Consider the following 72,089-nt stretch of genomic DNA (forward strand, 5'->3'; position numbering starts at 1 on the left):
CAGGGCAGCTAGTTTTGGAGGGCTCACTATTTAGCATTCATGGATTAAGCCTCAATTCTCATAATTGTCCTATAAGGCAGATTCAATTATCATTATCCTTATTTTAAAAATGAGGAGCCTGAGATAAGTAGAGGTAAAGTCACTTGCCCGGAGTTACACATCAAAAAGTGCCTGAACTTGCATCATCCAATGGCTGTACTTTTAACCATGCCCCTATACTACCCCCTCACACTGAACCAATATATTTATTTTATGGCCCACTTCAAAGTCATGGCGTACAGTTGGAAAAATAGTAAATTAGAATGTATCCAGGGGAGGATGACGCAATTGACAAATACATTTAAATCTACATCATTTGGTGAATGACTAAAAGAACTGATAGTCTTTAGTCAGGAGTGATTTGCCTCTTTATTCTAATATTTGAAGGGTTTTTGCAGGGTGAGAGTAGACATTTAGAGTTGACTTTGGTGACTTAGAAGGTAGGGTGAATTCCATAGGCAAGACAGGTCTATTGGAGGTAGAAAGTAGTTTTTTTTAGCATAACAAATAATTTTCTAGTCATTCAATCTGTCTAAAAGGTAGTGGGTCCACTCATGAGGTAATGAGTTTTCCTTTCATTCAAGCATTAATTTTTGATCATCAAACCAAAGGTAAGGGACTTTTCTACACTACAATCATGAGTGAACAGAGCACACAAATCCTAGGCCCTCATGGAATTTCCATTCTAGCTGAGTGAGACAGATAATAAACGTAATTAAGTATGTGTGTATAATGTAATATAAGCATACATAAATAAATATTGCTACACTGAAAAATTAAGGTAAAAAGATGATAAGGAATTGGAGGGACTGACAATTTATGAAGAGTTTAAGAAAAACTTTTTGCTAAGATGACATTTTTGCAGAATCCTTAAAAAAGTTAGGTACAGGGCCTTGTGTTATTAGGAAGGAATGTATTACAGGCTAAAGGAAGAGCAAAGACCTTGAGGTATATGTGTGCTCAGTGGATTTGAGGAATATCAAGTGTCAGTAGTTGAGGAATATCAAGTATCAGTCGCTGAATTTGAATAACCAAAAGAGAAAGTAGTAGAAGATGAGATTAGAGACTTCGGGAGGCATTGTAGATTATATAGGACATTCCAGGTAAAAAATTTAGAATGACCTAAGTGACAAGAGAAGGAGTTTGAGCCAAGGAATGATGAGTTAACTTTTAAAAGAATACCTCTTCCTCTTGTATAGAAAATTGCAGAACCCCAGGCTAATTAGGACACTATTGTGCCACTAGAGGTGTGCCAAGTAGCCTTAGATCATAACATATTTGGGATGTGATCAAAGAAATTCACTGCTTCATGTCTTATCATTGGACTAGAGCACTTCTAAGATCTCTTCTCACTTTGGGATTTGTGATCCTATACTTCATTTTACATTTTAACTTCTTTCCAGTGCTAAAAGTTCATGTATACAGTTTATAATGATGTTAGGAGAATAAATGCAGCATTAATGGTAGCTGAACAAAAAGAAGACTCTTAAAGATGAGTTTTGTACATTGTAATTCAATGTATGTAAAAGGACAAAAGTGACTTGAAATAATTACCTACTAATATATAATTCAAAAGTGGTCAAGTCTCTGGAAGCATTTAAAACCATGTCTTTAGTTACTATGACTAAGGCTATGCATTTACTCTCTACTGAATAAGAAAAAAGGCTAAAGTCTTTTAGAACTCTGTGTAGTTTAAAAATATGTTTTAACACAATTAAAAATAATTTTTAGGGTTGTCAATAGAAAGCATCAAACAGATTAGATAAACTCTTAAATTGGTCATTTTTCTTTTATTTTTCTGAGTGTATTGTAGGTATATATATTTATGAGTTATATGAGATATTTTGATACAGGTATGCAACGCTTTGTAAACACATCAGGGTAAATGGTATTCATCACCTCCAGCATTTATCTTTTGTGGTACAAACAATCCAGTTATACCCTTTTAGTTATTTTTAAATGTATAGTTAAATTATTTTTACTATAGTTACCTTGCTGCCCTAGCAAATACTGGGTCTTATTCATTCTTTCTAACTACATTTTTATACATAATAACCATCCCCACTTCCCCTACCACTCCTCCAGTATCCTTACCAGCCTCTGGTAACCATCCTTGTAGTCTCTATCTCCATGAGTTCAATTTTATTGATCCCACAAATAAGTAAGAACATATGAAGTTTATCTTCCTGTGTCTGGCTTATTTCACTTAACATAATGAACTCCAATTTCATCCACTTTGTTGCAAATGATGAGATTTCCTCCTCCTCCTCCTCTTCCTCCTCCTCCTCGTTCTTCTTCTTTTTAGCAGAATAGTACTTCATTGTGTATATGTACCACATTTTCCTTACCCATTCATCTGTTGATGGACACTTAGATTGCTTCCAAATCTTACCTATTGTGAATAGTGCTGCAATACACATGGGAGTGCGGGTATCTGATATACTGATTACCTTTCGTTTGAGTACATACCCAACAGTGGGATTGGTGGATTATACGATAGTTCTATTTTTAGTTTTTTTGAGGAATCTCCAAACTGTTCTCCATAGCTGTGGTACTAATTTACATTCTCACCAACAGTGTACAAGTGTTCCCTTTTCTCCACATCCTTGCCAGCATTTGTTATTGCCTAACTTTAGGATAAAACCTATTTTAACTAGAGTGAGATATCTCATTGTAGTTTTGATTGGCATCTCTCTTATGATCAATGATGTTGAGCACATTTCCATATGCCTGTTTTTCATTTGTATGTCTTCCTTAGAGAAATGGCTATTCAGATCTTTTGTCCATTTTTAATTGGATTATTAGATTTTCTCCTATAGAGTTATCTGGGCTCCTTATATATTCTGGTTATTAATCCCTTGTCAAATGGGTAGTTTGCAAATATTTTCTCCCATTCTGTGGGTTGTCTCCACTTTGTTGATTGTTTCCTTCACTGTGTAGAAGCTTTTTAACTTGATGTGATCTCGTACTCCAATTTTTCTTTTAAATTTTGTTTGCTAGTATTTTTTTTGGAAATGTTTGCATCAATATTCATCAGTGGCATTGATCTACTATTTTTAAAAATTTGTCTTTGATTTTGGTAGAAGGGTAATGTTGACCTCATAGAATGAGTTTGGAAGTACTTCCTCCTCTATTTTGCAGAATAGTTTGAGTAATATTTGTATTAGTTCTTTTTAAAATGTTTGGTAGAATTCAGCAGTAAAGTTATTGGGTCCCAGGCTTTTCTTTGCTGGGAGACTTTATACAGCTTCACTCTTGTTGCTTGTTATTGGTCTGTTCAGGTTATGGAATTTTTTCATGGTTCAATATTGATAGGTTGCATGCATCTAGGAATTTATTTATTTCTTCTGGGGGTTCCAATTTATTAGTAGGTAGTTGCTCATAGTAACCACTAATGATCCTTTGAATTTCTGCAGTATCAGTTGGAATGTCTCTTTTTTCATTTCCAATTTTATGTATTTGGGTCTTTTCTTTTTTCTTAGTCTGGCTAAAGGTTTGTCAATCTTGTTTAGCTTTTCAAAAAAAAAAAAACTTTCTGTTTTATGTAGTCTTTTATATTATTATTTTCATTTCAAATTCATTTATTTCTGCACTGATTTTTATTATTTCTTTTCCTTTACTAATTTTGAGTTTGGTCTGCTCCTGTTTTTCTAGTTCTTTAAGATGCATTTTTAGGTTGTCCATCTGAAGTTTTTCTTCTTTTTTGGGTGGAAAGACTTATAGCTACAAACTTCACTCTTTGTACTACTTTTGCTGTATCCCATAGGTTTTGGTATGCTGTGTTTCTCATTATCATTCATTTCAAGAAATTTTTCAATTTCCTTCTTAATTTCTTCATGGATACACTGATCATTCAGAATCATATTGTTTAATTTCCATGTGTTTCTACAGTTTTTAAAATCCCTCTTTTTATTGATTTCTAGTTTTATTCCATTGTGGTCAGAGAAGATGCTTGATATTACTTCAATTTTTTTTGAATGTCTTAAGATTTGTTTTGTGGCCTAATATAAGGTCTTATAAGACCATCCTCGTTGAGGATGATCAATGTGTTGAGGAAAAGAATGTGTATTTTGCAGCCATTAGATGAAATGTTCTGTAAATATCTGTTAGGTCCATTTGGTCTATATATCAGATTAAGTCCAATGTTTCTTTGTTGATTTTTTTGGTCTAGAAGCTGTGTCCGATGCTGAAAGCAGGGTGTTAAGCTCTCAAACTGTTATTGTATTAGGTTCTATCTCTCAATAATATTTGCTTTATACCTCTGGTTGCTCCAGCGTTGGCTGCATGTATATTTAAAATTGTTATTTCTTCTTGCTGAATTCATCATTTTATCATCATATAGTGATGTTCTTTGCTTCTTCTCACAGCTTTTGTCTTGAAATCTATTTTGTCTGATGTAAGTATAGCTATTCCTGTTCTTTTTTGGTTTCCTTTGGCATGGAATATCTTTTTCCATTTTTAAAAATTTTCACTCCATATGTGCCTTTATAGTGAAGTGTATTTCTTGTAGGCAACAGATCAGTGGGTCTTTTTTTAAAAAATCCATTCAATCATTGTATGTTTTCTGATTGAAAAATTTAGTCCATTTACATAATATGTTATTATTCATAAGTAAGGACTTACTTCTGCCTTGTTATTATTTGTTTTCAGGTGGCTTTCTGTTCTTCTCTTTCTTCTTTGCTTCTTCTTGTCTTCTTTTTAGTAAATGTGATTTCCTCTGCTGGTAGAATTTATTTTCTTGCTCTTTATTTTTTGTGGGACCATTGTATGTTTTTGATTTGAAGTTACCATGAGTCTTGCAAATACTGTGTTATAACTTGTTATGTTTAGCTGATGACAACTAATAGTGTTGCCATAAATAAACAAAAAGAAAGAGAGAGAGAGAGAGAGCGAAAGAAAGAAAAGAAAACAGAAATTCCAAACAGTATATTCACCACCCCCCACACTTTTCAACTTTTTGTTGTTTCCATTTATATCTTATTGGTTCATCATTTAGTTTTTCTACTTAAGATCAGAGTAGTTTACATAATATAGCTACAGTTTTATAATATTCTATGTTTTACTGTGTACTTACTATACCAGTGAATTTTGTAGATTCAGGTGATTTTTTGTTGCTTATTAACATCCTTGTCTTTCTGATTGAAATACTTCCATTAGCATTTCTTGTAGGTTAGGTCTGGTGTTGATGAAATTTCTCGGCTTTTGTTTGTCTGGGGAAATATTTCTCCTTTACGTTTGAAGGATATTTTCACCACATACATTATTTCAAGGTAGAAGGTTTTTTCCTTCAGCACTTTAAATATGTCATACCACTTTCTCCTGGCCTGTAAGGCTTCCACTAAAAAGTCTGCCATCAGCTGTGCTGGAACTCCATTGTTACGTTATTTGTTTCTTTTCTCCAGCTGCTTTCAGGATTCTTTCTTTACCTTTGACTTTTGCGAGTTGGATTATTACATGAAATTATATGCCTTCAAGTCCTTTTTTAAAATATCTGTAGTGGCATTTATAAACATCTTTATCTAATTGTAGGTATTCATAAATCTTCTAAAAATGTGACATGATGATGACAGATTTTTTGCAAGTGTGTAGAGTTTGCAATTTTATGTTTTTAATTATTTTCATGTCCATGTGATCTTCAGAGCAATACTATAAATTAGGTATGGCAGATAACAGTACTATCAGTTTTAGAAGAGGTTTTAGACATCCCTTTTTAAAATAATTTTAAAGTTTCTTTCCATATTCTTTTTTGTATTATGAACGTATGAACTTCTTTAGATTAAGGGGTGTATCTAGATAGTCTTTCATAGCCTTCTTAGTACTAGAGAACACGTTTTAGGGACTAACTACATACTGTTTAATAGTTGCCTAGGAAATCTGAGCTTCTCTCCTGGTGCCAGCCTCTTTTCCAATGACATTAGAAACTCACTACTCACACTTATTACTCTGTGTTTTCCTCGCTGGGATTCCTAGAAATTGGCAGCAAATACACAAGGAAAAAAAACATAGTGAGTCTTTTGCCACCCGAGATAGGGCAGATGGGTTAGCTTATAGGGGAAAATTTCTCACATCAGAGAGTATTTCATCATAATGAATAATGAAGGGTGGTTTGCTTATCTTAATAGTTGTGTGGATTCAATTGAGCATTTAAAGTCCACTCATAAATTTAACTAATTCATTTATTTTTTAAGGTCAGTGTACAATGGTAACCAAACCCCCAAAATTACTTATTGCAGGTTCTTCTACAAAAGCTTATATTCAAGTTAGGGAAACAAAATCTGTGCACATGAAAGTTGTGAATGCAACTTCAAAAGAGTGGAGGAAGAAGACATCAGGCTAGGCATGAGTTGTGTAAAAGTGGATAACTCACTCAAAATGTATTAACAAGAAACACATAACTAAGAAAGCTTCAGATAAGTATTGGCTTTCCCATGGTTATAGATATCTGTGCATTTTGAGAGCAGAAGAGGAATAGGGAGGTGTTAGAGAAGAATATGAATATTGGAGCAAAAGAATTTCAAAATTGAAAAGTGCTTGGATTTTTATGACATCATGTAGAAGAAAGCATTTTTTCTTCCAAGAAGAGAAAATAGACTACAAATAAGAACATTCATCTACTTAGTCCAAATGAAAATTGTCCCTTGCTCCTTGAAAACACTTAATGTGAACCTATGACTTTATAATACAGTCATACATTGCTTAACAATGAGGATACCTTCTGAGAAATGTGTAATTAAGCAATTTTGTCATTGGATCTACACCATAAGGTATACTTACACACACCTAGATGAAATAGCCTAATATGTACCTAGGATATATGGTGTAGTCTATTTCTCAAAGGATACAAACTGGTATGACATATTGTTGCACTGAACACATAGTCAATTGGGACACATAGCATTTGTGTACCTAAACATATCTACATACAGAAAAGGTACAATGAAATATTGTATTATAGTCATATGCAGTCCATCATTGACAGAAGTATCATTATATAGTGCATGATTATATATGAAACTACTAATGCCATTATCATGTATATTCTCTTATGATTTTTTTATCTTCCCCAATTTAAATCTTTTAATTTAAAAGTAAACTTTGCTGTCGAAAATGCAAACTTGGGGGGGGGGCAGAAAGATCATACACAAGGCTGCCACTTCACACCTGGAGGGTTGCATGGCGGTGGGGCAGAGGCGATCCTCACTTCCCAGATGGTGCTGGCCAGACAGAGGCTCTCCTCTCTTAGATTTTTAAAGAACTGTCTGATTTAACAACCAAACAATTCCATTCACAACCCATACTTCTCATACGTATTATCTTACTAAAAAATTTGCATTACTAGGTGGATCTGCTATTTTCCTTAGTATAGTACAGTCTGCTACTTTTTTTTCAAGAGACATAACCTTATTTACTGAACTTCAAAAATAAATTTAACCTCTGTAGATAGCTTCGACACATCTAAGTGTGATTAGGTTGAGGCAGATGGGATGAGATGGAAAAGACTCATCAGATAAAAGCTTCCTTCTCACTCACATTTTGCCTTCATCATTTTTCTTTCCTTAATGAATCCCCAGAACCCCTGCTGCATTCAGGAAAACTTTAAAAAAATACCATATGTTTCTGATAACCCTGCTAACCTTCTTAGTACTTTTAACTTTCTTTCCTTTTAACTTTACTGCAACACTTGAAGTACGTTAATACACTATCTAGCTGGTGCCTTCTGTATCTAAATCACAATTTCAACACCTCAGTTCATTCTCAATGAAGAACTTTATGAAGAAACAAAAATTTAGATTATGGAAATCTAATCTAAACTTTCATCAGTGCCAAAAACGAAGCTAATTGTGCAGAATGCTTTTTTTTTCTCCTAATATATACATAATATTGCTGGAACTGACAAGAAGACACAATGTTGTCTATTTGCCAGCTAAATATGAATGTGGTTTTGAAAGTTTGCTACCTTTCCCAGGCTGTCCTAAATGGCTTCTGCTATTTCTGTAGGTAGGTCACGCATTAGTGCATTTTACTTTCAGATGTGTAAAAAAATTATGCATGAACAAATCCTCTAGGTTATAGATAATGTACCGTAACGATTGGAAGATAGTATATTTTAAATTGATAATGAAAATATTTCCTTTTCAAACAAACTTTTCAACCATCCTGTTTCACACTGCTGATAGAGGACAATTCTAGACCAGAGAATATTCAACTAAGTGAATATGTCTTTTCTTGGCCTCCAATATTTTTCCAGTAAATATTCAGTCCATCAAGAAGTGTTTTTAAAACAGCTAGTTATCACCCAGCACTGTGCTAGGTAATGGGAAATACATCTAGGACACTTAGAATCTAGCTGAGAAGAGTACTGAATAATTCAAAATGGCATATAACCAAATTGGTGGTGAGTGACACAAACATCATGAATTTTCTAGAGTTTAGCAATTTTATATTCCCCTCCCCCATTGGAAGGAGAAAAGAAACTAAAATTCCATGAGCTGTGATGACCTTCCCAAAGTCACACGTAATTAGGGGTAGATGTACACCCAGAATCCACTATTTTTTTTTCTAAACCATTGCAGGATGTTTATCTCTAAAATCCAAGGAAAGGATATGTAGGTAGTGTCTGAGTTAGTTGGAAATACAAACATAAAGGAACAGAGAACTGAAATCAAGTACTTGTATTGATTACTAAAAACTAGAAGTGGCACTTTATTTATGAATACTTTCCAAGTTTTTGTGACTACATGATACAGGGTATTTGAGAATTAATGCATTTATTATATATGCTGTGTTCATAATTGATGTTATAATGCACTTGTAGCTTTTCACCTGAATGTGTACAAAATTGAGTGAGAAAACAAGTGTTGTTTTTAAAGTGCCTTCACTTATCATCTTACAAATTTATCTCTGTATTTCTGTTTCTCTTAACCTTTGGAAAAGTAATCTTGCATATCAGTTATCTATGTTATAAGGAAATTTGTTCTCCTTTATTTTATCCTTTCATTTCCATATGGCATATTCAATTTCAGAGTGATCAAATAGTTCTCTAATAATATTCTTGTAATTTCTGATGCTTGGTTTTACTTTTTCATATGGTACCACAATACCAAAATTACTTTCATGTAAAGTGCTCTTCATTGACATACTTAATTTAATAACTACATATTGGTGCAAGTTGAACATGTTAATTGTTACATGTTTAATTTAACAGCCGCCTTGAAATATAAAATACTTTCATTACATGTTGTTTATTCTTTTTCAGCCAGAGTTCTGAGTCAATATTCTGATTAGTTTACTTTACATCGTAACTTATAGATTGGCATTTATTTAGCATAACACATATATATTTGGATTTATTATTGTCTACTTCATCAAAATATATTTAAAGACCCTCCTTATAACATCTTTTATGTTCAATTTTATACCATATTATTATGAGTAATATCAAAACTGTAAATATAGGCATATCCATAAGCATAACATTTGCTGTATCTACTTTATTGTTCATGACAGTCATCCATAAGCATTTTCTCATGTAATGTTTTATAGACTTATGACTTCATTTAAATATCTCCAGAAACATTTCTTCATTGATTCACCGATATGCTGATATCCATTTGATTTGTGGTTTTTAGCTTTTCTTCAAATATTATACATATGCATAGTTTTGAAGTGCTTGAGGCTAATTTGAAGACCTGGATGCAGAACTAGTATTAGGAGAAGATATCTAATCTTTCATGGCTGCTGTAAGTTATTCACATGCTGTTGCTCCACACAACTCAAATGGACCCTCAATGCAGGTCTTGATCCTGACCGCTCTTCATTTCTTTTTTTTTTTAATTTTACTTTAAGTTCTGGGATGCATGTGTAGAATGTGCAGGTTTGTTACATAGGTATATGTGTGCCATGCTGGTTTGTTACACCTGTCAACCCATCATCTAGGTTTTAAGCCCCACATGCAATAACTATTTGTTCTGATGTTTTCCCTCTGCTTGCCCCCAACCCTCCACCAGCACCCTGTGTGTTGCTCTCCTTCCTGTTTTGATATTACTCATAATATCAACATATCCATAAACATAACATTTTATGGTTATGTGTTCTCATTGTTCAACTCCCACTTATGCATGAGAATATGTGGTGTTTGGTCTGCTATTCCTGTGATAGTTTGCTAAGGTGGATGGCTTCCAGCTTCATGTCCCTGCAAAGGACATGATCTCATTTCATTTTATGGCTGCATAATATTCCATGGTGCATATGTGTCACATTTTCTTTATCCAGTCTATCATTGATGGACATTTGGTTTGGTTCCAAGTCTTTGCTATTGTGAAGAGTGCTGCGTAAACATATGTGTGCATGTGCATTTATAGTAGAATGATTTACATTCCTTTGGGTATATACCCAGTAATGGGGTTGCCGAGTCAAATGGTATTTCTGGTTCTAGATCCTTGAGGAATCACCACACTGTCTTCCACAATGGTTGAACTAATTTATATTCCCACCAACACTGTAAAAGCTTTCCTGTTTCTCCACAGCCTTGCCGGCATCTATTGTTTCTTGACTTTTTAATAATCACCATTCTGGCTGATGTGAGATGGTAGCTCATTGTGGTTTTGGTTTGCATTTATCTAATGATTAGTGCTGGTGAGCTTTTTTTCATATGTTTGTTGGTTGCATAAATGTCTTGTTTTGAGAAGTATCTGTTCATATCCTTCACTCACTTTTTGATGGGGTTGTTTGTTTGTTTTCTTGTAAATTTGTGTAAGTTCCTTATAGACTCTGGATATTAGACCTCTGTCAGATGGGTAGATTGCAAAAGTTTTTTTCCCATTCTGTAGGTTGCCTGTGCACTCTGATGCTAGTTCCTTTAGTTGTGCAGAAGCCCTTTAGTTTAGTTAGATCCCATTTGTTAACTTCGGCTTTTGTTGCCCTTGCTTTTGGCATTTTTGTCATGAAATCTTTGCCAATGCCTATGTTCTGAATGATATTGCCTAGGTTTTCTTCTAGGGTATTTGTGATTTTAGGTTTTACATTTAAGTCTTCAACCCATCTTGAGTTAATTTTTGTATCAGGTGAAAAGAAGGAGTCTAGTTTCAGTTTTCTACATATGGCTAGCCAGTTTTCCCAGCCCCACTGATTAAATAGGGAATCCTTTCCTCATTGTTTGTTTTTGTCAGGTTTGTCAAAGATCAGATGGTTGTAGATGGTGGTGTTATTTCTGAGGTCTGTGTTCTGTGCCATTGATCTACATGTCTGTTTTAGTACCAGTACCTCACTGTTTTGGTTATTGCAGACTTCTAGTGTAGTTTGAAGTCAGGTAGCGTGATACCTACAGCTTTATTCCTTTTGCTTAGGATTGTCTTGGCTATACAGACTCTTTTTTGGTTCCATATGAAATTTAAAGTAGTTTTTTCTAATTCTTTGAAGAATTAGAATCTAATTCTTTTATGGGGATGGCATTGAATCTATAAATTACTTTGGGCAGTATAGCCATTTTCACAATATTGATTTTTCCTAATCATGAGGATGGAATGTTTTTCCATTTGTTTGTGTCCTCTCTGATTTCCTTGAGCAGTGGTTTATAGTTCTTCTTGAAGAGGTCCTTCACATCCCTTGTTAGCTATATTCCTAGGTATTTTATTGTCTTTGTAGCAATTGTGAATGAGAGTTCATTCATGATTTGGCTCTCTGCTTGTCTATTATTGGTGTAAAGCAATGCTTGTGATTTTTGCACATTGATTTTTTATCCTGAGACTTTGCTGAAGTTGTTTATCAGCTTAAGGAGTTTTTGGGCTGAGATGATGGGGTTTTCCAAATATAGAATCACGTCATTTGCAAACGGACAATTTGACTTCCTCTCTTCCTATTTGAATACAATTTATTTGTTTCTCTTGCCTGATTGCCCTGGCCAGGACTTCCAATACCCATGGTGAATAGGAGTGGTAAAAGAGGGCATCCTTTTCTTGTGTCTGTTTTCAAAGGGAATGCTTCCAGCTTTTGCGCATTCAGTATGATATTGGCTGTGGGTTTGTCATAAATAGCTTTTATTATTTCAAGATACGTTCCATCAATACCTAGTTTATTGAGATTTTTTAACAGGATGTTGAAATTTATCAAAGGCCTTTCCTGCATGTATTGACATAATCATGTCGTTTTTGTTATTGGTTCTGTTTATGTGATGGATTATGTTTATTGATTTGCATATGTTGAACCAGCCTTGCACCCCAGGAATGAAGATGACTTAACTGTGGTAGACAAGCTTTTTGATGTGCTGCTGGATTTGATTTGTCAGTACTTTATGGAGGATTTTCTCATCAATGTTCATCAGGGATATTGGCCTGAAATTTTCTGTTTTTGTTGTGTCTCTGCCAGGTTTTGGTATCAGGATGATGCTGGCCTCATAATGTATTTTAGGGAGGAGTCTCTGGTTTTCTATTGTTTGGAATAGTTTCAGAAGGAATGGTACCAGCTTCTCTTTGTACCTGTGTTAGAATTCAGCTGTGGCCGGGTGCGGTGGCTCAAGCCTGTAATCCCAGCACTTTGGGAGGCCGAGACGGGCGGATCACGAGGTCAGGAGATTGAGACCATCCTGGCTAACACTGTGAAACCCCGTCTCTACTAAAAAATACAAAAAACTGGCCGGGCGAGCTGGCGGGCGCCTGTAGTCCCAGCTACTCGGGAGGCTGAGGCAGGAGAATGGCGTGAACCCGGGAGGCGGAGCTTGCAGTGAGCTGAGATCCAGTCACTGCACTCCAGCCTGGGCGACAGAGCGAGACTCCACCTCAAAAAAAAAAAAAAAAAAAAAAAAAAAGAATTCAGCTGTGAATCCATCTGGTCCTGGGATTTTTTTTTTTTTTTTTTTTTTTTTTTTTTTTTTGGTTGGTAGGCTACTAGTTACTGCCTCAATTTCAGAACTTGTTAGTGGCCTATTCAAGTATTCAACTTCTTCTTGGTTTAGTCTTGGGAGGGTGTATGTGTCCAGGCATTTATCCATTTTTTCTAGATTTTCTAGTTGATTTGCACTTTGATGGTAGTGTGTATTTCTGTGAGGTCAGTGGTGATAGCCCCTTTATCATTTTTTATTGTGTCTATTTGATTCTTCTCTCTTTTCTTCTTTATTAGTCTAGCCAGCCGTCTATTTTGTTATTTTTTTTCCCAAAAACCCAGCTCCTGGATTCATTGAGTTTTTGAAGGGTTTTTCATCTTTCTATGTACTTCAGTTCTGCTCTGATCGTAGCTATTTCTTGCCTTCTGCTAACCTTTGCATTTGTTTGCTCTTGCTTCTCTAGTTCTTTTAATTGTGGTGTTAGGTGTCAGTTTGAGATCTTTCTAGCTTTCTTTTTTTTTTTTTTTTTTTGCACATCTCATTGGACTGGGAAGTGAAGACCAATTTAAAAATAATTACAACAAAAGTAATGAGGATTCTTTTTATTTATTTATTTATTTATTTATTTATTTATTTATTTATATTATACTTTAAGTTCTAGGGTACATGTGCATAACGTGCAGGTTTGTTACATATGTATATTTGTGCCATGTTGATGTGCTGCACCCATCAACTCGTCAGCACCCATCAATTCATCATTTATATCTTGTATAACTCCCCAATGCAGTCCCTCCCCCCTCCCCCCTGCCCATGATAGGCCCCAGTGTGTGATGTTCCCCTTCCCGAGTCCAAGTGATCTCATTGTTCAGTTCCCACCTATGAGTGAGAACATGCGGTGTTTGGTTTTCTCTTCTTGTGATAGTTTGCTAAGAATGATGGTTTCCAGCTGCATCCATGTCCCTACAAAGGACGCAAACTCATCCTTTTTTATGGCTGCATAGTATTCCATGGTGTATATGTGCCACATTTTCTTAATCCAGTCTGTCACAGATGGACATTTGGGTTGATTCCAAGTCTTTGCTATTGTGAATAGTGCCATAATAAACATACGTGTGCATGTGTCTTTGTAGTAGAATAATTTATAATCCTTTGGATATATACCCAGTAGTGGGATGGCTGGGTCATATGGTACATCTAGTTCTAGATCCTTGAGGAATTGCCATACTGTTTTCCATAATGGTTGAACTAGTTTACAATCCCACCAACAGTGTAAAAGTGTTCCTATTTCTCCACATCCTCTCCAACACCTGTTCTTTCCTGATTTTTTAATGATTGCCATTCTAACTGGTGTGAGATGGTATCTCATTGTGGTTTTGATTTGCATTTCTCTGATGGCGAGTGATGATGAGCATTTCTTCATGTGTCTGTTGGCTATATGTATGTCTTCTTTTGAGAAATGTCTGTTCATATCCTTTCCCCACTTTTTGATGGGGTTGTTTGTTTTTTTCTTGTAAATTTGTTTGAGTTCTTTGTAGATTCTGGATATTAGCCCTTTGTCAGATGAGTAGATTGCAAAAATTTTCTCCCATTCTGTAGGTTGCCTGTTCACTCTGATGGTAGTTTCTTTTGCTGTGCAGAAGCTCTTTAGTTTAATTAGATCCCATTTGTCAATTTTGGCTTTTGTTGCCGTTGCTTTTGGTGTTTTAGACATGAAGTCCTTGCCCATGCCTATGTCCTGAATGGTACTACCTAGATTTTCTTCTAGGGTTTTTATGGTATTAGGTCTAACATTTAAGTCTCTAATCCATCTTGAATTAATTTTCATATAAGGAGTAAGGAAAGGATCCAGTTTCAGCTTTCTACTTATGGCTAGCCAATTTTCCCAGCACCATTTATTAAATAGGGAAACCTTTCCCCATTTCTTGTTTTTCTCAGGTTTGTCAAAGATCAGATGGCTGTAGATGTGTGGTATTATTTCTGGGGACTCTGTTCTGTTCCATTGGTCTATATCTCTGTTTTGGTACCAGTACCATGCTGTTTTGGTTACTGTAGCCTTGTAGTATAGTTTGAAGTCAGGGTAGCATGATACCTCCAGCTTTGTCCTTTTGACTTAGGATTGTCTTGGCAATGCGGGCTCTTTTTTGGTTCCATATGAACTTTAAAGCAGTTTTTTCCAATTCTGTGAGGAAGCTCATTGGTAGCTTGATGGGGATGGCATTGAATCTATAAATAACCTTGGGCAGTATGGCCATTTTCACGATATTGATTCTTCCTATCCATGAGCATGGTATGCTCTTCCATTTGTTTGTGTGCTCTTTGATTTCACTGAGCAGTGGTTTGTAGTTCTCCTTGAAGAGGTCCTTTACATCCCTTGTAAGTTGGATTCCTAGGTATTTTATTCTCTTTGAAGCAATTGTGAATGGAAATTCATTCCTGATTTGGCTCTCTGCTTGTCTGTTACTGGTGTATAAGAATGCTTGTGATTTTTGCACATTAATTTTGTATCCTGAGACTTTGCTGAAGTTGCTTATCAGCTTAAGGAGATTTTGGGCTGAGACGATGCGGTTTTCTAAATATACAATCATGTCATCTGCAAACAGGGACAATTTGACTTCTTCTTTTCCTAAATGAATACCCTTGATTTCTTTCTCTTGCCTGATTGCCCTAGCCAGAACTTCCAACACTATGTTGAATACGAGTGGTGAGAGAGGGCATCCCTGTCTTGTGCCAGTTTTCAAAGGGAATTTTTCCAGTTTTTGCCCATTCAGTATGATATTAGCTGTGGGTTTGTCATAGATAGCTCTTATTATTTTGAGGTACGTTCCATCAATACCGAATTTATTGAGCGTTTTTAGCATGAAGGGCTGTTGAATTTTGTCAAAAGCCTTTTCTGCATCTATTGAGATAATCATGTGGTTCTTGACTTTGGTTCTGTTTATATGCTGGATTATATTTATTGATTTGCGAATGTTGAACCAGCCTTGCATCCCAGGGATGAAGCCCACTTGATCATGGTGGATAAGCTTTTTGATGTGCTGCTGAATCCAGTTTGCCAGTATTTTATTGAGGATTTTTGCATCGATGTTCATCAGGGATATTGGTCTAAAATTCTCTTTTTTTGTTGTGTCTCTGCCAGGCTTTGGTATCAGGATGATGTTGGCCTCATAAAATGAGTTCGGGAGGATTCCCTCTTTTTCTATTGATTGGAATAGTTTCAGAAGGAATGGTACCAGCTCCTCCTTGTACCTCTGGTAGAATTCAGCTGTGAATCCATCTGGTCCTGGACTTTTTTTGGTGGGTAGGCTATTAATTATTGCCTCAATTTCAGAGCCTGCTATTGGTCTATTCAGGGATTCAACTTCTTCCTGGTTTAGTCTTGGGAGAGTGTAAGTGTCCAGGAAATTATCCATTTCTTCTAGATTTTCTAGTTGATTTGCGTAGAGGTGTTTATAGTATTCTCTGATGGTAGTTTGTATTTCTGTGGGGTCGGTGGTGATATCCCCTTTATCATTTTTTATTGCATCTATTTGATTCCTCTCTCTTTTCTTCTTTATTAGTCTTGCTAGCGGTCTGTCAATTTTGTTGATCTTTTCAAAAAACCAACTCCTGGATTCATTGATTTTTTGGAGGGTTTTTTGTGTCTCTGTCTCCTTCAGTTCTGCTCTGATCTTAGTTATTTCTTGCCTTCTGCTAGCTTTTGAATGTGTTTGCTCTTGCCTCTGTAGTTCTTTTAATTGTGATGTTAGAGTGTCAATTTTAGATCTTTCCTGCTTTCTCTTGTGGGCATTTAGTGCTATAAATTTCCCTCTACACACTGCTTTAAATGTGTCCCAGAGATTCTGGTATGTTGTATCTTTGTTCTCATTGGTTTCAAAGAACATCTTTATTTCTGCTTTCATTTTGTTATGTACCCAGTAGTCATTCAGGAGCAGGTTGTTCATTTTCCATGTAGTTGAGCAGTTTTGATTGAGTTTCTTAGTCCTGAGTTCTACTTTGATTGCACTGTGGTCTGAGAGACAGTTTGTTATCATTTCTGTTCTTTTACATTTGCTGAGGAGTGCTTTACTTCCAATTATGTGGTCAATTTTGGAATAAGTGTGATGTGGTGCTGAGAAGAATGTATATTCTGTTAATTTGGGGTGGAGAGTTCTATAGATGTCTATTAGGTCCGCTTGGTGCAGAGATGAGTTCAATTCCTGGATATCCTTGTTAACTTTCTGTCTCGTTGATCTGTCTAATGTTGACAGTGGAGTGTTGAAGTCTCCCATTATTATTGTATGGGAGTCTACGTCTCTTTTTAAGTCTCTAAGGACTTGCTTTATGAATCTGGGTGCTCCTGTATTGGGTGCATATATATTTAGGATAGTTAGCTCTTCCTGTTGAATTGATCCCTTTACCATTATGCAATGGCCTTCTTTGTCTCTTTTGATCTTTGATGGTTTAAAGTCTGTTTTATCAGAGACTAGGATTGCAACCCCTGCTTTTTTTTGTTCTCCATTTGCTTGGTAGATCTTCCTCCATCCCTTTATTTTGAGCCTATGTATGTCTCTGCATGTGAGATGGGTCTCCTGAATACAGCAGACTGATGGGTCTTGACTCTTTATCCAGTTTGCCAGTCTGTGTCTTTTAATTGGAGCATTTAGTCCATTAACATTTAAGGGTAATATTGTTATGTGTGAACTTGATCCTGCCATTATGATATTAACTGGTTATTTTGCTCGTTAGTTGATGCAGTTTCTTCCTAGCCTCGATGGTCTTTACATTTTGGCATGTTTTGCAATGGCTGGTACCGGTTGTTCCTTTCCATGTTTAGGGCTTCCTTCAGGGTCTCTTGTAAGGCAGGCCTGGTGGTGACAAAATCTCTAAGCATTTGCTTGTCTGTAAAGGATTTTATTTCTCTTTCACTTATGAAACTTAGTTTGGCTGGATATGAAATTCTGGGTTGAAAATTCTTTTCTTTAAGAACGTTGAATATTGGCCCCCACTCTCTTCTGGCTTGTAGAGTTTCTGCCGAGAGATCTGCTGTTAGTCTGATGGGCTTCCCTTTGTGGGTAACCCGACCTTTCTCTCTGGCTGCCCTTAAGATTTTTTCCTTCATTTCAACTTTGGTGAATCTGGCAATTATGTATCTTGGAGTTGCTCTTCTCGAGGAGTATCTTTGTGGCATTCTCTGTATTTCCTGAATTTGAATGTTGGCCTGCCCTACTAGGTTGGGGAAGTTCTCCTGGATGATATCCTGAAGAGTGTTTTCCAACTTGGTTCCATTTTCCCCCTCACTTTCAGGCACCCCAATCAGACATAGATTTGGTCTTTTTACATAATCCCATACTTCTTGCAGGCTTTGTTCATTTCTTTTTCTTCTTTTTTCTTTTGGTTTCTCTTCTCACTTCATTTCATTCATTTGATCCTCAATCGCTGATACTCTTTCTTCCAGTTGATCGAGTCGGTTACTGAAGCTTATGCATTTGTCACGTATTTCTCATGTCATGGTTTTCATCTCTGTCATTTCGTTTATGACCTTCTCTGCATTAATTAGTCTAGCTGTCAATTCTTCCACTCTTTTTTCAAGATTTTTAGTTTCTTTGCGCTGGGTACGTAATTCCTCCTTTAGCTCTGAGAAGTTTGATGGACTGAAGCCTTCTTCTCTCATCTCGTCAAAGTCATTCTCTGACCAGCTTCGATCCGTTGCTGGCGATGGGCTGCGCTCCTTTGCAGGGGGAGATTCGCTCTTATTTTTTGAATTTCCAGCTTTTCTGCCCTGCTTTTTCCCCATCTTTGTGGTTTTATCTGTCTCTGGTCTTTGATGGTGGTGACGTACTGATGGGGTTTTGGTATAGGTGTCCTTCCTGTTTGATAGTTTTCCTTCTGACAGTCAGGACCCTCAGCTGTAGGTCTGTTGGAGATTGCTTGATGTCCACTCCAGACCCTGTTTGCCTGGGTATCAGCAGCAGAGGTTGCAGAAGATAGACTATTGCTGAACAGCGAGTGTACCTGTCTGATTCTTACTTTGGAAGCTTCCTCTCAGGGGTGTACTCCACCCTGTGAGGTGTGGGGTGTCAGACTGCCCCTAGTGGGGGATGTCTCCCAGTTAGGCTACTCAGGGGTCAGGGACCCACTTGAGCAGGCAGTCTGTCCGTTCTCAGATCTCAGCCTCCGTGTTGGGAGATCCACTGCTCTCTTCAAAGCTGTCAGACAGAGTCGTTTGCGTCTGCTCAGGCCTCTGCTGCTTCCCCTGTTGTTTTTTTAGCTGTCCTTTCTAGCTTTCTGATGTGGGCATTTGGTACTATAAATTTTTCTTTAACACTACTTTAGCTATATCCCAGAGATTTTGGTACGTTGTCTCTTTGTTTTCATTGATTTCAAAGAAGCTTTATTTCTGCCTTACTTTCATGATTTACCCAGGGGTCTTTCAGGAGCAGGTTGTTCAATTTCCATATAGTTGTGTGGTTTTGAGTGAGTTTCTTAATCCTGAGTTCTAATTTGATTGCGCTGTGATTTGATAGACTATTTGTTATGATTTCTGTTCTTTTGCATTTGCTGAGGAGTGTTTTACTTCCAATTATGTGGTCAATTTTAGGATAAGTGCCTGCCAGGTGCAGTGTCTCACGCCTAGAATCCCAGGACTTTGGGAGGCTGAGGTGGGTGGATCATGAGGTCAGGAGATTGAGACCATCCTGGCTAACATGGTGAAATCCCATCTCTACTAAAAATACAAAAAATTAGCCGGGCGTGGTGGTGTGTGTCTGTAGTCCCAGCTACTTGGGAAGCTGAGTCAGGAGAATGGCGTGAACCTGGGAAGTGGAGCATAGGGTGAGCTGAGATCGCACCACTGCACTCCAGCCTGGGTGACAGAGTGAGACTCTGTCTAAAAAAAAAAAAAAAAAAAAAAAAAAAAAAAGTTAGTGTCATGTGGCACTGAGAAGAATGTATATTCTGTTAATTTGAGGTGGAGAGTTCTGTAGATGTCTATTTGGTCCATTTGATCTAGAACTGAGTTCAAGTCGGAATAACCTTGCTAATTTTTTGTCTCATTGATCTGTGTAATATTCACAGTGGGTTTTTAAAGTCCCCCGCTATTATTGTGTGGGAGTCTGAGTCTCCTTGTAGGTCTCTAAGAATTAGTTTTACAAGTCTGGATGCTCCTTTATTGGGTACATATATATTTAAGGTAGCTCTTCTTGTTGAATTGATCCCCATACTATTATGTAATGCCCTTCTTTGACTTTCTTGATCTTTCTTGGTTTAGTCTGTTTTGTGAGAGACTAGGATTACAACCCCCGCTCATTTTTTTTTTTTTTTTGGTTTCCATATGCTTGGTAAATTTGCCTCCACCCCTTTATTTTGAGCCTATATGTGTCTTTGCATGTGAGATGGATCTCCTGAATACAGCACACTGATGGGTCTTGACTCTTTATCCAATTTGCCAGTCTGTGTATTTTGATTGAGGCATTTATCCATTTACATTTAAGGCTAGTATTGTTACCTGTGAATTTGATCCTGTCATTATGATGCTATCTGGTTATTTTGCACACTAATTGATGCAGTTTCTTCATAGTGTAATTGGTCTTTACATTTTGGTGTGTTTCTGCTGTGGGTGGTACCAGTTTTTCCTTTCCATATTTTGTGTTTCCTTCAGGAGCTCTTGCAAGGCAGGCCTGGTGGTGATGAAATACCTCAGCATTTGCTTGTCTGGAAAGGATCTTATTTCTCCTTTGCTTATGAAGCTTAGTTTGACTGAATATCAAATCCTGTGTTGAAAATTCTTTTCTTTTAAATGTTGAATATTGGCCCCACTCTCTTCTGGCATGTAGGGTTTCTGCTGAGAGACCCACTGTTAGTTTGGTGGGCTTCCCTTTGTAGGTTATCTAGCCTTTCTCTATGGCTGCCCTTAATATTTTTTACTGCATTTTGACCTTGGAGAATCTGATGATTATGTGTCTTGGGGTTGATCTTCTCATGGAGTATCTTAGTGGTATTCTCTGTATTTCCTGAATTTGAATGTTAGCCTGTCTTGCTAAGTGGGGGAAGTTCTCCTGAATAATAACCTGAAGTGTGTTTTCCAACTCAGTTCCATTTTCCCCATCTCTTTCAGGTACTCCAATCATAGGTTTGGTCTTTTCACATAGATCCATATTTTGTAGAGGTTTTTATGTTGCTTTTCATTCTTTTGTCTCTAAACTTGTCTGCATGACTTATTTCAGAAAAATGGTCGTCAAACTCTGATGTCCTTTTTTCTACTTCATCCATTTGGCTGTTGATACTTCTGTATGCTTCATGAAGCACTTATGCTGTGTTTTTCAGCTCCATCAGGTCATTTATGTTCCTCTCTAAGCTGGTTATTCTAGTTAGCAGCTCCTGTAACCTTTTATCAAAATTCTTGGCTTCCTTACATTGGGTTAGAACCAGCTTCTTTAGCATAGTGGAGTTTGTTATTACCTACCTTCTGAAGCCTACTTCTGACAATTCATCCATTTCATCTGCCATCTAGTTCTGCACCCTTGCTGGAGAGGTGTTGCAATCATTTGGAGAAGAAGAGGCATCCTGGCTCTTGGAATTTTCATTGTTTTTTCCTCATTTTCATGGATTTATCTACGTTTGGTCTTTGAGGTTAATGACCTTCGGATGGGTTTTTTGGGGGGTATCTTTTTTGTTGATGTTGTTGTTGCTTTCTGTTTATTAGTTTTTCTTCTAACAGTCAGGCTCCTCTTTTTCAGGTCTGCTGCGGTTTGCTGGGGGTTCACATTAGACACTATTCAACTAGGTATCACCAGTGGATGCTGCAGAACAGCAAAGATTGCTGCCTGCTCCTTCCTCTGGAAGCTTCATCTCAGAAAGGCACTGTATTGATGCCGTCTGGAGCTCTCCTGTATGAGGTGTCCGTCAACCCCTTTTGGGAGGTCTCTCTCAGTTATGAGGCATGGGGTCAGGGACTCATTTGAGTCGGCAATCTTTCCCTTAGAAGAGCTAGTGCACTGTGCTGGGAGAATGACCCTTGTCAGGATCAGCTGCTCTCTTCAGTGCCAGCAGGTAAAAAAAGATTAAGTCTGCTAAATTTGAGACTGCAGCCACTTTTCCCGCAAGGTAGTCTGTCTTAGGGAGATGAGAGTTCTGTCTGCAAGCCCCTAACTGGAGTTGCTGGATTTCCTGCAGAGATGCCCTGCCCTGTGAGGAGGCATCTAGAGAAGCAGTCTGGCCATAGCCACTTAGCTGCGCTGCACTGATGAATTCCATCTAGTCCAAACCTCTCAGTCTCCTTGGCACTGTCAGGGGAAAACTGCCAACTAAAGCCACAGTAATGATGGTCACCCCTCCTCCCACCAAACTGGATCATCCCAGGCAGATTCCAGACTGCTGCACTGGCAGTGGTTCTTAGCTTGCTGAGCTCCATGGGAGTGGAACCTGCTGAGCAAGACCCCTTGGCTCCCTGGCTTCCACTCCCTTTCCAGGGGAGTGGATGACCTTCCTGTCTCACTGGAGTTCCAGGGGCCACTGGAGTATGCAAAAACTCCTGCAGCTCAGTGCCTGCCCAAACAGTCACCAGTTTTGTGCCTGAAATCCAGGGCCCTGGTGGTGTAGGCTCACAGGGGAATCTCCTGATCTGAGGATTGCAAAATTCCATGTGAAAAGTGTTGTACCCCTGGTGGGTAGCCCACTCCCTCACTGCTTCCTTTGGCTGAGGGATAAAGGTTCTCCCATTCTGTACACTCCCAGGGTGAAGCAATGTCCCACCCTGCTTCTCATCATTCTTTATGGGCCATACCCACTGCCTAGCCAGTCCCAGTGAGATGAACTGGGTACCTCAGTTGGAAATGCAGAAATCACCCACATTCTGGGTTGGGCTTACTGGGAGCTGCAGATTGGAGCTGTGTCTATTTGACCATTTTGGCCCCTTCTTCCTGAACCACTTTTCTAAAACCATTGTGTAACACTTCTCTATTCCTCCAGCTTCTAACCTTGTATTTACCCTTTAAGATACTGTTTTTTCTTCCCTTTCACTCTTTGCTTCTTTCACGAAATATCCTTTAAATTACCACCTGAAGAACCTATCCAATTCAATAAGGCATTGTTACCTATAGGTAATACTCCAGTAGGGTTTACCCCACACAGAAAGAGGAATGGGACTCATTCAATGTAAAATTTAAAACTGAAATGTGGTCGGGTGCTGTGACTCACGCCTGTAATCCCAGCACTTTGGGAGGCCAAGGTGGGTGGATCACAAGTTCAGGAGATCAAGACCATCCTGGCTAACACGGTGAAACCCCGTCTCTACTAAAAAATGCAAAAAATTAGCTGGGTGTGGTGGCGGGTGCCTGTAGTCCCAGCTACTCAAGAGGCTGAGGCAGGAGAATGGTGTGAACTCGGGAGGCGGAGCTTGCAGTGAGCCGAGATGGTGCCAGTGCACTCCATCCAGCCTGGGCGACAGAGCAAGATTACGTCTCAAAGAAAAAAAAAAAAAAAAAAGCTGAAATGTTATTGTGATATCACTTTAATAGCACTAAATGAGACATTGAGATTGTTCTTTCCTTTTGCCTCTGCTTTTGGTTTCCTCACACAGATAAAAATAATTCAGTCATGTCATGTCAAATGTTATATGTAATATGAAATTATACTCTGGGTGAAACTTGGCATTTTGGGTCAGTGGTTTTCATGTGTAGGTTGCTGAAGTTCCCTGAAGGTAGTCAGTTATGACATTTTCTACGTATTCTATAATTTCCAGAAAACTAATTGATAAATAAAAATGCTCAGTAACTATTATTGTCCTGATTTGTTGATACAACTTGGTGAAAAAGAAAGAAAATTATTTTCCAAATAGTTCTGACAATACCTTGCAACTGGAGCTAGTAAAAGAGGGTTCCAAATACCAAAATAATGCCCAAGGATTCTACCTTAGTAGAAGAGCATAGCCCAACTGAAGAATATACTCAATAGTCATTGTAATTGGTTTATTTTCTCCCAAAATGCTGCACATCTACACTATTACCAGACTGCATGCAAGAATATTAATGTTCAGCTTAAAGTGTCTCTAAACTTTATGTGATTGAATAACATTTCAGTAATAACAATCAATTAAAAAAAATTCAATGAGCCATGTTGACATGTCATGATCCCAAATTAACTTATTTTGTGAAGGTTCTTTTAGTGACTCAGATTATATGAACTTAGAAGAAACCGGAGTGTTGATAAAACTAACTAACTAACTAACTAACTAACTAACTAACTAACTAAATACTTCAAGTTTATGCCTTAAGTATTTTCATTTATTTTTGAGGGAAAACATATACAAGTTGAGCCAAAATAGCACTACTTAGAAACAGCCACTAAAATCCAGTGCTTCTTAATATTTGAAAAGAAAACTGGAATTCTAAAAAATTTTAGGCAGGCAAAAGTGGAGAAGTTGTTTTCTAAAAAGCTAAACATCATGTACTGCACACTCCTTTTAAGAAACCAAACTCTCATCTCTCTCGTTGGTGCTCTGCTGCTGTTTGAGGTTTCAGATACTCTTGTAAACATGTGCTTGTATGTTTTGCCCTCAAACCCTTCAAATCTCATTACTATTCTCTTCTTGCACAAACGCCACAGTCTAATTTTCTCCTGTTTCTTTCGTAATGTCTTCTTACCTAAAAATGAACTTTTTTCTTCCTTCAGATAAGTACTAGTATTGAGGATTCAGTTGTTTATTTTTCACCACTGGGTTCCACTAAAATCTTTCTCCCTTCACCGTAAATTTCTCTTTTTCTTTTCAGAATAAAACACAGCAGTGAAGCACTCATCACAGACCTATGCAGATAGTAGTTACAGTATTATCACTTTTAAAAAGAAAAGAAAATGACATAAAATTGATCTGGTACATTGGTTTAAAATAGCATGAAATCACTTGAATTTGTACATGGTTTATTCCATACTATATGTTTCAAATTTCTCCCCTTGAGTACTAGTTGAGCCTTCCATTTTATTTTGTTCTTATTAATTTTTAGTGTGTCTTGACTGAATAAAACAATACTTTTTAAGCACTAAGAAGTATACTCCTCCAGCACTTAGGTTTGGTGATACATTCTTAAATTGCCCAATTGTAAAAACAGATTGACAAAAAGAGTATTATACTGTAAGATGGAAAACAAACCTATAGACCGTTAAAGCGAATTACAAGACAAGATTTCTGCATTCCCAAAGGCAAATGATGCTGGGGAATTTTTCTCAGATCAAAATTACCCTTAAATAATTCACATTACCTGCTTGTAGGGGACTGCAGCTTGAATATAAACTATTAATTTTTGATGCTTCCAGTTGTATTTCTATGTGTCAAATTGTGACATAAAATGTTGTTTGCTAGCGTATGGGATGGATTCATACTGTTTTAAAATATTAGCTTGAATGGAGAAATTTCTTTAGTGATTTCTCATTTTATAATAATAAAATGGAATTTTTATAGCCAATAAAAGACATTTGTCCTGATAATTTGTGTCACAATCACCTGATTACCAAAGTATCTATTTATGTCCTTCTTCTAGTTAGATAGTGACATTTACCACTTTCTTTTAAGAATATGTTTAAGAATCAGCAAACAGAGCAATATGGAAAAATCATTGCATGAGACATCAGAAAATCTGATTTTTATTCTAGATTCTTCTACTCATTAGGGAAACCAAAAGCCAGCTATTTGGCATGTTGCTTTCCCCCATTTTATCATTTGACATAAGGGAATTAGATCAGACATTCCTAAATACTGTTTTGAACTTTAAAATAATGTGGCTGAAAGAGTGTTCCTCATCTCACTGTACCTAAAAATACATCTGAATCATTTCAACCAGATTGTCTATCGTTTTATCTGATGCCACTTATATCTACATAAGCTCTAGATCCTATAATTTTTTCCTAAGCATTGTATCTCAAATGTTGTCCACTCCCAAAGTTCTTTTGCCAGGTTTTTCTCCCTTTGCCAAATCCCTCTTCAGTTCTTTCCAAAGGCAGAGGGTTGGACTTCGGACCAAATATTAACTGTTCTCCAAGGGAATATAATTAATTTCAGTTTTGTGATTAATCCAAACAGGCATCTTAGGGCAAACATTCAATTCAATTAAGCAAGGATTTCCTGAGCTGTTCCCTTTAATCTAAAACCACACCCTGCATTACACACATCTTTATTTTAAAGCACCACAACATACACTTTATTGTATTCAAATATCCCCCTTTACTTTTATGCACAATGAAACTTCATAAATCCAGATGACTTAAATTTGGGGATGGTGATATAGATCTTTTACTTCTGGAGAATTCTAAATTATAGAATACTATTATTTTCTAGCAGCTGTAAAATAATGGCAGCACTGGGCAGGTGGTTATTTTTTGTGCAACATAGAGGAACACGTCAGTCGCATTAAGGAAAAAACTCATAAACCACAAGAGCATTTTTATCCATTCTATAGATTGAGGAATAGCTTCTGGTAACTAAGGAAGAGGCCCACTTAGCCCGCTCACATACTATTTCCTTTTAATCAACTTTATGGAGGTGTAATTTAAAAACAATAAACTGCACTCTTTGTAATTGCAGTTTGATGAGTTTTGACAAAAATACACTCCCATGCATCTAATGCCACAATCAAGATAAAGAATATTGTCAAAAAATATTCATTTATGCTTTTACTCATGCAGTCTCTTCTCCCTATCCCCTGATCCAGGCAGCCGGTGATCTACTTTTCATATAACAATTTGAAATTTTCTAGAGTTTCTCAAAAATAAAATCATGCAATATCTTCTCTTTGTGTTTCCACAGTCTTCTGATTACCATAATGTTTCTGAGATTCATGTGTTGCTGTATTTATTAGTAATTCTTTTCTTTTAATGCTGAGTTGCTTTCCATTGCATAGATGTACCACAGTTTGTCCATTCATCAGTTGATAGGTGTATGACTTTTTTCTCACGTTTATGCTATTGTAAATAAAGTGCCTGTGAACACTTTATCTTTGTGTGAACCTACAAATCTTTGTGTGAACGTATTTTCACTTCTCTTGGGTAAATACTTAAGGGTGGATTGGCTGGATCATAAGGTAAGTGCATTTTTAACTTTATAAGAGACTGCAGACTTGTTTTCCAAACTAGATTAGTACCATTCTATTTCCACCAGAAATGAATGAAAGTTGCAATTGGTTCTCACCAACATTTGATTTTATCCAACTTTTTAATTGCAACCATTCAAAGTGATGTAGTTTTAATTTGCATTTCTTAAGATAGCAGATGAGGATCTTACCACGTACTTGTTGGCTGTTCGTATGTCTTCTTTTGTAAATTGCCTGTTCAAATATTTCAAGCATTTTTCATTGGTGTGTTTCTCTTCTCATCATTGAATTGTAGGAATTTTCTGTCTATTCTGTACACAAGTCTATTTTCATATCTATGTATTATGAATATTTTCTTCCAGACTGTGGTTTGCCCTTTCATTTTCTTAACATTGTCATTCAAATAGCAGAAAGCTTTAATTTTGATAAAGTCCATTTTATAGTATTTCTAAATGTTTTTGGCTTTTTGTGTTTATGTAAGGAATGTTTGACCACTTCAAAATATAAGTACTCTATCCTAGGTTTCCTTATGGATGTTTTCTTTTCTTTACCTTTTACATTTTGGTCAATTTTCTATTTTGAATTAATTTTATGTGTTCTGTGAGTTAACAGTCAAAGATTTGGGTGTTTTTGTTTTTGTTTTTTATGTTGTTGATTCCTCCTCTCCTTTCCTCTCCCTCCTGCCACCCCTCTCTTCCCTTTCTTTCTCCTCCTTATCTTCTTTTTCTTTTCCTTCTTCTGCATACAGATGTTGAAATGTTCCAATACCATTTGTGGCAAAGATTATCCATTCCTTATTGGATTACTTTTTCATGTAAATTAAAAAATCAATTGGCATTATATATGTGAATTTGGGCTACTCTTATTTCAATTACATTGATCAGTATGTCTACCTTTACATTCATGTTAAAGTGTCTTGATTTCTTTAGCTTTATAATAAGTATTAAAATCAGATAGTGTAAGGTACTCCGACTTTGTATTTTTTCTCGAAGATGTTTAGTCCTTTACCTATTCATAAATTTCAGAATTAAAAATTCATCAATATCTACCAAATACCATGGTATGATTTTGATTAGGATTCCATTGAAACTATAGATCAATCAGCGATAATTATCATCTTAAAATAATGAGTCTTCTGATCTATTGTTGTAATCCATCTATTTCTCTGTTGTTTTATATTGTCTTTAATTTCTCTCAGCATTCTTTTGTAGTTTTCAGTGTACAGGTTTTGATAATTTAAGTTTACCCCTAAGCACTTCTTAGATTTTGCTGCTTCTATACATGACCCTTAAAAAATGGTTTCCAGTTATTTGTTGTCTATATGTAGAAATACAAGAGACTTCACATATGGTCCTGTATCTCGTGACCTTACTTAACTCCCTTTATATTTCTAATAGCTTCTCCCTGTGATTTCTTATGATTTTCTACAAAGCCAATCAGTTACTTGCCCAAAGAAAGAGTTTTACTTCTTCCTGTTAAAAAATCTGTATGTTTTTTGTTTTGATCCTGGTAATTTGTCTTTTCTTTTCTTTTTCCATGATTATTCTAGTTAGTGGTTTTTCAGTTTTATTGATCTTGTTGAATAACTGTTTTCCAGTGGTATACATTTTTCTCTGTATTCTTCTGCATTCTATTTCTTTGATATGTTTATTATTTTATTCTTTCTGCTTAGAATGGGTTTAATTTTCTTTTTCTTGTTTCTTTTCTTTTTTTAAAATTTTAAATTTATTTTAGATTCAGGGGTACACGTGCAGGTTTTTTATCTCAGAATATTGTGTGAGTTTTCTTGTTTCTTAAGGTGAAAACTTATATCATTGATTTGAGAAGTTTCTTCCTTTCTTATATAAGATTTTTATAATAGGAATTTTTCTCTTATCATCAGTTAACCTGCATCTCCCCCATTTTTATGTTGCAATTTTATTTTCATTTAGTTAAAAGTATTTTCCAATGTCCCTAGTGATTGCTTTCAGTCTTGGGTTATTTGGAAGTGTGTTGTTTAATTTCCACATGTGTTTGTTGAGAGGATAGACTTTGTATAATTTTTTTTATATTTATTGATACTTATTTTATTGAGTTAGAATAGAGTCTATTTTGGTGAATGCTCCATGCACACTTGGATGAATGGTATTCTACTGTAGTTAGATGGGAAGCTCCATAAATGTCAATAGATCATGTTCATTGACAGTGCTGCCCAAATTCTTTCAGCTACTAAGATGTTGAAAATCCCTGCTGTAACTTTGGATTCGTCTTATTATTGTTTTTTAGTTATATTAGTGTCTGTTTTGTGTATTTTTAAGTTCTATTATTAGGTGTGTACTAATTTAGAATATTTATGTCCTCTTGATGAGTTAATCATCTCTTTATCTTTATGAAATGTCCCTCTTTGTTCCTGGCTCTGAAGTCCACTTTTTCTAGATTAAATGGTTACTCCAGCTTTCTTCTAATCACTGTTTGCATTAATGTTTATATAGATGTTTCACTTCTATTTATAAGCAAAGTTATTCCACTGCGCGGGCTGGTGGAACCCTTGCTCTCCCCACCTCACCCCCTCGAGGGGGAAGCGTTTCCATGTGACTGCAATACAGTATAATGGTAAAGACCTATGACTCAGAGACCAGCCTAGTAAACATGAGTGTTTGAAATAAAAAAAGATAAAAACAAATTAAACTTTATTAAAGTTCATACTGACATTGCTACTTATAATTGCTTCAAAATAGAAGATAAGAAGATAATACACATATTCTTTTACAAGTTTGTTTAAAAAAGAAACCTTTTCTCATTAAGTAATCAATAAACTACATTCTTCTTAAGACATGTCCTACAGAGGACTACAAAGATTCTTCTCATTTTTAGTACTTGAGACACAAGATGTCATTTTATATATGCTTATACTCTTAAAGCTTAGCTAATATAAGCGTAAAAGTCTTCCTTAAATAGCAAAAGGTAGTACAAATAAGGAATTCTGCTTGAGGTTTTGTGGATATAAGAAGTATCAAATAGAAAAAACATTATTTAACTATCAAAATAATTCACAGACATTTAAGACCTCGGTTTTACCTGGGTGATTTACAGTTCAACAACAGAAAAGCAGCAGTAACATTCTGTCTGTAAGAATGCATGTACCACAGAAAGGGGCTTTGGTTGTTCTCTGCTTTCTCTTCAGTGTATACAAACACACTTGGTATGTTTCTGTTGAATGGATGAATCCAAGATTTATGTGTGCCAAATGCAATGCGAGGCAGTAGGGAAGAGTGATATATATATATATATAGTTTGCCATCAAGGAGCTCATATTCTAGTAATGAGGATATATAACAAGGAGCTTATATTCTAGTAATGAGAATGTGTAACTGGTGGAGGGAGGCAACACATTGAAGCGAGAGATGGTAAGTGGTGTGAAAATTTTTTTTTAAATTAAGAAGAAGATAAGTGTCAAAGATGGGTGAGGAAGCATATTAAAAAATAGTTTGGTGAAGGAAGTTCTCTCCTTTAATAAATGCAACATCTGAGCAGAAAAATCTGGAGGAAGAGAGGGCCGTCTCCATCAACTTGCTCAGGAAGGAGCCTTCCAAGTAGAAACATACTGGAGAGGCTCTGATGTACAGGTGCATTTAGTCCACAAATAACAAGGAGCCTGTGTGACTGGATCCAGTGGTAGGAAATGAGTCAGAGATGTAGTGAGGGCTTTTTTGGCCTTAGTAATATTTTTTTTTATTCTGAATGAGATGGGAAGCCATTAGAGGTTTTTGAACAGAGGACAGAGATGATCTGACAAAAAGAGTGATACAATCTTATTTAGTTTTTGTGGGGCCTCAATTTCCAGATATGTTAATTTTGGAACTCAGGCTTTTACAAATACGTAACAATCTTACTTTTGGAAACATCAAGATATTTATTACCATCTAACCACCTTGCTTAGACTTGGGGCCCTCTTAGAGCCTTGTGAATTAGCTGTTAGGAGAAGAACCTAGAGGTTTAAGCTTCATTAGTTCCACAATAAATCTGCCTCTGAATCTCACTAGTTCTAACAGGTTCACTCTCTTGAAGTTTTAAGAATAATTTGTAGGGGTCGGGGGTCCAAGGGTAGAAGCAAGGAATTCCATTTGGAAACCATTGCAATAATCTAGGCAAGAAATGATGATGGCTTAAGCCAGATGAACACAGTAGCAGTGGATGTGATGAGAAGTGGATGGATGCTGAATACATATGAAAGGTAGAGTTGAGAGAATTTGCTGATGGATTGAATATAGAATATGGAAGAAGGGAATGTCAAGGATGCCAGACGTTTGGGCCTGAGTAATTAGAAAATGTACAGAGTGGCCAGATTGTGATAGATATGCAGGACCCTGGGATGAATCTTAACGAACAGGCAAAGAATTCAATTTTTAAAAAGATGTTTGTTTGTGTGGCATGGAGGAAACAAAAAGACTGAATTAAAGTAGGTTCTTGCCTCCCTGCCACCCTTTTTCATTTTAGTGTCCCCATGCCCTTCATTTAAGATGGAAATCTTATTTAAAACTAAAATCCTGATGATGTCTGTCTTCCAATTATTAATTGAGGAAAAACTCAAATTCTTTTTTTTCTGTGCCTTGTATTTGGAGAAACACTGCTGCCCACTGCAGCAGCCCGCACTGTCTGGTCAATATTTGTTGGTACACGATAGGCTATAGGAATTTCAAGCCTATTCAGCAGAAGGTAGCTATTTACAATCTAGGAATCACTGAGGCAAGTGTTGAATGTGACAACCATGCATCACTCTGCGTATGATTCTGTCACTGTTTCCCGGGAACTGGAGATTTCTTTTTTTTTTTTTTTTCAAGAGGATGTCTTTGAAAGCTCCCCAGTTTTCTAAGAGTTATTTCCATGATGGCATTTGTTTCTGTCAGAATAAAGAAGCCACTTCTCAGGCCTCCAGAAGTGTTCATTGCACTCTCTGGTAGGTCCAAAGCTACATCCAACTTTATATGTTATCCATTAATAACAACTTTTCATCTCATAAGAGTGAAACACAGAAAAGCTCACTAGTATCAGTGACCAGGCAATTGCACCATCAGGAGCTCTCTGTCTTTTTGTTTTGTTTTGTTTTGAGACGGAGTCTCGTTCTGTCACCCAGGCTGCAGTGCAGTGGCTGGATCTCAGCTCATTGCAAGCTTCGCCTCCCGGGTTCACACCATTCTCCTGCCTCAGCCTCCCGAGTAGCTGGGACTACAGGTGCCCGCCACCTCGCCCGGCTAGTTTTTTGTATTTTTAGTAGAGACGGGGTTTTACTGTGTTAGCCAGGATGGTCTCGATCTCCTGACCTCGTGATTTGCCCGTCTCGGCCTCCCAAAGTGCTGGGATTACAAGTTTGAGCCACCATGCTCAGCCAAGAGGAGCTCTCTGTTTTACATGAGGCTCTGGGTTTGAAAATACTTGATAGTTAGCAAATTTGCTTTTGCTAGAAAAAAAATCAAAGTTATTCATAAAATTAAATTTGGAGGGGTCATGCAGAGAGGCCAATGAGGTTTTGATTCCCTGTTTTCCCTCTCTCGGGTATATTAGCAAAGATTGTTGATGAAGAGTGAACATTTAAACCTAAAAGGAAATTTAACATGAAACTGTCTTAGGTGCAAAGCCACAATGGCTGAGTAATATCTAGTGAAGTCATAAGTCTTTTAATGCAGTTTTCTTTATTCAGAAGAATAAAACGTTTTCCCCAAGAATGTAGGTCTGTCATGAATACATTTTTTGTGGTGCATTTAGATCACACCAGAAATTACTGTTTTATTCTAAAAATGAAAACCAAATGAATCTCAGCTGGCCATTTGTGTAAGAAGACAACAAAGCATCATTGTTTTATCCTTTTAATGGAGAGCTCCCCACCATCAATTTGTCTGCCGACTATATGAAGTTGTTTATTACTTGTAAGCTTCTGAGAGAAGATGAGTAAAAGTAAGATTTGATAACTAAACTTTATGTCTACCCATCTACTTTGGCTGGACAGAGGAAAATGGAGTTTTATAGGATGTTCCATGGGCTGCTACTGACTGGAGTCACTTAGGAGTACATTCTGACCTGTAATAATTTATAAAATTTATTGCTACTTAAGTTTGTCTGGACAATTTTTGGCTGTTAGAAGGGTAAATAATTTATTTGAAGATGATAGCAAGGTCATATTAAATACTTCATCAGAAGAAAAGCAGTTGCAATTACATCATGCTCTCTGACCAAATGACACACTCCTGTCAGTGAAACAGAGAATTCTTCCAGAGTGGGGCTGTAGAACTGCAGCAGATTAGTGTAAGTGATGCAATTTGAGTTGAGTGGACCAAGTTATGCCATTAACCAGATGATATCAATGACAGCCTTCGTCTGATGGTCAGCATTAGCTGGAAATTGTCTGTTGGGAGAAATTAGACTTGCCCTGAATCACAATTCAGTCTACCCTATGACATTGCTTAGGCTAAGCTTGCAATGTGTATGGTGAAGAACAAAGCCTGGAAGGGAATGAAGAAAAAAATCCATAGCAAACTGTTGGGAGTTTCTTTCTGACAGGCAGAAAACCAAATGAGAATCAGAATCAAGGTTTCCGTCAGCTTGGAGGTGAGGCAGGAACTGCTTTGGAGATTGTGAGCATGATGGGGTACTAGCCTCTTTAAAATGAAAAGTGGAAAGCCATAGTTAGGGAGGCAGGTGCAGTCTTTAGCAGCCCCCCCCCCCAGACTCCCAAACAATTATAAGCTGATTTCAGCAAATATTGTGATGGTAGGCTTTATTTCTTTTGAAGGTAGCTACATCTTTTGACATATCTTAAACCATGAGAAGAGCTTATGTCCTAGCATATTTTTTTTTTCTGTGTCTCAGTAGTTCCCTAATGCCTGCTCTAGATACAAAAACACTTATGGCTCAGTAAAAGCAAGATTTACTTTTAGTAATAAGGTGCAGATTATTCTCCTGATTCATAGACACAATTTCATATGTTCTCTTTGAACTTTTTACTTTTATTAAAGTTATATGCTAAGTTGTAATTTTCATCATATTAATCATAACCCTTTCTTACACTGAACTTAATATAACATCACATATCTTGAAGAGTAAAATCCCAGAAACTACAAAAATCATGTAATTTGAATCTAACTTCACTATTATATTATATTGACAGTATATCAAGCATAAGTTTTAGCAAGTTTTGTCTCTTGCTTCTAGAAATAATTTATTAGAGATTGAGACAAATGTTTTTACATCTGATCAAGAAATACAGGCACAAACAATTGGTTAATCCTGCTTGAAACTATACTGTTACTTAATATGTATAATTAAATTCATATGCCTTTAAATTCATTTCTTAAGCAAGCATTTATTGAGTTTCTACTATGTGCTTGGCACTCTGCTGAGGCACTGAAGCACTATATATATACACACACAGAATAATCATTTCAATATTATTGAAATGATGCAGTTTATTATAGGGCTATAAGACATGAGCATAATTAATTTCAAGGCAACGTAGAAAGTGACATATTTTAGGCAAATATAGGCAAATTGAAATGAAAATCCAGGAGAGAATATTTGCAATGAGGAAAAGCTTCATAGGAGACGTAACTTTGAGTTGGACTTTGAAGGATGGATAAAAGCAAATCCATTCCAGGCAAAGGAACAAGATGAGAAAAGGCACAGGGGTGAGATATTAAGGGGAACTCAGGCTGACTCTATTATTTGACTTCTGTTCCTTAAAAGCACTCTTTCTGGTCAGATATGGTGGCTCATGCCTATAATCTTGGCACTTTGGCAGGTGGATCACTTGAGTTCAGGAGTTTGAGACCAGCCTAGGCAACGTGATGAGATCCCATCTCTACCAAAAGAAACAAACAAACTAAAAGAAACACATTCTTCCTTCCTTTCGCAGTTCTTACAAAATTAGGATAAAGATGGCTTGTATCTCATCAACTGGCTCTTAGCTGGGTAAGTTGTTTAAATCAGAGATCACTCGGTTCAGAATTACCAAGGATTTTTTTGCATATGCATTTAATATGCAATAAAAGCCTTTCTTTGACATTAACATTTTGCATAACAACAAATGCAATTTTATGTAACAAATTAGAAAAAATAAATGGAAGCCATGAGCATTTGTATTCCCACAAAGAAGGCAAAAGTGACCAATGATAAAAATCCATAAAGACAAGTTAGTAATATAAAATGTGAGCAATAACTAGATAGTACCCAATTAAAATATGTTTTAAAGCCAAAGGGAAATCTGACTACCTAAGATGAGGGAATGGAGTTAATTGCTTCACCAGCCAGATCTCATCGAAGAGTCTCAAAGAAAGATGTTTGTGTAACATCAGTATAATGCACAGCATTAAATATTAATAGGCTTCACTTCATTGCTTTCGCTTATCAAAAAATGTCCTGAATTAGAGACAAAGTTGATAGATAGGTATGTCTGTTCATAATATCCTAGCTTAAGTTAGAAAATCTGATTTTAACTTTCTCTCCCATTTCTCTTATTGCTTTCCTCTTATACAACCCTTTCTGCTCCTCTGACTCACCTCCTTCTCCTCAAATATCCAAACTTCTAGGTTTTCACTATCACAGAGGAAATTAGGTAGAGGACTATATCACAACTGTTACATTTTGCTTGTGTAATAATAACTGTCTAAACACAGAAATATATTGGTATTTTTTTAACGTTAACCTTTAATGAAGCAGCTATTTATCTCTAGATAGTCCTCATAGGTATGTCTTGCCCATTTGATGGCTGAGGCCAGTCTTCCTAATGGGTGGCAATAATTGTTAGAATGACTGTTGAGCACAGGTAAAATACCAATCAAGTAGAGTTTTTCTTCAACATCATCTGCAAGGAAAATTCTGTATGTCCCATAGGAAAAAAGCACTATTGGTCCTATACCTTATTCCTTTGAGACTCTCATCAATAATAGCTTTCTCTAGGAAAACACAAATGAGAGTTATTTCAACTCCACAAGTGCATTATCTCGTTGGGTTTAAATCTTCCAAGTATAAAAATCTTTTCCTTGGAGTAGTTTCTGAGCGACATCAGCAGCCTACAAGGGTAGAATTGCCCCAGCAGAGATGATAACAGCATCATTGTTACTGATGATGACACGCTATCCCAGCCCCTGTGCAGTTGGAGCTGTCACTCCTGTTTCAATTTAACAATCTTCTGGAAAAATATTTGTGTCATTCCCTATGGGAATTTCAACTTTTTTTGTTTTTTTTTTTTTTAATTGAGACAGAGTCTCCTTCCGTCAATCAGGCTGGAGTGCAATGGTGCGATCTCAGCTCACCGCAACCTCCGCCTCCCAGGCTCAAGTGATTCTTGTGCCTCAGCCTCCCAAGTAGCTGGGACTACAGGCACGCGCTACCATACCTGGTCATTTTTTTTGTATTTTTAGTAGAGACGGGGTTTCACCGTGTTGGCCAGACTGATCTCCAACTCCTGACCTCAGGTGATTCACCCGCCTTGGCCTCCCAAAGTGCTGAGATTACATGTGTGAGCCACTGCGCCCAGCCTCAACTTTGAAATTAAAGTTTCTGCATTAGGCTTAGTTAGAATGTGTAAAACACTTATTTTATATATGATTAAAGAGAAATAAAATAGGAAGGGATTGGAGCTGACGTGGTATCAGGCAATTGTGTCCTTGTTCACGGTGAAAACCTAGATTCTCATCGCCACTTATTAGCTGCTGACAATCAATAAGTAGGGCTGCTGTGAGGATTAAATTAGATAATGTATATTAGAAATTAATGTATCTAGCACATAGTAGATAAATGAAGCTTTACTGCAATGTTCTTTTACATTTTGTAAATTTTGTGTATATAAACATATCTATATACAAACACTACCGAACTGAGAAGCAGAACCAACAGGATGTAGACAGAAATATATACATATATAAATATATACAGATAGAAAGAGACATAGATAATCTATATTTATTTATATCTATCTATATCTTTCTCTCAATCTGTATCTATCCCAGTGGCTCTGGAGAACCAAGGTTTCTCTGGAGAACCTTGACTAATATATTTAAGGACTCTATAGGGGTTTATGGACCCTTCTTCCTTAACCCCACTTAAAATCCTCTGGAGAAGAGATTTTGAAAATAACTTGATTTCATTACTTCAATGTAAAATTTAGCATCTCTCACAGAATGAATTTATCATTCTTGTAGTGGTGTCTTAGCAGGAGCTAGAAGGCCATTCAGTGTTAAAGTACAAAGTAAACACTTCCTATAGATATTGAAATAAACATTTTTCATTTTATTCTAGTTCAATTCCAGGGTAGTTAGAAAGTCAATGATGTTCTTGGAAGAATTTCATGACAAGCATCAAAATCCCGGCCGGGCGCGGTGGCTCAAGCCTGTAATCCCAGCACTTTGGGAGGCCAAGACGGGCAGATCACGAGGTCAGGAGATCGAGACCATCCTGGCTAACACGGTGAAACCCCGTCTCTACTAAAAATACAAAAAAACTAGCTGGGCGAGGTGGTGGGCGCCTGTAGTCCCAGCTAGTCGGGAGGCTGAGGCAGGAGAATGGCGTAAACCTGGGAGGCAGAGCTTGCAGTGAGCTGAGATCTGGCCACTGCACTCCAGTCCGGGCGACAGAGCGAGACTCCGCCTCAAAAAAAAAAAAAAAAAAAAAAAAAAGCATCAAAATCCCTTGACGCGCTGGTTTGGAAAATTTTTTCTGGATGCAGCTGCCTAAGGTCCATGGCTGTCAGGAGAATTAGTGTGCCTGGAGAATCAAGTACCATCTCAGATGTGTACTTGAGAAGGTTTTGCCAGAGTCTTGGAAGGAAGTCTAGGTAAAGGAAATATAAAAATGAACTATTTCTCATCAGGCATATACATTTTAAGAATTGTATGAATTTTTTATTGTTTTAAAGTGTTATGTGGCATTCCACAGATATCAGGAAGAAATATTTATAAATCCTTAGAAGCGACTTTGCATGAGAATTTCTAAAAGCCTCAATAATAAAGGAATAGAAAGAATTTAAAAGTTGGGAATTGACTATAGATAAAATTGCTGAACACTCACACCTACAAGTTACCATTTCCCATCATATTTGAGCAAATAATTGGCAAGAACCACACAATCTCCAGGGCAGGGATTTTACTCAGAAGGAACTGTTGTCGCCACCCAGGTAAACCATAAATAAATGACTTATTGGTAAGACTTATTGTAAGACGATTTTTACAGTTCTTTGGAAGGACTATTCTACGGAAACACATTATGCAGAAAAGAACAGTCTTACGAACAGCACATTGGTCAAAGAGAAGAGAATCTGTCCCATATGCACTGTCTTTCACTCATTGTCTATCATTGCCCCTGACTTACTTCATGACCAGTTTGTGACAGTTTCTTGTCTTCAAATTGGAGACAATACTTGCCTTTTCTCACAGGAACATTGTGAAGATAAATGAGATAAATCATTTGGAGTGCTTTGGGCTCCACAGATGATAAGTGCTATGTTATTTCAAAGCATTATTATTTACTTCACAAGTGTCTTGTCACCATTCCTAATGTGTGTAAGGCACTTTGAATTCCTTAGAGAAAAAGTTGATATTGAGTGAAATTTTAATACAAGTGGATAAATATGCACCACATAGAATCTGTTCCGTTAGGGGCCCCATTTCTATCATAAGGAGAAAATAATGCATGTTGTAGCATACTAGATAAGAAGAAATTTCAGTAAATACTTGGGCTTTTCTACTGACTTTCTCATGAGCCCTCCCAAACTAGCCCAAGAAATGGACTTATATTGGTGACACATTACATTAATGTGAATACTTGGCCTAAATCACATTGGTCCTTAAAACTTCCCATCTTATCTTACTATTCGATATAAAAATAATTGACTTGTCAAACAATTACTGAGAATTTACTATTTATTTGCCACTGGACTAGATTCTGGAGATAAAAAAATGGCCAAAGTAAGAAAAAGACAATGAAATTACATATAAAGAAAAGTAGAACATAGTAATCTAATCAGTTAAATTAGAAACACCAGTGTGACATTAGGACCTTAAAATAATATATTATTTAAAGCTCGACACTACTAAAGCTCTCCAATAGTTGAAATAGCAGTAGTATTAGAACTTTACCCATTTCCAATTTTTAGGAAACCCTGAGGATAAAGATTTTAGTCTCTCATACTACTCTCCACTACAGAAAATCAGGACTGTTTGGTTTTCTGTGTAGCTAATTCCATACCTTACATCAGGAGAAAAATAGAATGGGCCTGGAAATTTTACTTTTGCTGCAAGAATACTTTCAAGGGTAACAGAGGCAGTTATAAAGGAAAAAACCAAAATCTAAAGAAGTTCCTGGGCTGGGCACAGTGGCTCATACCTATAATCCCAGCACTTTGGGGGGCCTATGCGGGCAGATCACTTGAGGTCAGGAGTTCAAGACCAGCCTGGCCAACATGGTGAAACCCTGTCTCTACTAAAAATACAAAACTTAGTTGGGTGTGGTGGCATGCACCTGTAGTCCCAGCTACTCGGGAGGGTAAGGCAGGAGAATCACTTGAGCCTGGGAGGTGGAGGTTGCAGTGGACCAAGATGGGGTCACTGCACTCCAGCCTGGGTGACAGAGTGAGACTCCATCTCAAAATAAAATAAAATAAAGAAAGAAATAGTAAAGAAGTTACAGATAGCCATGTTAAAATAGTTTGATCGTGGACTAAAAATCATAGCAACAGTACAGTTAATTGGAACACATTAGATTTATGAAAAACCAAAAAGTCTTATTGATATTCAGATTTGATACACATTTTATTTAATCCAGTCCTTCAACCTTTATTTATTGTCTACTATGGGCAGTCACTAGAGCTGGCATTCTAGTGGAGGGAGAAAAATGAATAAATAAGAAAAATCTTGTATCTCAATGGTGCTGAGTACTATAGAAAGAAATAAATGAGGAAGGTGGGCAATAAATGCCAGAGAGAAGCTGTGAAGAAGAGAAAGAGAACCAGGAGTTTCTTTGGGAGAAGGATAATATAAAGCATAAAGAATGTTGGGCCGGGCGCGGTGGCTCAAGCCTGTAATCCCAGCACTTTGGGAGGCCGAGACGGGCGGATCACGAGGTCAGGAGATCGAGACCATCCTGGCTAACACGGTGAAACCCCGTCTCTACTAAAAAATACAAAAAACTAGCCGGGCGAGGTGGCGGGCGCCTGTAGTCCCAGCTACTCCGGAGGCTGAGGCAGGAGAATGGCGTAAACCCGGGAGGCGGAGCTTGCAGTGAGCTGAGATCCGGCCACTGCACTCCAGCCCGGGAGATAGAGCGAGACTCCGTCTCAAAAAAAAAAAAAAAAAAAAAAAAAAAAAAAAAAAGAATGTTGGAGATGAGGTCAGATATTTCCAGGAAATAGAATTGTGTAGAGGTTTTGGTTTTTGTTGTTGTTGTTTGTTTGTTTGTTTGTTTTGCCACTGGAGAGAGTTTGGCTTTTCCCTGGGTGAAATAAGCAGCCATTTGCAGTTATGGGGGCAATGGATTGCGGTGGGGCAACAGTAGAAGTGAAGTCACCATGTGGGAGTCGACCGCAATAATGGAGGAGGGAAATCACGTGAGCTTGAGAAGAAATAGATTCTGCATGTATTTCCAAGTTAACGTGAACAAGATTTTCTGAAAGACTGCTATGGAGTCTGAGAAAAAGGTGTCAAGGGTAGTGCCAAAATTGTCACTTAAACTGCAGGAATGGAGTTGGCATTTATGGAATTTGGAAGAGAAGCAGGTTTAGTGACAAAGACCGGAAACACAGAGCTGAGCATGTTAAATGTGAGTTGTCTATTAGGCATTCAAGATGACATATAGAGTGGGCAGTGGTTATATGAGGTTAGAGCTCTGGGAAGGCTGGGCTGATGACAGAAATGTATTAGTCATTAACGTTTATGTGTGTGTGTACACATATACACGTGAACACTGGACATGTGAATGCACAGATTGAGGACATGAGGGGGAAAGAACTGACAGAGGAGATGAAGAAAGGTGATGAGGAAGAGGCATGAAAGTGTTATCCTGGAATCCAAGTGAAGACAGTGTTTCAAAGGTAATTAAAATTAAAAAGAAGGATGAAAAATGGTAAGAGGTATACAGTTTTTACAGATGTTAATAAACAAGTTGTTGGGATATCATTTGGGATTTTTACATTTATTCTATCCTGGTTTACCAAGTTTACCTAGGTATAACTCAAGTCATTCTGGAAAATATAGCCACATACCAAGAATAGGAAGGAGTGGTTAACAGCAACAGTCACTCATAAGAACCGTTTTGAAATCAGCTCCAACTGTTTATAACATATGTGGCTGCACATAAAATCTCAGTGGAAAGAATGCTCCACACTATTTCAAAATTTGGATCAGTTAGTCAAAGGACTAACGATGAGAGTTAGAGTGCAGCTTCACTCCTTTATTTCCAAGGAGATGAAAATACTGGATGGATTTTTTGAATTACAATAAAAATAATAATGAAGAGTTAATAATATTGAACCAGGTTACTGCATTGCGAAGACAATTCAATGTGTTAAGTATTGCAGGCAGTTTAAAACTTGATTTATTGGAAAGACAGCAATATTTAGAAATAAAAATACATGTGAGAAAGGGGGGTATTAGAATACACAACAAGGAAAACATTATTGTCCGAAAAGGGCTCAGCCAAATTATATGACACTATGGTTTAATTCCCTTGTACTGGGGGCCGAGAGAAGATCTTCAGTAACTGTTTGATAACTTTGATTCTGCAACATCTGCTGTTCTGAGAAGAGCAGAATCTAGAAAGATCAATAACATTCCAGAACAAAATCAATATAATACTTTCTGAAACCACAGGAAAATATCAAAATAAGCATTAAAATAATTTGAGAACATACAAAATCTGGCATAGAAATAAGGAATAATTAAAGTAAGTCTATGGAGTTGATTCTTGTAGACTAGAAGTTAAATGTAAATGGTGTAAATTTTGTATTATTGTATTTGTGTATATCTTTGTTGTTGCTTAGACTGTTTAGAAATGTATAAATGCCATGTAGATGATTTGAGAGAAATTAGTCAAAATCATAACTGATATTTGAATGTTTAAAAAAAGAGTTTTCATAGTTTTGTCTTTTAGATGTGAGTTTCAATATATTGAACATTAAATGACAAAGGGAACACTCATATTTTCCTTCCCTGTAAAACCTCCTTGAATACTGAATAATTAAAGACAGCTCAGTATTCCAGGATCTAAGTGCAGAATTACAGAGACAGGCACATCAACATATTTATAAGGCCATGTGGTATGTAATAACCACTGAGACGTGCATTAGGGAAGCAGTCCTCAAACTTTTTTTAAATCCCAGGACCCTTTTAAATGCTTAAAAATTATTGAGGACCTTGGACAGCTTTTACTCATATGTGTTAAAAGTATCAATATTTACTCTATGAAAAATTTAAAATAAGGTATTTTAAAATATTTATTAATTTATTTTAAAATACAATAAACCTTTTACATGTTAGCATAACATTTTTCTGTGAAATATAATTAGATTTTCCAAAACACAGATCTTAGAAGAATGGCATTGTTTTAAATTTTTGCAAATCTACTTTATATCCATCTTAGCAGAAGATACCTGGATTTTCATATATGCTTCTATTTTTAATTTATTGTAATATGTTGTTTGAGCTGTTATGTATGATAAATATATCACTTCCCATAAGTATATATTTGGTAAAGGAAGAGAATTTCAATAGCCTTTTAAGGTAATTATTTTAAACTACACCAAAATTCAAGTAGTTTCTAAAATGTTAGTATTAAAGGGAACTCTAAAAAATATTAATAAATTTTCATATTATACATAACAACTAATTGATATGTCTCACATATGGGATGTATCTTTTAACCATGCATAATTATATACATTATAATTTATCATTTAAAAGATATTGATTCACTGAGTTATGTAAATCCTATAAATGATGATTGCTCACAATGACTGATAAAAGCTTTCCAAAATTCTAATTTTCTCTTAAACATTCAAATTTTGTCATAACAACAAAGACTGTTAGCTGTTTTTCTTGAAGGAGCAGCCTAACTTCATTTATTTTCAGGAAAATGTGTGCCACATAACCAATGTCAACACAGTGAACAAGGCACATATCATCTTAGCTTTAGTACAAAAATAATTTGAATTTGTGGAGCCCCTAAAAAGGACTCAGGAATCCCCCAAAATCTGTGAATCACTTGTGACAACTATTGCATTAGGCTACTATGGGAATACAGAGATGGTACATCCACCCCAACTTGGATATTGGGGATTAGTGTTGCAGAAGACTTCTAAGAGAAAAGACATCTGAGCTGAGTCTAACGAATAATTCCTATTAAGCTGAGGGAAAATGCAGTGCTGTAGTATCAAATCAAGGCAAAACTGGAAGTGAAAGATAAAGTTTGGCTGAATCGAAGATGGAGAAACATGCCACATTAAAGATTTTAGATTTTATCCTTTAGTCAAGAGAGCGTTAGCTTTAAGGAGAAGAGCAGAATTGTTTGATGTCTATTTTAGAAAGTTCACCTATATGAAGCATAGTTTTCAGGAGAACTAAATTGGAGGCAGAGAGGCAAGGCATAGAGTGCATTTCCTCTCCGACTCCTACTTCTTTGTCTTTATTTAGTAATTAACAAAATACAAAATAACAAACGTGCAACACAAATGTTTGCTGTGTAAAATAAAATAAAATAAAATAGAAAACAATATAGAAAGGCAAAGCTAACCTCTCTGTCTTTCTTCACTTTCATCATCTTGCGGTAACCAATGTTAGAGCCTGGTGTGTATCTTTCTGAGGGTAGTTTCTTTGTGATTGTGAGTAGCTTAGCTGTTCAGCAAACCATTGGATACAAGACTAAGCTTACAGAAAGTCAATCCTGGACCAGTAGGGTGTCATCAACATATGAGGCATGGTTAAAACCATGAATGTGGATGAGATCCTCCCGGAGGATCACACAAAGACGTCAGTGCGCTGTGGCCTGACTTACGGGGATTACTACATGGATGCTGCATGCAAAGATCAGAGGCCCAGCAGGGAAAGTTGGGGGGGGGGGGGGGGGGGGATGAGTTTTAGTTTTGAGTGGAAATTCGGACAACACAGGATTAAAAGACTGAGGATATAGCTTTACATCGAGAAAGTGCTGAATAAACATCCTGAAGGAGGTTGGTGGATTTTGATAAAAATTAAAAAGCGAGTCTTTATTAGACTATAATAATTCTCCTGTGTTTTTCTGCATATTATTTACATATAATGCAACTCATCTTCAGTCAGGACTTCAGGGACACTTGTGCCAGCAGACAGGCAACCAAAGAAATAAGTGAAGAACAGAGTTTACTATGAATTTAAATATTAAACAAATGGACAAATATTTGTGTGTTCTACCAAAAAAAAAAAAAAAAGAGAAGATTATTTATTGATTCATTTCTAAAATATTAAAGAAAGTGCAAGTTTTTCCAGGAAATATCAGAAAAAAAAAAAAAACATTGAGAAAGCAGTAACTTCAGTTTGTGAAGGGGTTAGAAAATCTCCCAGAAAAAAAAAAAAAAAAAAGAAGATAGAGTTTGGAAGATAAAAAGGAGAAGAACATTGTGACTTTTTCATGGCTAACCTGCCAAAATACATCAAAAAGTGGTGCAATTACAAACGTTGCTGTTTCTTGTTTTTACTAAAGTGGAAATGAACAGTGTCCTGGAGCCCCCAGTGTGAGACTAGATTCAGAATGCAAGCTTTTCTCATTTGAAATCTGTAAGCACTTACTATTGCCACAATGGGTGGACAACAATTTGGGTCTTTCCCCATGCAATAATTTGCAGTCTTCACAACATGTCTGATATAATTAAATATTTCTAATATCTATATGTCATATACTATACTAGATACTGAGGATATTCAGATAATTAAAATACTGTTTTTCCCTTAAAGAACTCACATTCTCTCTAATTAAACCTCTATCTAAGCCGCTAACAATAATACACTATGGTAAATATGATATAGAAATTGCCTTTTAAAAAGTCTAACAAAACTACCTCTACCATATCTTCCTAAAGTTAGGACACTTTTAAGCCTTTAATCTCTTCTCTGTTTCCCAAGATGAGGCCTATGACAAGAAAAAACAATCTTTTTACAGCTGATCCAAATATCTCCTGTATAGGAAGTATTATACAATTTGAACACAATTGTCCAAAGATAAAAAGTATAATTCACCACTCTATGTCCTTATGTATGAGATGGGATCATTTCAGTTCATTTAGTCAAATTTGGTGACATATACAGAGGTGCACTTAAGTATTAAGTGCTTGAATAGAGTTATCTGTAGTGGGCTGATTCCATAGGCTGCCTTTATTTGAAACGCTAATTATCTTAAAGCAGATTTTTAAGTTTTTCTGTAAAGATTGTTATGTTTTAGAAACCTGGTTTGAGCCATAGTTTATTGAAATCCATGTAGTGATAACTATTTAACGGTGAAAAACTATTTCTGTAAGATGTACTCTTTTTCACAGAAATCTACTAGGTCTAACAAACTGAGGCTTTTCTTCTTCAGCGATAATTTTTCCAATGGGGCTCAGAGTGTAGCAACGCATCAGATTGTATTAGTCCGTTCTCATGCTGCTAATAAACACATATCTGAGACTGGGTAGTCCTAAAAGGAAAGAGGTTTAATTGACTCACAGTTCCCAGTGGCTGGGGAGGCCTCGGGAAACTACAATCATGATGGAAGGGGAAGCAAACATGTCCTTCCTCACATGGCAGCAACAGGAGAAGAATGAGCAAAAGGGGGAAAAGCCCCTTATAAACCATCAGATCTTGTGAGAACTCACTCACTATCATGAGAACAGCAGCACAGGGGTAACCATCCCCAAGATTCAATTACCTCCCACCTGGTCCCTCCTGTGACATGTGGGGATTATGGGAACTACAATTCAAGATGAGATTTGGGTGGGGACACAGCAAAACTATATCAGACTGTGTCTGATTGAAGCAAAGGCTGGATACTTTGGCATTAGCTCTCTTCAAAAAGTAATAGGACCAACTGGGTGGCTAAATTCACCTTAGGTAGAAATCTGCCAGAATTTAGGAATAGAACTTTCCCTACATGAGGTTTAGTTACTTAAAAACATTTGTAGCCTTTTGTTTTTCTCATTTCCTCTCCCCAAATAAAAGTGCTAAGACATTTTCAGAATGGCACAGATTTTGTGATCATGGTACAAAAAAAGTATGTTCAAAAATATATGTGCTGTTACATTTGCTTATTTACTTCAGTCTGGAAAAAATGACTTTGGGAACTACTAATCAACGTCTCTCCTGATCAGTGGTGTGAGTCCCATAGCCAAAGTGACTTCAACAACTTAAATACATATCTTTGTACCTATATATATATTTTTAAATGCTTCACCCTCTTGAGTTCCTTTTCTTTTTATTATTTTTTTATTTGAACATTCACTTTGAAGAAAGCAGGTGAGAAATAACATGAGGACTTAAGAAGGAAAGTCACAGCAGAGAAGTAAACTAAATAGGAGGACTTGGAACAAAGAATGACTTAACCTGTAATGTGATGCAACTCTAAAAATGGGAGTGAGAATAATGAATGGGATGTTACAATTTTTTAAGAATGGAGAGGTAAGACAAATACATAGCATGCTGGAAAATAAATCAGTCTGCCTTCTCTTACAACACAGTAAACTAAACTAGAAATAATAACAGAGAGACAGCTTGAAAATCCCCAAATATTCAGATTAAGCAACGCACATCTAAACACGAGTCAAGAGAAATTTTAATAGTATTTTGAACAAAATTAAAATGAAATTACAGTTCAAGAAAACTAGTGGCATACAGCAAAAAGAGTGTTTAGGTGAAATTTATAGCATTGAATGCCTATATAGGAAAATAAGAAAGATCTAAAATTAGTAATCTAAATATCTACTTTAAGAAATTAGGAAAAGATGAGCCAAGTTAATACAAAGTAAGTAGAAGAAAAGGAAGAATAAAAATCAGAGCAAAAATTAATACAATTGAAAACAGGAAATCAATAAAGAATATCGACAAAACCAAGGGCTGAGACTTTGAAAAGATTAATCAAATTAAAACATTTTAGGCAGGCTAACTAAGAAAGAAAAAAAAAAAAAAACAAAGAGAGAGAGAGAACACAAATTACTAATACCAGAAATGAAAGAGAGGACATTACTACAGACTCAATGGACATTAAAAGGATTATAAAAGAATAATATCATAAACTCTATGCCTACAACTTTGATAGCTTAGATGATCTAAATAGACTGATATCTATAAAATAAATTGAATCTAAAGTCAATAACCTTTCAAAACAGAAAGCATTAGGCCCAAATGGGTTCACGGGTAAATTCTGTCAAACAAGGAGGAAAGTATACCAATACTCTAATATCTCTTTCAGAAGATAGAAGCAGAGGGAATACTTCCTAACTTATTATCTGAATCTAGCATTACCTTAATATCAAAGGCCAATAAAGACATTACAAGAAAATAAAACCACAGACCAGTCTCTCTCATGAACATAGATACAAACATCTTCAACAAATTATTAGGAAGTCAAGTCCAACAATGTAGAAAGAGGAATTATGTACCATGACCAAATGAAATTTAGCCCAGATATTCAAGGCTGGTTTAATAATCAATCAATATAATCTATCACATCAACAGGTTAAAGAAGGAAAATCATATAAGCATATTAATAGACGCAGAAAAAGCATTTTTTAAAAATTCGACACCTGTTCATGATAAAAATCCTCAGCAAACTAGGTAGGTATAGAGGAGAACTTTTTCAACTTGATTTAAAAAAAAAACCTATAGCTAACACCACACTCAATGATGAAAAACTAGAAACTTTACAACTAAGATCAGAAAAAAGGCAAGGATGTTTCCTGCTATGGTTCAAATATGTCTCCCAAATATCTTGTGTTAAAACTTAATCCCCAAATCTACATGTTGATTGGAGTTAGGGCATTTGGGAGGTAATTAGGATTAGATATGGTCATCAGGGTGGGGCCCACATGATGGAACTGGTGGCTTCATAGGAAAAGAAAGAGAGACCTAATTTGTCACACACACTCTTGCCTTCTTGGCATGTGATAACTTCCACCATGGTATGAAGCAGCAAGAAGCCTATGAGAAGCTGAGCAGATGCTGGCGCCATGCTCTTGAATTTTCCAGCCTCCAGAACTGTAAGCCAAAAAAAACTTTTTCCCTTTATAAATTACCAGCCTGAGGTATTCTCCTATAGCAACAAAAATGGACAAGATAACCCTTCTCACCACTACTATTCAAGATTTTACCAAAAGTTCTAGCAGATGCAATAAGATAAGAAAATGAAAAGTATACACACTGGGAAGAAAGACACAAAACTGTCTGTGTTCACAGATGCATGGTTTCTGTGCAGAAAATATGAAAGAGTGGACAAAAAATTTTCTGGAACTAGTAAGTGATTATAGCAAAGCTGCAGAGTACGAGGTTAATAGGCAAAAGTTGATCTCTTTCTTATATACAAGCAATGAACAAGTGAAATTTGAAATTAAAAAAACACATTTCTATTAGCATCCCAAAGTAAAATATTTAGTAAAAATCTAAGAAAAGTACAAGATCTTTATGAGAAAAACTACAAATCTCTGTTGAAATAAATCAAAGAAAAACGAAATGAAGCGAGATACATTCTATATCCATGAATTGAAAGAATCAATATTATCATGATGTCAGTTTTTTCCAACTTGGTGTACAGGTTCAATGCAATCACAATCAAAATAACAGCAAGTTATTTTGTGGACATCAACAAAATGATTCTGAAGTTTATAAGGAGAAACAAAAGACCTAGAATAGCCAACACTATATTGAAGAAGAATAAAGTCAGGGGACTGACACTACCAACTTCAAGACATACCATAAAACTACACAATCATGACAGTGTGGTGTTGGCAAATAAACAGTCATATAGATCAATTGAAAGGAATAAAGAGCCCAGAAACAAACCCACATAAGTATAGTTAACTAATCTTTTACAAAAACGAATATAATGGACAAAAGATTATCTGTTTAACAAATGGTGCTGGGACAATTGGATATACACATGCGGAAAAAAAAAAAAAGAGAGAATCTAGAGACAGAGTTACAACCGTAGCAAAAGTTAACTCAAAATAACATAAATCTAGATAGATAAATAAGTAAATAATAAGCCTAAATGTAATATTATATATATATACACATATAAAACTCCTAAAAGAAAACACAAGAGAAAATCAAGATGACCTTGGGCACAGTAATGACTTTTTAGATGCATCATCAAAAATAAAGTCCATAAAAGACACAATTGATGAGCTGGACTTCATTATTAAAAACTTCTGTTCTATGAAAGACACTGTCAAGAATAGGAAAAGACGCACCATAGACTGGGAGTGAATATTTGTAGAAGATATATCTGATAGAAAACTGATATTCCAAATATACAAAGAACTCTTAAGATTCAACTGCAAGAAAACAACTTGATTTAAAAATATGCAAAAGACATGAATGGACACATCACCAGAGAAGATATAATGATGACAAAAGTAAGCCCAACAGCATTTTTCATTAAGGAATTGTAAATTAAAATAATAATGAGATATCATTGCACACCTATTAGAGTGGTAAAAATTCAGAACACCGACAACAAATCCTGGTGAAGACGTGGAGCAATGTGAACTCTCATTCTTTGCTTGGGTAATGCAAAATGGTATAGCCACTTTGGAACACAGTTTGTTAGTTTTGTACAAAACTAAGCACACACCTACCATAAAATGAAACAAGCCAACCAGATTGGTGTTTATTCTCAAGCTGTCCACTTCGGGCAGGGCAAGTGGGTCACAATTATGTTCTTTATTAACAAGTAGTTCTTTTTGTCCTGACCCAACAGAATACCTTATAATATTCTGGTATTCTAATTTTTCAGAAGGTACTGAAGAAATCGAGAGATTGTGCTAAACTTGATAGAAGGCAGAACAACCTTGATTTAGCTAGGATTTGAATTTTCATGTATGGCTTTTTCAAAAGATTTTTAACTCGGCTTTTCTAGTAAGTCAGTGGAAAGGGTCACTTAGTGCTTGGTGAACATTCCCTTATTCTTTAAGCTGATCCCTGCTTTGCCTATCCTCAGAGTGTGGTCAAAAGGCAAACTTTCCCACTTGCCTTTTCTTTAGCAGCTTTGTTAAGGGTGTCAGTGCTGAGAGTTGCTTATTTTTGGAGTGAGTGTTAATGATTTTATATTTTTCCTGTATACACTGTTCCAGCAGTGAGCAGACTCTTAACAAATCTCCAAAATAAACTCATTTACCAAGTCTTTCTCATATTTGTCATTTTGAAAGATTGAATAAACATCAGTAAAAGAAGCAATCCAAGTTCTCATGCCAAATATGTATATGTCCAAGACCAGGATTTCTTCATGTGTGAATGTGGATATGGAGCCTAGAGTACTAGGTATTTTAAATTTTCATTTTAACTTATTTTTGTTTCTCCTCCTTCCAGTTTGGATGGGCCTTGAAGGTAGGGCTGCTTGCAGCTATAGGAAGAGCTGCTCTAGCAGACTGAAGGCTGGGCTATGTTCTATTTTATTTGGAAGAAGACTTGATTTCATAGCAGAGAATTACTAATTGTGGCTCAGAGAATCCTTTCCAGATGGCTGTAGGTTGGTCCAAAACACAAAAGGACCCAATTGGTCTAAAGCCTGGATAAGAGTCCCAGAGAGAATTGGATAAAGGTTGGAGGGAATTATTTCTGTTCTGGATCTGCATCTATAGTATCTGTAGAATGAGGCTAAACTGAGCAAGAGGAGAGGAGAACAGAATGCATCTTTGGTTTCCTCTCCCTTTTTTCCACACATATTTTAAGGGAAAGTAATGTAAGAACTTGAAAACTTTTTTTTTCAGTGTAACTTTTATTAGTTGATAAAGATACATGGTGCGTCAGTTAGTTTAATGTGGCTTCTCTATCACCCTCTTCTCACCTATGTCATCTATGTGCTTTTCCATAATCCCTCCTTCTCCCCACTTATCAGACTCTAGTTTCTCTTTCTTTGTTTGAAACTGAAATAATTTGAGACCAGGCAAGCAATATTACTATGTCAAGTGGCAGGGCCGTGCATTAAAAAGTTGTGGAGACTCACCAAACTGAAACGCATGAGCTTCCTAAAGGTATTCAAATTCTAATGTGAATATATTGACTAGTAGACAAATCAGAGGGTCAGGTTCCATCCACTGGTCATCACTTTGCAACTGTTCCTCTGTTTTATTCATATCTCCTTTGATTTCTCCCTTCCGTCTTTCTAAAAAATTGTACAAGATGAGGGTGACGTTTATAATCTTAAAATTCTGGCTCTACATCTCACTTTGTGAATTGGACAAATTAATCTCTCTGTGACTCAGTTTTCTCATCTAGAAAATGGAGTGATAATGATATTAACCCATTGAGTTGTTTTGAAGAATACATGAAGTAATACTGGTAAAGCTCTGACAGTAGCACCTAGAACACAGATGTACTATGTAATTGTTTTTAAAATAAATATTTGATTTTTTTTATGACCAAGAAGTCTGGTGAAATCTATTCCTGAATTTCACTTCTCAGCTCACCTCTCTTCCCTCCCCAACTTCTGTGTTCCTGAGTGAAAGGCATACAAGTAATCAACATATGGAAGGAAACAATTAAGGTGCAGATTACCATTTGACTAGGCCAGTGCTGATTTGGCAATGATTGGCTATCTGCATGAAGCTTGCTGCTTAGGTTTGAGGCCTAAAGAATTTCATCCTTATGACCACGTTTGAATCTTTGTTGTCTTATCACCAGATTCAGATGTTAGGACTTGGAAGAGAACTAGCATTATCTTTGTATTGTCATATATTTTCATAAAATTTGCAAAAGTGCAAATGCTTTAGCTACAATCAATCTTTTTCCTTACTTACTCTCCACATTGCTTACCCTCTACCCCCAACTCATTTACCTAGGCATAAGGAGGCATTAATGTCTCTGCGGGAATGTACTGCGATTTGAATAGGAAGACTGAAGGAACATTTAGTTTGGATTTGTGGAGATACATTTACGAGACGTGTAGTCACTTCCTTGTATAGTTCAATCGTTGCTAACTGTCCCACAGTAGAAATGGTTTTTAACAATGTTTCAAATGCTTTTCAATTGAAAAATTTTTAATGTTTTTTTAAATTAACAAAGAAAATTATATATATTTTTTATCATGTACAACATGATGTTTTGAAGTATATATACACTGTGGAATGGCTAAGTTGAACAATTCAAATTTTACATGCTTACAAGAGTATTTAAGAGTAATCACCAAACAAGAATATTTTGGTGCCCTGAAATCTTGCGGCTCATTTATGAAAATACTTGAAAAAATTTGTTCAAAAGCTGGAGGCATCACGCTACCTGACTTCGAACTATACTACAAGGCTACAGTAACCAAAACAGCATGGTACTGGTACCAAAACAGAGATATAGACAATGGAATAGAACAGAGTCCTCAGAAATAATACCACACATCTACAGCCATCTGATCTTTGACAAACCTGAGGAAAACAAGAAATGGGGAAAGGATTCCCTATTTAATAAATGGTGCTGGGAAAATTGGCTAGCCATAAGTAGAAAGCTGAAACTGGATCCTTTCCTTACTCCTTATACGAAAATTAATTCAAGGTGGATTAGAGACTTAAATGTTAGACCTAATACCATAAAAACCCTAGAAGAAAACCTAGGTAATACCATTCAGGACATAGGCATGGGCAAGGACTTCATGTCTAAAACACCAAAAGCAATGGCAACAAAAGCCAAAATTGACAAATGGGATCTAATTAAACTAAAGAGCTTCTGCATAGCAAAAGAAACTACCATCAGAGTGAACAGGCAACCTACAGAATGGGAGAAAATTTTTGCAATCTACTCATCTGATGAAGGGCTAATATCCAGAACCTACAAAGAACTCAAACAAATTTACAAGAAAAAAACAAACAATCCCATCAAAAAGTGGGCAAAGGATATGAAGAGACATTTCTCAAAAGAAGACATTCATACAGCCAACAGACACATGAAAAAATGCTCATCATCACTGGCCATCAGAGAAATGCAAATCAAAACCACAATGAGATACCATCTCACACCAGTCAGAATGGCAATCATTAAAAAGTCAGGAAACAACAGGTGCTGGACAGGATGTGGAAAAATAGGGACACTTTTACACTGTTGGTGGGATTGTAAACTAGTTCAACCATTATGGACAACAGTATGGTGATTCCTCAAGGATCTAGAACTAGAAGTACCATATGACCCAGCCATCCCATTACTGGGTATATACCCAAAGGATTATAAATCATGCTGCTATAAAGACACATGCACACGTATGTTTATTGCAGCACTATTCACAATAGCAAAGACTTGGAATCAACCCAAATGTCCATCAGTGACAGACTGGATTAAGAAAATGTGGCACATATACACCATGGAATACTATGCAGCCATAAAAAAGGATGAGTTTGTGTCCTTTGTAGGGACATGGATGCAGCTGGAAACCATCATTCTTAGCAAACTATCGCAAGAACAGAAAACCAAACACCGCATGTTCTCACTCATAGGTGGGAACTGAACAATGAGATCACTTGGACTCGGGAAGGGGAACATCACACACTGGGGCCTATCGTGGGGTGGGGGGAAGGGGGGAGGGATTGCATTGGGAGTTATACCTGATGTAAATGACGAGTTGATGGGTGCTGACGAGTTGATGGGTGCAGCACACCAACATGGCACAAGTATACATATGTAGCAAACCTGCACGTTATGCACATGTACCCTAGAACTTAAAGTATAATAATAATAAAAATAAATAAATAAATAAATTACACTCAAAAAAATTTGTTTAAAAATTGACAGCAATCATAAAAATGTGTATGACATTAAAATAAGTGAATATATCATATAATACATGTAAAGAGATTTTGAAAAGTTGTGTGACTCCTCTGTGTTTTTTTTGTTCTAGGACCAATCTAATTATGATAAAATACTACAGTATTTACATCATTGCTCAAATTGTATCACATCGCATTGAGTTGCCATGTCTCCTCAGTGTCCTCTGGTGTGTTACAGTTTCTTAGTGTTTCCTTGTTTTTCATGACCTTGATAGTTTTGAGGGGTAGCAGTTAGGTATTTTATAAAGTGTCCTTCTGTTTTGGTTTATCTGCTGTTTTTCTTATGATTAGACTGGGGTAATGAGTTTTCAAAAGACTAACACAGAGGAGAAGTGCCTTACTCCTCCCATTGTATTAGCAGGCACTTCATGTGCACACAACTTCACCGCTTCACCTTTATCACTTGGTTGAGGTAGTGCTTGCCAGGTTTCTTCACTGTAATTGTACTCTTTTTTCTCATCCATTCACTATTCTTTGGGAGTAAGTCTAGCCCATTCTTGGAAGAAGGGATAGGGAAGACTAAGTTTCATCTCTTGGAGAACTTATTTGGGATAACTAAGCTTCATTATATGCAATTCTTGAATAAAGATGATTTCTTGTCATTTACTTATATCCAAATAGACTTGTAATATTTATTTTATATTACATTATTTATTTTTTGGTTGAAATTGTGCCAGTTTTTGCCATTGGGAATTCTTTCAATTGGCTTCTGTGTTCTTATGACACATCATCTCTATCCTTTGGGTTTTTTTTGTTTGCTTGTTTGTTTTTTAGCACTTTCTTACTTTCTGCCACTGTAAGATATTCCAGGTTCGTTTTGTATTTTTCTTGCCCTAACCCTAGAATTAGGTTTCTTTCTTCAAAGAGCCTTGGTTTATTTGGGTAAAATGGTGTTTAGAAACCAAGATCTAGGTGCTGCCTGTGCTCACTGCCACTGGGTTATCATTGCTTCTAAGACCTCTCAACCAACATAACTATTACGTATACTAACTTATGTGTACATGTATATCTATAGTTTATATATATACATATACTATATAGTATATTATGTATATACTACATACATTTATATATACTAATTTATGTGTACATGAATACCTATGCTTGTTTCTGTATCTATCCATTTGTATCTATAGTAAGCTAAAAATAAGTTCTCACAGATGTCTCCACCTCTGATCCAGTACTATGGAGTTTATTTTAGCCTTCCCCTCTTGCTTATCTATAACTTTATTCTCCAACAGTGAGAAAGCTGACACCCAATATCCATCTTCCTTTTACTTATTTATCCAACCCCAGTATATATATTAGCCTTTCAGAAAGGCTAACTTGTACCTCCATGAGAAAAATAAACAAAAACCAAAAACAGAGAACAGTGTTTATGTAACAGGGTCTCACTCTGTCACCCAGGTTGGAGTACAGTGGCACAGTCACTGCAGCCTCAACCTCCCAGGCTCTACTCATTCTTCCACCTCAGCCTTCTAAGTATCTAAAAATACAGATGCACACTACCACACCTGGCTAATTTTTGTACTTTTTGTAGAGATGAGGTTTCACCATGTTGCCAGGCTCGTCTCAAACTCCTGGGCTCAAGCTATTTCCTCACCTCAGCCACCCAAAATGCTGGGAATACAGGCATGAGCCATCACACCAGGCCTACAGTTCCTTTTTTGTTCTTGACTCTACAGTTTCTCTATTTTCATTTATAATTTACATTTAAAGTTTAGCTTTACTGTCAAAATATTGTTTTCCAAAGTTACATAAGTCAGCTATCTTTACCTCCATCTCATTCAGTGCTGATATGTCATATATTTGTTAACAGTTTAATTAATTTTCCCTGCAACATGCTGGTTGATGTTTTAGTTTTCTTAGTTTGCATGCGTTAAAGTTTACTCTTTTCGAGGTACAGCTCAATGAGTTTTGACAAATGCATAGAGTCATGCATCATCACCCAGTTCCACTATTTCTTTGAACTCAGCAAGGTAAGTCCAGGTCCTCATCTCCACTTAAAAGTTCTGCCATCAAGGGACATCTGCTTATTATCTTCTGTCCGCACATCAAATGCCTTCAATGTGACCCCTGGATGTTCTCCAGCCAGCTGAAAGGAAAGAAATATTCTTTCTTTATCACCAAATACTTCAACTGCAGAGTGGTTGTGCTACCAAGGCTGAAACTTTGGAAAAACCTGGATCTCTGAGGTAATTTTATGAGTATAATATAAAAGAAGAAAATAAGGACTTATCTTTCAAGCACACAGTTGATGCAGTGTGCATTTGTTCCATCTTTATTTTCTCGATTTTCTGATTGTATGTATAACATGTTTACTAGATTGGGATCAATATTTCAAATTGTTTCTATAATTATAATTTAGGTGTCATCATTTTTAGCTATTTTAACTATCAGAGTTGCAAATTCAAAAGAACTCCACTTTATAAAACACACCATTAGTAGGGCATCTCATTATTATCTGTATAAACCATTTAAATATATTAGTAGTATTGTCTTGGCCAATTCTTTTAGTATATAATTCTTTTGTTAATTCAGCATATTTTCCCACTAATAATATTTTTCTAATTGTTTAATTTTGTCTTGCCTTCTATAACATGTTTTGAATCTGAATAATTATCACCTCTCATTTAATTTGTTCCCTTGGAGATAGAGAATACATGGTTGTAACACCTTATAAATCTCTTATTAAATTGATAAAGTTTACTCCTTCCTGGCTTTTTATGGAGATTAACTGAAGATCCTTGAAAACATTTTCTAAAAGCTGGCCTGGAACACAAAGCTCTCAGGTCTCCACATTAAAGTATTTTGCTTTGCATTCAAGGTTGTCAACATGACATGTGGGCTTCTGCTTTTGCAACTATTTTAAATGTAGTTATTAAGTTCCTTTGGGAAATTGTTCTCCAGCTCTTGCATGTTCTTACATACCCTTTCTTTTATTTAGCCAAGATGCTAAAAGTGTGCTTCTTTTGAGAAATATACTTGCTTTTCATTAAAAAATGAAGAAAGACAGGGGGTGCGTGGAGGCTACAAGAAGATAAAAAACAGTGCTCAGAGAAAAGAGAATTTATTATGCTTAGCCAAACTTCAATTTTAGAAAGTTATTAGTATTTTATTCCAAAATAAAATTTAAGGTAAGCACAACTTAAACTTAGAAAAATATGCAGCGTAACTATTTGCATAATTACTTTCTAGCTTCAAAGTAAAATAGAAGAAAACATGTTCAAGTTTTTATCAGGAGATGGGACTTGTAAAGCAATTTAATAATTTTAAGAATCAAATATCTTCTGAATGAAATGAAATATGCACAATTTTGTTCTTAATTGTTAAATTAAGGATGTCATCAATCTGATTAAAGGCTTTTAATTGAGTTGTCATCAAAGATATGAACAAAGGATGGCAAATATCTAGCACAAAGAGTACCACTCTTTGATGACACGCCCATGGGCAGACATCACTAATTAATCACAGAAACTTTTCCACTGTTATCAGCAGAAGTTTCCAAATTTTTCTTGTCATGGTCCTGCTAGGCACCAAATGCCCAGCATATAAAAACAAAGAAAAAGTTAAACTTATTTGCCATTGATTATATAATTGTAAACTCATCTCCATGAGGCATCAAATGCATGAGAAACACTCTTTTATGTGGATGTAGTTGTATAAGTTGCATTACTTCTTGACTAATCCCAATAAAACTCACTAAATGTTATGCAATTCCACAGGGTTTATCATGGTATATATTATTTCCACATAGATAATATTATAAATTAACAATAAAACTTCTTAAGACTATGATAAACTTTTTGAAAGATCTGCTATAGGTACATTCATTCCTTATATAGTAGACGGCTTACCACCACGGACATGGAGATTGAGTGATAAAGTCACTTAACAAAATAGTTAAATACATACACCTATTTTAATGAAACTTAGAGAATGTGAGGATTATAAGTGGAATTAATACAGTAAAATAATGAGCAGGATTTACATTTACTGGGAGCTATATAAAAATCAACAAATCAATCCACACTAAGTTCATTTAGCTTCAGTTTTACACCTCCTAGGACAGGAATTGTGTAGCCTACAAAACAATTTATATTTTATCTGTACCATCTAATTAATTAAATGGCCCCAGAGTACCAGACTCACAAATCTCGTTAATAGCTGAATGCGGAAATAAAGGCTGTTCACCCCTACTAGAATAATATTTGCATATCCCCACCTGTGATGGGTAATAAGTACCTGCCACAAATCAGAATTATGAATTTTGTACGCCTAACAAAACCGCAGGGGAAATTATACCTCAGACATTCCATAATAATTGCAGCTAAGCTGTTTAGTGCCATCCACTTATTCTGCCTGAAGTGTTTAAAGCAGCAACAGTTGTAAATGAATTCAGGCACATATTCAAGGGAATGTCTTTTTTTTTTCCAAAAAGTTTTTCTGTCTTGCCATATGTAATTATCTTTATGGAAGTATTCAGCTGCGAGTTATAACGCATTCGCATTCAAAGAAGCAAATTAGAAAAAAAATAGAGGGTTCTGTCCATCAGCCCATTAGATGTGTACTAGAATTCTGTTTCTGAGATTTTGAAACAGCTTAAGGTAAGTTTTGAGGTATTGACACTATAAAACTTAGGTTGACTAGCTTGAGTGGGATTCTACTTGTGCAGTCTGTAAATTGGTAAAATTAGATTCAGGGTAGATAGTCCAGGAAATTGTGGCATTAAGATGAAGCAAATGCTGAACTAGTAACCCCAGGTTTCAAGATTACATATTGTGGCCCATCTCTAAAATGGTTTTTAGAGCTCCAGGATTGATTGTGGAGTTCATAGGCTCCTGGGAGGAATCTGGCCTGAGAGCACTGCAATCCTAGACCTTGGGCTGGGAACAATGAGAGTTGCAAAGGGCACATTTATCTTATTACTAAGCTCATAGAGGGGAAGTGCCATGACAGTGTCTAGCACAGAGTATCACATTATAGGAAATAATAAATTCCTTGGTATTAACAGTTAATTGCAATGACCATGTTCAGATTAAATATAGTATCTAATTAAATGACAAATAACTCTAGTAGGGACAAGATGAAACCTGTTTAGGAGGCATGGAGGTTACTGAACAATTTTGATGGCTGTGAGGTATATTGTAGGGATTAACTAAATACTAAAAGACCTAATGTCACCTCTTGCTAAGTATTGGCCTTGAGATCTTGAACAAGTCAACTTCTCTGAAATTCTCTTCCCTCAACTATAAAGTATTATCAAAAATAGTTTCATCTATTTACTAACTGACCAACAAAATCATCTACTTCTTGAGATGGTTTTGGGCCTCAGTAGTTACACTGTATGCACCTTAGGATCACATTACAAGTAATTGCTACTATTTTATTTTCCCATTATGGAGCTTGCTGATTAGCTGCCTGCCTGAACCAAGTTTCTCCATTAAAGAGACTTTACTGCAAATAGGAAGGAAGGGCATAGGAGAGAATATGCATAGGAAAGAAATACAATCCTTCAAAGACAAAGAATGTCTTCTTACCTATTTGGGGTGTGTGTGTGTGTCTACACTTAGCCTGAGTGGGTACATAAAAACTGCTCATTTTAAAAAGGGTTTTAGAAATAATTAGGATTTATATATTTTCAAAAGAGTGGGCAGAGTGCAATGAGTCACCAAGAGGTGATTAAGTCAGGTTGTTTGAGGCTCCCTGAGGTGACAGGATGGTCTGTAGGCTTTAGAAAGAAAGCTTATATAGCCTATTACCATGATGAAGTGAAATTTAAAATTACATTTTATATTTGTAAAGGGCTAACAGGCGAGGTCCCTATGGATTGTCAAATACTACATAAAATGCTATAAAAACCAGACCGTAATCTCTCACTAACTTACACATTAGCCTCAGGCAGTAAAGATGGTTTTTATTGGAACCAGATTTTGTGAGGGGAAAAAAAAAGTTATGCACAGTTTATCCTGGATTTTCAGGCTCTTTGCTTCTTCCTTGAGTTAACATGACATATTCCAAGTGATTAAATAAACTTATCGAGCAGCTCTTTTCATGCACTTGAAAGAGGCAAAGTAAAGAAGGATTTACTCTGAAGAGAGGTCTTAATTCTATCACTGAAAAGGGTCCCTGTTTTATTCCAATCATTACTATGAAAACCAAGAAAGACAAGAAAAAAATAAACCTTCTGAAAAAGACTCTTGTAGAGAACTGCTTGTACTCCATGTACTATTGCACTTACCACCTTGTACCTTTGAAGATCAAAAGTAATATGTGTGGGAAGAATTCAGAAGACAGAGGAGGTATTATTGTCAGTGCCATGAATGCAACCCAGGAAAATAATAGTTTGGATGTTAGCTCCTTCGTTATCACTGAAGTGCTAAGCAAGGTTGGTCAAATATTTTGATGCACTGGTAAAGTTTTTCATCTTCAAGAGTAACTAACTTTGAGCAGCTTACAGTCAGATTTACAACGTGTGGCAGATTTATAAATGATCTCTAGATTAAACAGTCAAGCAGTGAGCCTATTGATGTCTTTGGTTTTGTGCTTCTTTCAAGAGTTAGAGATTTGTAGTAGCCTATGAGCCAGGTATAAGCTTTTATGTGGAGACAAACTTGGGGCTCTTTGGATATGGTTGTTTGGCCATTTCCAGAGCTAGCTTGAGCAAATAATCAAAGTTCTAATCTCCCCTAATGTTTAGGTTGTGCTGGTTGAGGTCTAACCCTCTGTGATTTAGTAGTCAAGGGGTAGAAGGTGGTGGCCAGTGTGAGTCTTGAGAATCCCAAGTAGGTGGCCCAAGTTTAATTACATGCCTTAGGAACTCTTGAAAAGTTGGTATGGTAAAAAACACACATGGCTTTGTTGTCAAACTGACCTTTATCCCAATCTTACATCCTTCAATTACTAGCCATGACTTTAGGCAGGTAAATTACCTTCTCTGAGCTTCAAGGAATTCTTTGTTTTTGTTTTTCATCTATAAAATGATACCTACCTCAAAATATTTTTGGAAAGATGAAATAAAATCTCAAGTAGAACCAGGGTTAAGTCATCTCACTGGAGCATGGATTCTGTGTATCCCAGAGCCCTAACCTTTAAGAAATAACCAGCAGAAGAGAAGCCCTCAAAGTTTGAGGCATAGTGGTTAAAAAAAAAAAAAAATGCTTTTAAAAAGGAAAACGAAATCAAGTATTCATTGCTATAGAAAGATCTAATAAAATAGAAATTAAAAGAATCTCTCCCTCAGCTTATACCCTTTCCAACTACCGTTTTTCTCCCCTCTTCCACTAGCATCTTCCTTTACTTTACTAAACTGTCCTCATCACCATCAACAATAAATTTATTGTTACTAAACCCAAAAATCACTTTCTGGTCCTCATTTTATTAGACCTAAAACTAGTACAGTTTGGAGAGTTGGAAAGGAAGCATTGTATGTGGAAAGAGCTCAGAGTGAATGTTTCGATGGTGAATTGTCATCTTAGTAAATGCTTGAACTTGGAAAAGCTATTGGACGATTCTGAGCTCATTTTCCTTACCTGTTATCAGAACAAAAATCCCAGCCTTATTTATGAGGCTCTGTTAAGGACTAAGTTCTGATAACAATGCACAGAAACATCTACAGCTGCTCCTTGACTCTTGATAAGGTTACAACCCTTCAAAGCCATTGTAAGCTGAAATACTGTAAGTAAAACATGCACTTAATATACCCAACCTAGTGAATATACCCAAACTGCTAAATACCTAGCCTACCTTAAATGTGCTCAGAACACTTACATTAGACTACAGTTGGGCAAAATCATCTGGTAACACAGTAGAGAACCAGTTGCTCACCCTAGTGATCACAGGATTAACTAGAATCTGTGGGTCCCTGCCGCTGCCCAGAACTACAAGAGCGTATTGTACCTCCTATCACTAGCCTGGAAAAAAAAGATCAAAATTCAGAATTCAAATATGTCTTCTATTGAACGCATATCACTTTTGCACCATCATAAAATCAAAAAATTGTTAAGTTGAAACATGGCAAGTTGGGGACCATCTGTAGTATCACGCTTGGAATGCGATAGGTGCCCAACAAGATATTTGGCTTTCCATTTCCCCTGACACAAAATGCATCCACATAGCAGCCACTTTCATTTTCTTCTACCTTCTTATTATGCAAGCTCCTCCAGATTAGAAAACATATTTTAAATATCCATAATTTATAGTCCCTGGCATAGTGTTGGAAATATACTGCATGTTCCATACATTCTTACTGGTTGAATGAAGATGAAAAACGGTTTACTGATACAGAGAAGTTTCCATAGAGGCAATATTTGGTGGTTTCCTTTCAGTAGACAAATGTTTGTGAAGGATATGTTTGGATTTATCATGGGAGGTTGATGACACCAAATCAGATATGGTCTGCCCTCTGTATCCATGCATTCTGTATCTGCATACTTGGGGAAAAAATAAAAATAATAATCCAAATAAAAAATTAATATAGTACAAAAATTACACAATATTTACATTACTTTAGATATAAGTAACGTAGAGATGATTTAAAGTATACGCGAGGATGTGCATAGGTTATAAGCAAATACTACATTATTATAAGAGTCTTGAGTACGGGCAGATTTTGGTATCTGTAGGGTCCTGGAAGATAGATACTGTGAGAAAACTGTATCATGAAAAGACTATACATTGATAATAACATATTTTAAACATTTATTATGGACACATTATAGTAAGAGTTTTATTGTATTACTTCATTTAATCATCATTTAATCTTCAAGAAAACTGCTTTATCCTCATTTTATAAAAGAAAGGATTGCTTACACAATTAGGCAAGCAGCCGAGATTACACACCGTCTGAAAGGAGACCTGAGTTTTAAACCCAAATCTAGCTGTTTTACACAGACTATGATCTTAGCCATCATGCCATGTGTCTAAATCTCCACCAAAGACCAGTTCTGAATACACGACCTACACGGCCCTCCCTGCCATGACTGCTGCCAACTTTGACTTTTCACATGCACTTTCCCTTTCTCTTTTACAACCATACTAATCCTAATCTCCTTTCATATTTTTTGGTATAAATTTATGGGGTGCACGTGTAATTACTTTACACGCATAGATTATGCAGTGGTGAAGTCAGGGGCTTTTAGGCCATCACCGAAATAACATGCATTGTTCTCATTGAGTAATTTCTCATCCCTTTCCACTCTCTCACCCTCCTTAGTCAGCAATGTCTATCATTCCACACTCTACGTCCATGCGTACTCATTATTTAACTCCCACTTATAAGTGAGAACACGCAGCATTTGTCTTTCTGGGTCTAATTTGTTTCACTTAAAATTAGGGCCTCCAGTTCCATCCACGTTGCGGTAAAAGACACTATTTCATTCTTTTTATGGCTGAATAGTATTCCCTTGTGTATAATCTCTTCCACATGAGCTGTCTTGGATGTGTTTCATCTTGCCACTGAAACACCTGATCACTCTTTTGATGGAAGACAGTATGGCAATGGTTTGGATGGAGTACGAGCCTGAAGCCAGGTGAAAACTAATGATAACAAGTATGACTTTGAGCAACTCAGCCTTTGGATGACATAATGATAGATACTTACAAGATTATTTTAATGACTGACATAATGATGCAACACACTTTAAACAGCATTGATTATTAAAAAGATGAATACTTTTATTCTAGCTTCAAGGTTTCTTGCTGAAATTATGGTGTGAAGTTCAGTAAACCTTTTAATGTTCATTTTAGTTGTACCCAACATAAATGCTTATTAATATGTTTCCTTATATATCGTGTCTTCAAAAGAGAAGCAAGACATGAAAATCAGTAATTGAACTTGGCATGTAAATGGGGGAAGCTTTTTTAGGGATTGCCAGGGGAAAAGGCTACATATGAAACATTGATTTGTCTGCTTTTGTAAAAGAACAGAGAAATAAAGCAATAACTTTTGAGATTAAAATCAAAATACATATTAAATTGTATTTGAGCATTATTTTGGCCTGACACTGAAATTATTTTCTTTAACCCATTCAGTGTTAATTTATGTCAGATTCAAATTTGGTAATACATTTTACTCACTGCTACTTAAATTCATGACAAATTGCATGTATTTATATATATATATATGTGCCATGCATGCTGTTATGTTTTGGAGAATATTATGAATTCAAAATGGATATCCTTATTAAAATATAATAAACTTTCTTTTTCTATTTCAAAAACATATAGTTTACAAACTGTGACTGTCTTAATAAATGCTGGAATTCTCCCATAATCGTCTTGGCAATTTGTTTACCTAAGATTTTCATACACTTATGACAAAATCAGGAATTACTAAGACCAGGCCATATTGCAGCAAAAAATCCTTATAATCGGTTGGGCTGTGAATCTTCTATCTAGATGCTTTTAATTTCTGCAACAGATTTTTCAGTGCATAATCTCACAGCTTTGTTAAGGACTGGTTAAGCAAAAACTGAAGTGTATGAAACACGGTTTTTATGTCCATGTGTACAGTAAGTAGATCTTTGAAAGATTCATCCAGTTTTTTAAAATCTAATCATTAATCACATCTCTACAAAAGGCTTCCTCTGTTCTCCCTTTTTCTATTTTTCAAGTTTCATTTCCATTATCAAAGATATTTAGTATTTCTTTAAGATTTACCACATTAAATAATTAGTACAACCTCCTTTACTTGGCATTTAAGAACACCCAGATTACCCTGCAAAATACATAGAATGAATGGAAGTGGCCATTCAGGAGACACAAAATAAAGTATCCTTGGCTACTAGGATCATCACTTTGCTGCATCATATTGCATAATTAATTTTTTGAGTCTTTATTTACTTAAGTGTAATGGAGGATTTCTAAGGTCTGCTAGAGATCTTGAAGTCCGTTTGTCTCTGACTTAACCCTTTCAGACGTATTTTCAACAAGTTCCCTACATGTTTCACTAGTTCCAGCTAAACCAGACTACCTACTCATTCATGCATGTGCCCGTATATTTTCTGTCTTCTATTCTTTTGACATTACTGATTTCTTTCTACAAAAATTCTCTCCCATTTCTGTCATTTCAAAGTCTTCCAGTTCTTTAAGATTCCTTTCTTACCACCCTCCAGCATCACACCCTCCCAGACACTTTACCACCCATAATGATATAGTCTCTGAAATTTTGCTTGAAACGTTTTTATTGATGCTATATACAGAGTTTGATTACATTGCTTCTTGTTTCATCTTAGGCTTGGAACAAAGGCGTTCTTCTACTGACTTCTGCATTTTTTCTGTAGCACCTAATAGTACATGGCACATAGTAGGCACTCAATCAAGTGTCTGTAGAATGGGAAGTCTGGTCTATTATTCTGACACAATGCAAATGGTAAAATGATCTCCCGTTAAAAAAAAGCTTTTGGCTATTTATTCAGAATTCATTTTGTGCATTCTTTCTGGTTGTTCAAAGATGCAGTTTAATACCATTTTTTATTACACTATATGAGTATTAGCTCTCCCCTCATAGTAAAACTGGGAGAAAGATGATGCTGTTTGGCTCTTTCTTTTCTCCAAGCCATTATGCAAAGAATAAGCTCTAAGTGATGAGGTCATACCCCTGTGTCTAACAAAAAACCAGGCTGCTTCTTAAACATCTCAGACCATTTCCTGTAATCAGTTAACAATTTCTGTCTGATTAAAATGTGCACAATTTTCCATTTGCTGAATTTTCCTTAAAATTTTTGGATTAAACTAAGAAATTTTTATCTGTTCCTCCTTTCCTGCAAAAAACACTTTTCCTTCATAAATGAATCTCTAATTGGAATTTAAATGGTCATTTTCCAATAACCAAAGCTTTCTGCATGGATGTTAAAGCAAAGGCAACCCACATTTCCTACCAACCCTTCAACCTCATTATTATGATGGAAGCTCTATAGATCCAGTGGATTTTGACAGAAGAGATCTAGTTGAATCATCTCAAAGCCTCTGGCTATTATGACTGAGCAGCCACCAGTATGCAGAAATTGGTGCTTTGTTTGCCCTGAATCCCTGAGCCATCTGCACCACTCGGAAAGCACTGTGAACTTAGTCATTCAAAATGAATATTTACCAGTTCACTTTTGACATGCATTTTTAAATTTTTAAATTTAAATATTTAATTTTTTTTGTTTGTTTTAGTTTTTATTTGTAGCTTCTCAAATTTCTTGATCCCAGCTGTCCTGTGTATCATTGTGCTGGCATCATTCTGTATTCACCTTGGTAAGACCAGTAATTCTAGATTATCAAATATAAACCCTTTTTTAGCCCTTGATTAATTTTCATGATAAACAATCAGGACAGTCCCATGTCATTGTTCATTTGTGTTTACTAAAAAACATTGGGGTTGGAATACATATACAGGAGGTTTATAATGCCTCTTTTTTTGTTATATTTGTTGATCTCATGTGCTTTAAAGCATTTATTTTTTTCAGATCATTGTAGCCTTGTGATGAGTTAAAATTAATATCTTTTCATAGATTGTTTAATAAATGTACATGAATGATAATTCTGAACCATTATCGAAGGGGTAGCATGCATGATTTCTCTATAGAGGTCCTCTAGGTTGAAGACATTTATGACAATGTAATCATTATAGTGTAATATGTAATACCTATGAGCAATTTTTACTAAGATCAATGACTGTTGCTGGTCCCATGACTGAGAAATTCTTAAGAATATCTCTATAGTGAAAATTAAAATAGTGCAATCTTTTCATATTTAAACATTAAAACAGAATTTAGAGCCCTAAGCCTTCCAAACCTGATAAGACCAATAGTGAGGCATCAGAGGGAGAATGAGATCTATCCATTCTTTTGAGCACCATATATGACACTTCACAATCTGGTCTTGCCTAATAATGAAGAGTTTAATCCTGTAGCTACAACCTGTTGAAAATTGCTTTAGTCCAGGACTTCTCACCCTTATTCTTATCATGTTTTGGGCTGGATAATTTTTACTGTATGTTCTTATGCATTGCAAAATGTTTAGCAGCTCCCTTGGCCTCTACCCATTAGGTTCCAGATGCTAGTAGCACCACCTTTCCAACTCATGGCAAATATATACATGTATATATACATATATATGTCTCCAGACATTGCCAAATATTCTCCAAGGGGCAAAGTTGCTCCTCACCCTCATTTGAGAACCACTGTATTAGATCCAACACTTACCCTTTTATAATTCCCTGTGTGACTGATGTCAGGATTCAGAAAGTTTTCAGATGTTTTAGAATAAAGAAATTCAGTGTTTACAACAGGCAACAGAAAGTTGTTTTTTTTTTTTTTTTTTTTTTTATTATACTTTAAGTTCTAGGGTACATGTGCATAACGTGCAGGTTTGTTACATATGTATACTTATGCCATGTTGGTGTGCTGCACCCATCAACTCGTCAGCACCCATCAATTCATCATTTATATCTTGTATAACTCCCCAATGCAAGCCCTCCCTCCTCCCCCCTCCCCCCTCCCCATGATAGGCCCCAGTGCATGATGTTCCCCTTCCCGAGTCCAAGTGATCTCATTGTTCAGTTCCCACCTATGAGTGAGAACATGCGGTGTTTGGTTTTCTGTTCTTGTGATAGTTTGCTAAGAATGATGGTTTCCAGCTGCATCCATGTCCCTACAAAGGACGCAAACTCATCCTTTTTTATGGCTGCATAGTATTCCATGGTGTATATGTGCCACATTTTCTTAATCCAGTCTGTCACAGATGGACATTTGGGTTGATTCCAAGTCTCCGCTATTGTGAATAGTGCCGCAATAAACATACGTGTACATGTGTCTTTGTAGTAGAATAATTTATAATCCTTTGGGTATATACCCAGTAGTGGGATGGCTGGGTCATATGGTACATCTAGTTCTAGATCCTTGAGGAATTGCCATACTCTTTTCCATAATGGTTGAACTAGTTTACAATCCCACCAACAGTGTAAAAGTGTTTTATTGGAAAGTAACTGAGTGTTTACAACACTGTAGAAAGGGCTAAAGGAGAGGAATTCAGGGGAGCCCCATCAGACTAGAATGGGCATGTCAGGATAAACTGTGAGCCAGATTAAGGAAGCTGCTATTCCCCCTGCCATTGCCACAGCTGTCTTTCACATCCATAAAGTTTCTGACTAAAATTGGGAATTCAGTGCTTGTGTTTATTCCCACTTTAATTCCTAGAACCAGCAGAAGCAACAATATCCCAACCACATCACCCTTTCAAGCCTCTCAAACCTGTATATCATTCATTAGTTGAATCAAATTTGCAGACATCTAGTTTCAAGGAAGTTTCTAGCTCCTGCAGTATACATAGAAGATAAAAATGGAGAGTGAAAATAGATACTGTGGGCCAAAATATCATATCCAGCATACCATGCTGTGGCACATCTGCTTGTTTTGGGCTTATAGTACCCTCTGCAGAGATGTGCTTCGTTTGTTCATTTATTAATCTGTTTATTCAATTATCATTCAGTCAGTCTTTCAATAATGACTTATTGAATACAGTGTTAGGACTCTTCCAGGTCCCAATAACTTGAATTAGTTTAGTTTACTAAAATATGTTAGTGGGGAAGGCAGTGAGTTAAGAGGGCACTAAATATGGTAGAAGTAGGCTCATGAATGCCTTTGGGACTCCTCTTTTTTCCTTTCTCTCCTCCTCTCTTTGCACTTTTCCTCTACTTTTCATCATCCTTTTCCTAGAATGGGCTTTTTCAAAAGGTGCAAAACCTAGAAGTTTCAGACTCACACTCTACCAACTTCACAGCTACACAATTATTTTCTCAGCAAATACATATTGAGAACTCACTAAATGTTTATCTTTTTGTGTCTTAGTTCATTTTATACTGCTATAATTGCTATAATCACAAGGGATGCCACAGACTGGGTAATTTATAATGTACATACATTTATTCAGCTTATGGTTCTAGAGGCTGAGAAGTCCAAGAGCATAGTGTCAGCATCTTGCAAGGGCCTTCATAGTGTATCATCCTATGGCAGAGGTGGAAGAGCAAGAGAGCACATGAGAGTGCAAGAGAGAAAGAAAGCCAGATTCATCCTTTTATCAGAAACCCATTCCCTCAAGAGCTAACACACTCCCCTGATCATGGCATTGATCTGCTCATAAGAGTAGAGCCTTCATGACCCACTCATGCTTAAAGGTCCTCACTTCTCAATATTGTTGCATTAGGGGTTAAGTCTCCAACACATGAACTTTGAGGAACACATTCAAACCATTGCAATATGTAGTTGCTGGGTATAGGATGAGAGAAACCTGAAAAGAAAGGGCTCTCTTTCTGTAAACACAGTTAATAAAGAACAAGTGAGTAACCAGGAAGAACCTCAGTTTTTACAGCTTGGGCCATGGGCTTTTTCTTTGACCATGCATTATGGCCAAGGAATAGGGTATTATGATTGCCCCAGTAGAGGTCAAATGTCTAATCGCTTGGACTTTTCAGTTAGAGGAGAGGGTAGGTAGCAGAGGCCAAGGTAAGAGAATTACATGACATGATTATCAGGGGAATTTCTGGGAAACAGAAGGCTGCTATCTTTGTGTCCACTACAACTATCTGCTAGGTACTAGGCACTATGCTAAGTGCTGAGGATACTGTAGTGGGTAAGACAATGTCCCTGGGAAAGCTTTTCTGTGAAACCTGATCCACCAGAGCTGACCACTCCCTCTTCTGGGGTACCAGTAGTTTGTGTATGTTACTAACAATATTATTTCTTCTTATCAAACGTCCGCAGAAGACTGTGAAATTGAAGCCTCTGACATCTCACTCCAGCATTCCACCTGGCATGTAGATGTGATCCCATGAATGTGCATTGGCTAAATGTTGGAAGAATGAAAGAACAAATGATGGCTTGATTAAGCAAATAAAAGGATGTCTCGCTTTCATACTGAGAGAATGGTAGATGAGGGCTTAGCTTTCCCCTTTCTTGAAGCAAGTCTATTGGAGAAGCGAGGCTGGCTCATGCAAACGGTGATGGAGGGGCACCTGATCTGCTCTGACATGTTTCAATTTAAGCTTATCTTTCCCTCACTCCTTTCCTGTAAGTCTACCTTCTTGGTTATGGGATTTTTTTATTGAATTTCTGATATGTGAATGAATCACCATAAAAATGTAAGCTCTCTGTTGAATAAAATTACACACACAAAACACTCCCGGGAAAATGAGGCAAATAAGTCTCTTCAGTGGTGGCTATTTATAAGAACCTCCTCCACCTTTAAAATACACGTATTTCAATAGCCTTAAGTGTTTTTGGTTGAAATTTGAGTGAGAAAGACATATTATCTGTGAGAAGTGGCACTTTATCCTGGTTAACTATAAAAGCATTAAAAAACTTATAATGACTAAAAGTGTTTTAAGTGATCATATAAAATGTCTTCAGATTTCTTTTATCTTTTTATGGGAGGGGTAGCACACAGGGGAGAGTGAGGTGAGTGCGACTATGATTAAAATCAATGAAGACCATTGCTGGTTTTAACACATGATGACAGTATTGTACACCACAGTGGCACATAAAATGATATTACCCATAAATCCTTTGCCCTTTCTGATGCTTCTAAGAAAACACATGAAATCATTTTGACTGATTAACAAGGCTATGCTCTGCAGGCACTACTGACCCTGAAGTTACTGGTATTACCTAAAGTATCTGAGGTTATAAATCAGGAGCAGTTTGCATTATTAGAAGCAAGAAGATGTTTCTTAGGAAGGAAGAGAAAGCCAAGAATTATTTAGAGTGTTCCCACAGTATCATGGATAATATAAGAAGAACAATAAAAGAAACATAAGAAAATATAAGACTATAAGGAATGTAAGAAAATCTGTGATATTAATTCTTCAAAATGGGGTTACTGAAAATTAAACGATGTATCCCAGATTCAGAGGAAGGCAAACAATTCTCCATAGGTTAGGTTTTACCTACTAGAAGATCTGTTTATAGTCACTTAGCTGGAACAGGGGGTTCAAATAGGGATATTAATTCTCTACACTTTTTGCTGCCACTTACTAGTTGCCTAAATCACTCTCATCTTTGAGTTAAACTAGTTAACTCTTGATGGTGGATTTGTAGTTTTGGTGGAGTACTGATAGAGAACAGAGAAAAGATTAAATAACTTGTGAATTAAACATGGAACAAGTAAAACAGTACATTTCTCAAAATAAGTGACTAAAAATCAGTAAGAATTATACACATTAGATTGCTGACTAAAGATCAGTAAGAACTCGACACATTAGATTGTGTCTATTGTTTGGAATCACATAGCAACCAATATATTTGTGTTATATTAATTGGAAGGTAAGAAGGCCCATTCTTATCAGCAACCGTATATGTACATCTCATCACTCTCTCAAGACCCTCTACTGAATCAGAAGCAAACACCAGTTACAGAGAGATGGAAGGAGAAGCTTGGGCTATTTGGTTCCAACATGACAATTTCTGAGATGTTTAGAATGACTAAATTATTATATGGGCATCACTTTGGATAACATCTGTAGTTAATAAACAAGTTCATAAATATCACATGGAAGTTCACTAAAAAAATTCCATTAGATCTATTTGATATAATTTACCTTATTTTATTATTAGAAATTCATTTGCTTGCAGACAACAGAAATAGACTCAGATTAATTTAATTAAAATATTGAATTTTTGACTTTGTCTGAATTGAGCTCCAAATTATGTCTTTTTTCTACCTTTTTATCTATATTCTTTACTTTCTATCAGCTTTCCAAGCCAGCTGGTTTGATTTGACAGAGCACCAAACTAGTTTTTTACTTTAGGTGTTAACAGTTTAAGCATGTGATCATTGTTATTTACGGTACATTTATTCATATGTATAACAAAAGTAATAATATCTGTGTCTCCTAGGGTTCCAGAAAGAATCAAATAGTGGTATGAAAGCACTTTGTTAGGATCTTGAATAAGTGTAAGAGATCTATGCTTTCTTACTTTTGGTTTTATAGTTCTTAATATAACTATATAATGGAAGTTCTTAATATAACCTCCATTTGTTTTTGGAACCTCCAAACAGGTACCAGATGAGTTCAGAGAATCAAAGAGAAAGAGGATAATCACACTTCTGAAAGAGTAGGAATTAAGGCGGCTATGGGGACCTAAACTGAAAGAGTTATTAGAGTTTTAGAAGAACTAACAAAAGAAGAACAAGAAGAAGTTTACAGGAACTAAGCTTT

The sequence above is a fragment of the Rhinopithecus roxellana genome, chromosome 8, assembly GCF_007565055.1.
Source record: "Rhinopithecus roxellana isolate Shanxi Qingling chromosome 8, ASM756505v1, whole genome shotgun sequence".
Classification (NCBI taxonomy): domain Eukaryota; kingdom Metazoa; phylum Chordata; class Mammalia; order Primates; family Cercopithecidae; genus Rhinopithecus; species Rhinopithecus roxellana.